Genomic DNA, 55,017 nt, shown 5'->3' on the forward strand with positions numbered 1-55,017 from the left:
AGAACCATTAAATTGTTGAAAAATAGTCAAAATAGTGTTTAGAGAGGATTTTACGAGTCAGTCATACGACACGAATTGAGTGAGTGTAGCTCATTTTTTAACGTCTCTCATTCTCCAGCAGCCGACCGGCACGAGTCAGGCGGCAGTGGTTGAACTGACACAGTAGGCTTACAGTCAGATGCTAGCAGTGAACTGACATTTTGGTTTGCTTCATGTGTACGCTGGGTTGGAAACATTTTGCAGGCCTGTCCACAAGCCTGCACGGGATAGTTGGATCGTCATCAACACAATGAAAAACACAGGATGGGATTAAATGTTTAGTCAAATAAATTGGTTTATGTATATTTAATTCGTATTTACATAACATAGGTTTTAGAAAACCATTATAACATTCATCCAAAATTTGGAAAGCGCAAATTGTAAAAGATCAAAAACTAGATTTCAGCATTTCGTTGGAAATATTGAAGCTTTTTGCAGCGTTGATGTTTATACCCAAAATGCTGTTTTTACTTGTGATTTTCTATTGATTTTTTTTTTCGGCGCCGATAAACCATTTTTTCATATTCTATTTTTGTTTTCACTATAAACGTAATGTCCGTTGTTGTTGTTATCGCTCGGCGTTCAAGGCAGTAGTAATTCATGTTATAGTTGGTTGATCCAGGCTCTTGGTTTTAATTTTTTTGCTTTCATCAAATCAAGATTGTTTTTCAATCGTGTTCAAAACAAGAAGTAGTTGCTTAGAGAAATAAATATGACATTATATTCATGGATTCAATCACGTCGAAGGGATAGTGTGTGTGTGCATGTGTGAAGATGTGGGTGTGCACTGATTCTTAGACACTCGTTGAAACAAATAAAAGTCAGCTAATAAACGACTTACCATTCTGGGTTAGGTGTACTTCTACTAATGCTAAATTTTGTTCGCTTACACTGGATAATAGTTGTCAAATAACTAACCCCATTTCTAACGCATGCTATCCAAGCATTCGAAACGTTATACAAATTTTACAATTCTGTTGGCATTTCTGACGAAGCTTAAAAAAACACTCAAAATCTCTAATAACTGCGATGATGATCATTAGAACTCACCTATTTGTAAATAGACAGTAAAACCAAAAATATGGTACTAACTAAAGGAATTCTGCAATACAGATTGTGTTTTGGTTTGCATTGTGCCGCCAAAAATTTCAATAAAATTGTTGTTTGCCTTTTACTTAACGCTTTACTAGAAATTGTGAAAGGCGCAAACCTTTCATTTAAAACTTGCCATTGTTCAATGTTTGAATTTGTTTCCCTAGCTTGAATTTCCATTCCATTGATTTGCTCTGTAGCGTTTGCGGTGAAATTTTTAAAATAGTGAAATTCATGTGCATTTTATTCATTTGTTTTGACTGGATGCGTACCAATTGTCCAATAGCAGAACATACATGTTTTTTTTATCTTTTGATATTGTTTCCTAGAAAGTCTATTTGTTGTTGTTTTTAAATAAATCAATGTTTTAAAACATTTTACTCATTCTTTGTATATAATAATCACAGGAATATCTTAACATTACAGTTTACTTAAATGTTTTGCAAAATATGTTACAACGAAACAAATTAAAAGGGGTTTTGATTGACGTATTTGATCCTTTTCTAATGCTTCTCCAAAATGGTTTGTGAATTTATGTGTTACATATATGCTGCCTGAAAATCTTATTTAGAACTTATTCTTCAAAGTGTAATTTATTTACAATTTATTTAATTCCCCAGAGTAAAAGAAGAAGAAAAACACTAAGCTTTCGTTAGAGGAAACCAGAACACCTGAAAATATTTGTTTTATGTTATAATGACGAGTATTGAAGCTTTAAAACCTTATTGCCTGAGTTCATGACGATAAAAAAAAACAATTGGATTAGATATAAAAAGGTAGAAACAATACTACAAATGTCTAATGTTTGATTTGGAAAGAATATACGAAAATGAAATGAAAGAAATGTTAATTGTTTGTAATCCTAACAAATCAGTACATGTTTTTCTCTTAAAATCTATGCTAGTTTGAAACTTTGCTTATCGAAAACTCCTTGCTGGAATAAGATTGCTCTGCATTTTTCTCTATTTCTATTGATACTAGGGTTTAGTTATCTAACGATTTGCTTGCTCTTAACGCATATGTAATGTACATTGAAATAAATTGATTTCCAATAGGTTCTATATAGGATGTTGTCACTCTCTTCATTTTTTTTATATTACTTTTGCGATGAGTTTTTTTTTAAATTATTTATTTCTCTCTCCTCCGCAGCAGCTGTTTTGTGGGTCGACCTTTTAAGAACATTTGCATGTGTGTATTACTCTTAACATTACTTCTCCGATTATTCCTTTCAGCACAAACATATCAATGTTGGAATCTGTAGTTTATGATTCTATCTTTCATAATTATTTGTTTGCTACTTAACGATTAGGTAATCCGGCGCGTCGTTTACGATGATGCCGGCAGCATTTCATTCTCCACCCATTCGGCCAATCCACGAGCGGCTAGCTCGTGGTTAATAAATATTATGTTCTGGGAAAAAAGCGAAAATTACATCAATTATTGAATAAATTTAAATTACACTAGATTCTTGAAGCGATTCTTCAACTTTTTAGCTTATCTGGCAGCAAAACATTTAGGATTTCTTTTGTATTTGTTGCCAAATTATTTAAAAAAGTTTGATAATTTCAGAGAATTTTGTCCCGGAAACTAACCATCTTTTTTTTTCAAATTCATTTCAAAACAGCCTAGCAAGTTTTTAAAGTTAATTGCAGATACTAGCTGTAAGTAACGCACTTTTTCTTAACAACTCTGAAGGAGATATTGGACTATGGCAAACAAAGTCACACTTTTTTGTGTTCGACAGTTTGCCAAGCTCGCAAACTTGTTTGAGGTAAACTCGCAAACAAACCCATTTGTCTGCAAACAAACAAAGCAGGCCAACTGCTAAACTGTCAAAAAGATTGTTTGTTTGTCATAGTATAATACGTGCTCAACTAACTTTTATTTTTGTGTCCTCGACTTGGGTGAACGAGGTGGTGATGGTCGAGGCACAAAGACAATAATTACACATTAAAACTACATTTATTAAACAAATAACTAAACAGTACAACGAATTAAAACTAGCAGCGCCAAACGCGCTGGCTGCGCGCGATGGCGGCTAGAGCTCTTTTTTGTGGCTCTTGTGACATCATCTGTGTGATAGCTTCGCTACCACTAGTGAGTCTAGCTGACGAGGGATGTCCTTTTCTTGCGTATGCAACATTTATGTTCTAAGTTAAATGTTACGTCCGGATGTGAACCGGAAGGAAACAGCGTTGTACCAAATGTGGAGACAAAATTTTATTTGCTGCTTGACTGTTTGGTTGCCAACGACTGAATGGTGAAAAGTGTGAAGCTAGCGAACGATGTTTGCTTCGATTGGTTTCGCTAGGTTGCTGGATTGCTAGTCCAGGGTGGTACAACATCTCCCCCTTAAGACCAGCACAGGTGCGAGTGCTGGGTCGTCATCGTGTGTCGGTGAGGTATCGCCTAGCGGGCCCAGGTATCCGACTGGAATAGACTTGAATCTGCACCTGTTGCCTCCGGTGTTGATAGAGTCTGCTGGTGCTTCGGTGATCTTTTCCCTTTTACGAGTATGGGTCTCCCCTCGCAAATTTGACTGCGAGAAAAGGCAGCTGCTGAAGCTTGGAAATTTCTGCGATGTTCTGCTTGATGTGGTTGATCTGTGCAGTGACGCTGCTGAATGCTGCTGACACGGAAATTGTCATGGCGAGAAGCGTTGTGCAACAATGCTTCCGCGAGACGTTTGCGATGTCCGAGCCGGTGTAGAACTGCAAAGTGGCTTGAGACTCGATGCTGGTTGCTTCGAAGTAGAGTTGATCTGATTGATGACGTACAGACTGTTGATGTTTGTCTGCTGCTTGAAGGTGCAAACGCGGACGAAAAGCATGTAGCCGCAGTACCAGCAGAGTAACTGTGGTAGGGCTGACTGTGTTTTCGTGGACTGGCTTGGTTGTTGAGCTGGAACCCATCGTCGGTGAAGGCTTGTCCTGGTGCTGCTTGACCGCGAACTGAGCTTACCGGTGTTGTGCTCCAGCTTGGCGAAGACGTCCTGAGGTTGGATGAAGGTCTTCTCCTTAGACCAGCTTTGGCTGGAAGTACTGGAGCTTTTGAAACGTCCGTGGTACTTGTGATGAATGTGACCGTTCCGGATGCGCGTCTTGAGAAAATCGTTGAAGAGCGGGTTTCCTGAAGTTCTTGACGCTGAACTGTTCCTCCTCCCGATGGCGGCTGGTGACTTCAGTTCGTGATGACACTGAGTCTTCGGAACGCTCTCCAACGTTTTGACAAGGCCTTGGGACTTGTCGGTTTGGTGGAAAGTTGCAGGTTTTTGAGCTGTCATACGACGACGTCTTGAGAAACAGTGCCGCGTTCTCTCCAAGATCTTGATTCCGGATATCCTCGTCGCCAACTGTTACGTCCGGATGTGAACCGGAAGGAAACAGCGTTGTACCAAATGTGGAGACAAAATTTTATTTGCTGCTTGACTGTTTGGTTGCCAACGACTGAATGGTGAAAAGTGTGAAGCTAGCGAACGATGTTTGCTTCGATTGGTTTCGCTAGGTTGCTGGATTGCTAGTCCAGGGTGGCTGGAATCATACCACCTACAATGGTCAGTATGAATCCATACCATTTAATTTGAACTCTTCATTTCTGGAGTTTTATTTTTGAAAAGGTTCCATAAACCAAATTTTCAGTTTTTGCTTTTTGGGTATTTTTAATAACCCTGACTCAAGCGAGCGAGTTGTGGCGCTATAACCACGGCAAATAGTGTCCAGGGCATTCATGGAAATACAATGTCCCATCCCAGAGGGTCCCGGAGTACCAAACCTTCTTAGCATGGTGCTCCCAACGAATACAACCAAATCTCGGAGCGTATGGTGGTGTGTCCCCACGCTTCTTCCTCCCCTGTCGATTCAGAATTGTGTTGTTGTTCGAACACTCCGTGCTCAACTCTGCGATACGGCTTTACGCAGTAGGCCTGGCCGCTTTAACGCTTGTGTTGTTTCAATGCATTCCGATGCAATAGGGGGATGGCGTCGCTATTTTTAGACGATGACTCAGCACTTTTCCACTCTTGCGCTTAAAAAAACCAGATGGCAGCACGATGTAACGCCACGTCTCTATGGCGCACTACAAATGTTAATAAATGACAAGAAGAGTGCTAGGCGTCATCTAACCTAAGGCACTCTCCAGGATCCCTTCGAAAGATTGGCTGCGCTAGGGTCTGATTAGATTAGATTAGATTAGATTTTTAATAACCCTGACTCAAGGCGGTTTCAAAAACACCCAAAGAGTAAAAACTGGAAATTTGGTTTATTGGACCTTTTCAAAAAAAACTCCAGATTTGAACTCTTCATTTTGCAGAAAAAAAACTAAAACCTTTCAGTCACCCCGGTTTACGGAACACGAAAATAAAAAAGCGCTGCTAGTTTAAACGGAGAACCTTCACTCGAGCAATCTTCACCCGCTAGCAATCTCATCAATTGGAAGTACAAAACTGGCATTTTAGCATAAAAGATGCCTGATACCGAAAAGTCTACATATTGTTCTACAAAATCTCAAAATCTACACCGATCTTGCAGATTTTTTTGCCTATAAATCTTTTCTTGTTCCTGAGGAGAACATCCGTGATAAGTATCGGGCCATTTACAAAGTGGATACAGTGACAGTTTATTAATCAACTTAATGTTAACATGTTAAGGTTAATGTTAACATTCCATAGGTTGCCTTGATAAGGTACAGTTTGTGACAATACTCTACCTTCCGTTTACTAAGCTATCGAATCCAGAAGGGAAAAGATCACCACCACCACCAGGCGGAAGCGTTACCACTGGGCTACGTGGCTCGGTCATGTCATGTTTTAACTTTAAGCCGCCTACTTCGATTTGACACCCAAAATTTGAAGAAAAAAATCTCGTAAAATCTGAGTTTTTTTTTGCAAAAAGGTCCGCTAAATGAATCTTTTTTTGCTTTTTATGTGTTTTTGAAATTCAGGAGTATTCTAAAAAACTAACTTAATCCACCTACAGTCATCTCTCATATTCGGAACAGTTTACAGATCGGTCAATGTTCAAAAATTCATAGAAAATCGATAATTGAACATAATGATTTGTTTTTAATCCCATGTGAAAGCTTTTCTTGTGATCTTTCGATTGATGTATAGACCGACTGTATTTTTTTACGTTTTATATCAAGTTTTTAAAGAAAAACATTGACCCTTGAAATCCACAAATTCGGAACACTTTTTTCTTACGGATGTAAACAAACATTGGTTCTCCCCAGGAACACATATTTTTCACACACTGAAACCAATGAAACTCAAGCTTAGTTATGTTTTATGAATGGTTTGATAACTTTTTTGTGAAAATATCGTTTAAATTCAGGTATTCAACAATTGTGGGAGCCATAATAACATCCCACAATTATGGAACAGGCAATTTGGAGGCAGTGTTTTGCTGCTCTGAATAAAATAGTCTTGAAATGCAGTTTTTTTTACAAAATGTATTAATTTAACTAGTGAAATAGCAAGAGAACGTCCAAATAATGGTCCTAAAAATAATAGGATCGCCAGAAAAGATGCATTTGGCATGCTGCCAAATTATCACAAAAGTGTTCCAAATTTGTGGGTGTTCCGAATATGTGGGATGACTGTATGTGGTTGGTGGCTTCCTCTCTCCTTACTAAAAGATTCCCATAGATCTTTACCATTTAAGACTGGTTGGAAAAGTCTATTGTTCACCTAACCAACGATGGGCCGGATGATTGATACCAATACGCGAGATCCGGCTTAAAAAAACTACATAAAAATTACTGTAGTGGTCATAACTTGAGACAGGGTTGCCAGATCTTCGATGTGTAACATGGTGACATTTGGTACTATTTCAGGTCATTCAGGTCAACTTCCGGATATATGCAAAAACACATTTTTATACATAACTTTTGAACTACTTATCGAAACTTAAATTTTGTTGAAACTCGATCTATGGGACCCTAAACTGAGTCAAATGAGACCGGTTTGGTCTAAATCGGTTTAGCCAGTGCTAAGAAAACTGTTGGTAACACACAGTTGTTTGGTTTTGGCTGCCGATGCGAAAAACCAAAAAGCTTATAACCCATTCTCCTTACAAAACCGTTGCATTTTTTTTCAAAATCCAGTGTTCCACTTCCGCAAAAAGTTAGTTTTTCACGAAAAAATAAAGTTCGCCGAAAATTAGAAATTAGATAAGGTCTTTTGATTTAGAAAGATTTTTCAAATACCTTTCTAAAAATATATAACATGACGGGTCCTACAGAAACAACTTTCTACAATCTTCCGGACTTTAGTCTAAATCGCATAACTTTCAAGCTACCTAACCTAGCATTATGATTTATAGATGAAGTCCAAAACGGTCAAAATCCGTTCAGCCAGTCCAGGGATAATCGAGTGACAATTTTTCACATTTTTTTCCCTACACAAACACAGACCTTTGCTCAGAACATGATTCTGAGTTGATAAGTATACGGGAAGGTGGGTCTAGGACGTCAAATTAAGAAGTACATTTTTCGAGTGATTTTATAGCCTTTCCTCAGTAAGGTGAGGAAGGCAAAAAGGCTTTGAAAATTATGGTCAACATTGAGTTTGGCGCTTTTTGGTCGGAAATAGCGCACGGATATATTATTTTTGCTGAAAAACTGTTGGAAGGTAAGTCAAAAAAAAGGAAAACAATCCACTTTAACTACCCCGAGTCTTTTGTGGTCGTTATGTGTGGTGAGTCACCCAAAACCTCTTTTACGCAAATGGACCGACGTTTTACTTCCCCATCCGATAGAAGGCCAGGAGGATTAGGATAAGGCAGGGGTGCTCAAAGTTTTTGGAGGCCGGGCCAAATTTAAAGCTCAAATGAGCTTGCGGGCCAAATTTTCAAAAAAGGTTTTAAAAAAATAAATTGCGCTATTTTAATTCAAAAGATTTAATTTCTGTTATTTAAAAAAAGTCAATTCAAAATAATAGAAACCACAAAATAACGGTTTTCTATCGGTATTGTTTATTTTATTGTTTCAGGTATTTGAAAAAAAAAGTTTTTAGCCGAAATTAAAAAAAAAAAAAGTTTTCTTTTTATGTATCGAAAATGGTTACATTACATGTTGAACAATTCTTCTAACGGCGTAATTATATCTATAAGTAAAGTGTGGCTAATGAAAAATCTTTGAGAGACAGAATTTCAACATTTCAATGAAAAAAATTGTAAGAAAATGATTTTAGCTTCCGTATAGTTAAACTGCAATCATTTAAAAAAAATAAGATTCGACAAAATAAACCAATCTAGCGAAAAAACATTTATTTATTTTATCGAAAATTCACTAAAATTCAAATTATTTTTAGTAAACCTCAACATGCTCGAATGCAAAGGAATGCATATTTAATAAATTTCAGCTGATTGCATTTAAGTTTAATTTTTTAAAGTTTTTTGAAAATATTTTTTTGCTCCGAAAGCTTTGTAAAATATTTGCAACAAACTTGATCGTCCGTTTGTCTGCCTGAATCAGTTGGTAGTGAATCAGATTCGTTATCTACGTTCGAATCCTGAAGTGCAATGTAAATTTGAGGGTCAGTTCATAAAGGGTCATTATGGCTTGCAAATTAATGAAGAAAACTTATATTTTGCAACCATTACAGAATTCTAAGTCAAACTTGAACGTTTTTTTTAAATATTTCCAAAAATGTTTGATGAACATTTTGACGATATTTACTAGTTCCACGTACATTGAAACGTGTGAAATTGTTTTAATTATAAAATTTTTTGAACAAATTATTTGTATCCTAAAGTGGGGATCACAATATAAAAAATAGGTTTTTTTAATTAACAAAAAATAAAAAAAGCATATAAAAGTTTAAAATAAACCTTATTTTTGAAAAAGTATAAAATCACTTTACAAGTGGTCTACGGGCCATTTTAAATGATCATTCAAAATGGGTCCGCGGGCCACAAAATATCACCTCGCGGGCCACGTTTGGCCCGCGGGCCATACTTTGGTCACCCCTGGGATAAGGGATCGGCAGCCGAAGCCGCTAACCACCGCGCCACGAGGCCCAGTCATCTGCTTTAAAATTGGTCCGATACTTACATCTCTAGCTAACGAAGCGTACAAGTAGATTTCCGGCAAACCTTCGGCAGTGTATCCAGCCACCTGAGCCTGAAGAATCAATCCCTTGGATAAACTATACAAAGCCTCCGACGCTCCGGGGGTCCACCCGGAATCACCTGTTGATAATTGTGTATGAGTTTTTCATTCAATGTAGACGCTAAATAGAACTAAATCTCTTACCGCTTGGCTTAACATTAGACAGCACGCATTCAATAGACTGGAAGGGCACCGCCATAAAGTCAGTTCTAATTTGTCTTAGGCTAGTAACTGGCACGTTGGCGTAACCGCCGTAATCCAGATATTTGACTAAACAGTGCTGATCCTCCGGGCTGTGCGACACGATCTGGACGCGGAACCAATTGCCCTGGACCGCCGTCACGCAGATGGCGTTCTCGGTGATCTCGGGCAGCTGGGGCGTCTCGGTCATGTTGTAGCTCTGGTTCAAGCACTGCTGTAGCGTATTTAGCGAGGGGAACGACGGATGCAATGGCTGCTGCAGGAAGACGTGGCCGCCGTTGACGATGGAACTGACGGAGACGTCGTTGTTGATGCCTTCGACCAGCTGCAACTGCAAAAGAAATTCGTTGGGTTGGTTAGTGTTGACTGGTCTTATTAAATTACCTTGTAGAGGAAATGTCACTTACGTGGAAACAGGTAGTGTCAATCAGAGGCAGTGGGACCACGTTTTCGGTTGGAGCGATGTGAACCCTTTGCAGCGTCAGGGCGGAGAATCTTTTCTCGGGGAACTTTTTGCGGATCAGTACCAGCGCGTTGTCGATCTCGGCCTGGGTTCCCTCCAGCGTACAAATCTTTGTTTTGTGGGTGTCCGGGTTACGTTTGATCAAGACATTTACGCCGGTTTTTGCCTTTATAAGTTGAACGAAGCCGGCTTTGCGGCCAAGCATCTTGGACACCAAATAAACCGGTAGGAAAAAGTCATAGCTGGTGATGGGAGCGCACTCCGACTGGGGCGGGCTGGAACCTTTTCCAGAATCGCCCGAGCGCATGCTGCAGATGCTGAGAGCCGGCGAGTGAGATCCGATCTCCTCACCGTTTGCAGCTTGCGGTTCGTCGACGATGTTGTTGTTGATTGTGTCCGCATCTGCTTGGAAGTTGACGCTGTCCATGTTGGTTGTGCTGTTGTTGTTCAAAAGGTCCACACTCGAGGAATTTCGCATCTCCGTCTCCTTCGAAGGACTCAACTCGGTGGCGAACGAATTCTGAGGTGAGATTTTAGCCGTCATACTCGCTTTTATGACCACCGGTTCTGTCTGCGGCTCAAGCCCTCTGTTGAATCTGTTAAAATTCTTGTAGCGATCCACCGTTCCAGGTAGATTCACCGGCGATTCAAAGCTGGAATAATCGTCCTGCTCTTCGATCAAGCGCAAGTTACGAATGTCCGATTCTTCAATTTTCAACTTCAACAGTTCCGCGTCCAACTGCTGATCCGAGAACTTTGGCGGGCTTCTAGTGTTGGAGACTATATCAATCGGAGCGGATTTGCCACTGCACGAGGATGAAGAGGAGGCCGAAGAGGACTGATTTTTACCAGAGTCGTGCTTCAAGTTGGCCGACGGAGTAATCGGCAGCGATTCAGTCTGCTTTCCAAAATCACCGTCCTGCTTTTCAGCCTCACAAGTTCTCTCACTGTCGTCAGTCGTCGCTACAGATTCGGCACCTCCTTCGCTGGTCGATTTGCCTCCTGTATCGAAACCAACGATTTTCTTGCGTCGGAACCACACCAAGCCAATGATAAGTGCTAGACCTGGCAGCGATAGGTATAGCAAGGGACGTCCACTTACCATAGCGAAAAATTGTTGTTCTGCAAAAGAGAGTTACATTGAATCAATTAACATGATTAACATGATGCAAGTTAAGTTTGAAATTAAAGAAACATAACATTTACAACAAACTCACACACGCTCTCTCATTTAAAAATAACACAGTAGTGTACACTACACCTGACCAGTTCTCTAAAATTCGCTGGCAGCGAAAAAACTAGAATATATTTTTGAACCAACAAACAGTCCCCCCTCTTCTTGTGTGTTGTTTACTCAACGAAGCTCACAAGCCACTAAAAACGACGACTATTTATTAACACACACGGAAATACAACAACGAAGAAAAAGAATCATCCAAGGGCAAAATCAAAATATCAACTCGCCAGTTATCAGCAAAAGAGCCCCACAACAAGCACGAGCTGTTTAGAAAATTAATGCCACGCTGGAAAACATTCCACCAATCTAAAAAGGTGTATCAACAAGAAGTTACTACAGTGTGTTTATTATTGAACAACGATTAATAATGCGCCGCGGATGTTGCACAACGTTACGTCTACGAACGAATCCTTAACACACAGACACGCGCGTCGTGCGCTTACGTGTCACACATGTGGCCATGTGGCGACACAATGATATGGCGCGACACTTTGGCCGACAGGGTGGCTGCTTAGTTGCAGATAGAGAAAAAAACCAATGCATTCTATTTTTTTCTTTTGTAGTTAAGGCACTACTGTTCAAGTATGTAAGCATGTTCTAATTTTGAAAGATTACAACATATTTTACAGCGCTAAAAATAAGCTAAAACTCTAAACCAAAAAAAAATCCTTCAAAGGCTTTTCCTGGTCGCAGTTTTTATATTAGTATATTTAGTTAAATATTCGTTACTTCAGAGTGCTAGGCGTAATCTAACCTAAGGCACTCTCCAGGATCCCTTCGAAAGATTGGCTGCGCCTGATTAGATTAGAACAGATCCAAACATGTTTTGAGTACCTGCCTGACCATTTTAACACCTATTTGACAGTTCTGGTGCTTTTTATCCGAGGTGACTGTTCTCTGTAGATTCTCTTGTTCCAGCAATCAATCCAGTTCTCGAGTTTAGGCCATTTGCGAAATTATGGGAAAACGTAATCTTTATTACAACAATTCTGCGCACGGTAAGACGAAACGTTATGTTTTCGTTATATGAATACCACTTTATAAGGTTTAATTTAAGTTTATTTTTGTTATAAATCTCACAATTAAAAAAGGGAGCGGCCGTGGCTGACTGGTTACGGTGTTCGCTTTGAAAGCGAATGGTTCTGGGTTCGATTCTCATCTGCTCCCAACGAGAAAGTTAAGAACACATGAATTTAAAATGTTGAATATGAACAAAAAATCAAAGTCGCTCGAGGCGGGGCTCGATCCTCCGTCCTCTGGATCGGTAAGCAAAAATGCTAACCACTAGGCCATGACGACTTGGTGAGCATGGACTGGAATAAGGAATACTGTTACAGAGAGTGAGTTGTGGCGCTATAACCTCGGCAAATAGTGTCCAGGGCATTCGTGCACCTAGAGCTGGGCATCGGCATACGAGAGAATAAAGAGCACGATTCGGTAGTAAAATGGTACTGTGTGCGGACTGAGAGGATAAATCCCGAAATCACTTTACTCATGGGTTCATCTTCAAAAAAAGTTCATCTATCAAAAAAAAAAAGTACCGGTACCGAGACTCGAACCCAAGAACTTCGGCATATTGAACCGTGCTTTTGCTGTATGGGCCACCGCGGTTTCAATTTCAATTCCTCATCACTTTGAATAGTTCAAGACAGTGGGACAAATTCATGAGCAAAACACTTGAAAAGCTTGAACCATCCGAATGAAAATAACGGGTCAAAAAATACCAAAAAGTCAATCGCCCTAACAATTGCATTTGATTGTGATTTGGATTGATGTTGAAACACAAACCATTTAAATCTATGCAGTGGCTTTATTCAATCATTCATGTGTTTGGGCACGTGAATAAAAAGTGTGGCGTATTTTCAGTGTAACATCAGTTGCAAAAGCTTCCTGTGTACATCTAACCTAATCTAATCTAACCCTAGCGCAGCCAACCTTTCGAAAGCATCCTGGAGAATGTCGGGGTGATTCCTATTTCAACAAATGCCCTGGACACTATTTGCCGTGATTATAGCACGACAACTCGCTCTTGCAAAAGCTTTCTGTGTACATGCAAACAAAATGCTTTAAAAAGCCAAAAGCTTCTTTTTGCAATTTTCACCCTTTTGTATTCTTCAAAATTGTGTTTTAGCAGATCTATTGAGGGCCTTCATCAAACTTTATCATTTTTAATAGGGGCATAACTGCCTTACTACGCTTAATCGTCCCATGTCATGTTTTGGCGATTCTGAATTGTAGGTAAGCCTTTTACAGTTCAGGTTGACATTTACGTGCGACGGCATACATTTCCCAATTTTTGGGTTGTTGCACATTCTGAAAGTACTCCTAATAAGCAAACCTTCCACCGAAAATGAGCACAAGTAACTTCAGTACTTCGTTCGGAAACTTGTTAAAAACAGCACCAAGAGTATGTGACCACCACATTTTATTTTACGGAATCATTAGTTTTACGAAGCATTGCACAGTGGGCGAAATGGAACCCAAAATCGGACTTAATTTAACGCGGCTGGTTCCCTGGTATGAAAAATAGTGTTTCTTATGTAAAAAAAATCCGGGTAATCGATTGGTGATAGTTTCATCCACCGCACAAAACGGCAAAGGGTCCATTTTGCCTCAATTCCTCATTTTTTTACATTTTTTCTTAAAAATCGGTCTGTATTTAGAGCGGAGGCTTTATGCGGCCATCCAAAATGCACTTAACTTATGTGAAAATGTCCCAGAAATCCAGTAAAAATAACCACTTCCACCGCAAAAATTATCTAGGGCCCATTTAACCCCAATTTCGCTATAAAAGCATGTTTGGTCATTTTCAAATGTTAGGTCAGATTTTACAAATCTGAAAATATTTTTATCGTAAAGATCAGACAATTTTACATAAGAATGACGATTTGCACTTGATAGTTTAACACATTTATGTTAATAAAGAAATTAAACTAAATAAAAAGATTGAATAATCGGTTTTGGGCCAATTTTCCCAAACGCAGAATAAACTGCCTTTTTTTTAATCCAAATCATTCGAATAATCGATTCACAAAATATTTTTTTTTCGTTGTCTTATTTTTGATTGTCGAGCTTAAGTACGACCTCTGAACTACTCAAAAGTGATTTAGAATTTTTAATCCAAGATGGCAGCCAAAATGGCAATGAAAAAATATTTTTTTAAATTTACTAGGCCATCAATCAATTCAAATTTGACTAAAATGGACCCCAGGAACATGAAAAAAAGGAAGAAAATTTATTATTATCCGAAGTTCTAAACAGAACTTCGGATAATCGAACTTCGGGTATTCGAAACTTCGGATAATCGAGTCTGGACTGTATTTTATGAACTTTTTCAAGTGATTCTACCGCCTTTCCTCGATGTGGAGTGGAAAAAGTCTGAATAATGTCATTTTCGGAGCCTTAACTCAAAATACACTATTGTAAAAAGACGCAAGTTCCCAATTTCAGCGTGAAATATGACATTTTTTATTATGTAAAAACCAGAATCAATCAAGTAGACTTAGTTAAACAGGATCTGGATCCTTGTGTTAAATTCAGAACCGGAATTTTAATGGGGACACATGCTGCCGCTCGAAGCTAGTCCGTCCCATATGTAATTTTGTCATTTTTGAGGCAATGATGCAGTTCGGTTCAAAATCATGTAAACTATCAGAAAAAACTAATAAAATGTGGTACTTTGTTCTAAAAAACAGGAGAAAATCCACTTTTTCGTGAAATTCTAACACGTAGCCTTATGGGCGGGACAAATTTGACATGCGTTTTTCTCGGATTGCTGTTTTTACATATGGGACGGACCCGATTAGAGCGGCAGCATGAGTAGTATGTCAAATACCGACATGGTCGTGGTATATAAAAATTCATGAATTTGTTTCAAATCATCCACGAAACCAAAAGATTACGTAGAACCAGAGGTGACACTTTTGGGCAATGAACAATTAAGCGTGTAAGCGTGTTCTTAGGTTTATGTTTTTCCTCATTCTTCAAATTTCTTAAATCGAGCAGCCACCCTGAGTTCGAACGAAACGCACGAAAATCACTCACAAGTCCTACTGCACTAACACTTTCACACGTACAGAGAAATACAAAGAAGACAACAGAAAAAATACGATCTCTCACGTACTATGCGGCGTTTTGTACCTCTTCGACCTGGCCCCACATGGGACACAGACACACCAGACTGCGCATCTCCGGCCGGCAGCTGATTTCTAAACTGTGACTCGTGTTCCGGGGTGGGTTAAACAAACACACACGCATACACACGCACGTACACGTTTCTGCTCCGGAAGGTTCGACACGATAAGGTCGACCAGAAAATTCGGCCGCGCACAAGAAGTTGACTCGTTGGGAGGGAGCTAGATTTCAACACCTTTCAAGGTTAAAGACACAACACAACATACCACTTTTAAATGTTATGTAATTCACACGGTCAACAGATCCTAGTCACGACCAGTCGTTATCACAAGCTTTGAACGTGCGTACAGTTATCAGAAAGATTCACAAAATCGCCACGCTAAAACGTTTCACACGACGACGAGTTCGCACCATCGAAGAACATGTGCGCTGGCGGTGATGGAATGGCTCTCGCACAAAACCGGAACACTATTTTTTTGCTCGTCTTTTTCGGCGGCGTAAATTGTGCTCGAAAACACCTTTCTACACTTTTTTTCTCTTTCTCTTTCCCCTTTTTTTTTGGCCACGACACACACACTGTGGGTAACTTGGCTACGACCCGGCTCCGGGATTTGAAAGGGAGCAATTTCTCGCTCGGCTGTGTTGGAACTGCTGACTTGAGTGACCAAAAAAGTTGTTGTACCCTCTACTCCACCTCCTTCATCACAAGATCTGTGTGTCGAGTTGTTATTTTTATTCGCGCGCGCAAGTGTTTGTGTCCCCATCGCACTCCAACGTCGTCGTCGTAGTCGGATCTTTTGGCTTTACTCCCATGTGCGCGCGATTTGCGCACTGGTCGAGTTGAAAAATGCAGTGATGCCATCTATACTGTACCAACCCTATCGTCATCGTCGTCATTTATGATGCCTCATGGGTCCACCAGTGGACGTGGTTTTCATACAAAAAAAACAACAACATTTTCATCTGACAAGATAAGCGAGTCCGAATGGCGCTTGTGGTCTGATGATAAAAAGTGTTGCGTGGTCGAATAAATTCCTAACGACAGGGGCATGGAGGACATCGAACAATTTAACAATTTTTATATTGTTAAAGAGATAAGCTCAAATTTGTCTGGAGTAGAGTTCCTAAAACTATTAGAGAACAGCCGTCTCAAATCAAAAGTAGCAATAACTCTAATATTAACCAATAACGTCAAGAGAAATAAACACGTGTTCACACAAAGCATGGGTATGATATTCATTGAAAATATGTGTTGATTGTGTCCCCATCGTCCTAGATCAGGGGTGACCAAACTATGGCCCGCGGACCCATTTTTGAAGATCATGTAAAATGGCACCTTTGACCCAGCTGTAAAGTGATTTTTATTATTTTTTCCAAATGTATGTATCTGCCGCTCTAATCGAGTCCGTCCCATATGTTAAAAACAGCAAGCCGAGAAAAAGTTAAATTTGTCCCGCCCATAAGGTTACGTGTTAGAATTTCACGAAAAAAATGAATTTTCTACGGTTTTCTGGAAAAAAGTACTAAAGTTTATTGATTTTTCTGATAGTTCACATGATTTCGAACCAAACTGCATAATTACCTCAATATTGACGAAATTATATATGGGACAGACTTGATTTGAGCGGCAGTAATTGAGGTTTTGCAGCGCGACTGTGTTTCAAATGTAGGTGGCGCCAAAATGAGGTTACTTGCCAAAACTCGTATTCCTTTCTGCTGGATTAAAGAACAAAATCGCTTATTTCTCATGATTCCCTGCATCAATCTTAATGAAATTGGTTGCAAAAGACGGGAATTTTTTTTTTCTTTAAAATAATGAACATCATTTTTTGGGCGCGCAAAAATTTGTGACCTTTTTCTTTAAAAAACATGTTTTGGAACACGAAAAAAATAGTTTCCCCGTATTGATCAATGAAATAAACAGTTATATAGTTGATACACGCAAAGAAAATCCGGTGAACGTTCAATGCTCAAACAGCTTGACCCATCCAATGTTCACAACTCTGAGCATCGAATGGTCAGATTAGGAAATTTACACTAACACCATCTCAACCATTTTCAAAGTGTGCGTGTGTTTGAATGCGGAGCTCCGTTGAACAGCGAGCTTCTTCTTTTACATTATTTGAATAGCGAGACTTGTTCGCTAGCGCTTGACAGTTGCAGTTTGTTTTGGTTTTCATTTTCGCGCATTTTTTTTGTCGCAGGGAATTTAACTTAAAAATAGTTTTTATCTGTTTTTATCAGCGAAAACCACCAAAATTGAGGAAAAACCGGTCCACAGAAGCCGGCCAAGGTAAGTTTGACCATTTCCCGACTACTCCACGAAGTTGCTGCGTTGTAACGGATTTGCAAGATAATGCGATCTTTTTTGTTCCCGTTCCGTTTGCTACAGAACAACTCATCAACGCACGCATGTCCTAATCTTCCGACTTGTCCGCCGTTGTTCCTGACGTCCACTGACAGTTGCGCCGGAAGTCAAACAGCACCGAAACAAACCCGAGGGCTTTCGCAACTTCGTACTTGTGAAAGTTGTCACGGTGTCACGCCAGATTTGAGGAAGTTGGTGGCTTCTTTGTTCCGGCTGTCGTTGTCGTGTGTCGTTCGAATATTGCAACAAGCCTAATTGGAAGAACTGCTGTGGTTGGTGCGGCGGAAATGCATCAGGTGAGCTTTTTTGTAATTTTATTATTTATTTCTCTAATATTGTTTTCTATTCCTCTGGATTTGTTTTCTTTTCTTTTTGGTACAAGTGACCAACAACTGTACATCTTTCTGGTGCTGAATGGTGCCACCGAACTCCAGCGACCGCAGGTGGACAAACAGTAGACTCCATGTACTCGGCGATGTGCTTCTGGAAGTAGCCCACGTGCAGCAAACGGTTTCAGCACATAAAGGTACACTTGACTCTTCTGATCTCCCAAATGTCTCGAACGCATCCGTTGGCTATCACGGCAGGTTCGTCAGATGCGTTCATGTGGTACTCGTAAAGTGCACCCTGCAGCGTGTGATTCTTTGGAAACTGCGGGACACCTTCCGGGAACTCCGTGACGTCGGCAGCGCTGTCCCGCGCCTGTCCAAGATGATGTGATGGTTCGATTATTCTCGAAAATTTCACACCAAGCACTCGCTCCACTAATGTCCATCCACGAAGAACCCGTTGAAGATCAAACCCTTTCTGAATATTCACACACCAGTCGCTTAACTGCAGTGAATCAACTAAATTTGACTTTCTTATTTAAATTATGTACTTATCTTATGTTACAGTAACACATCAACAAAAAAAATGGCAGTTTTATTCAAAAAGATTTCAAAATTTAATTCCAGATCAACCCGACCTCCTGGTAGCTGCAACGTGGACAACTCTTCGAAAATCTCTACGCTGATCGCTGGCAGACTCCGCCCAAACCGTTCCAGTTTACGGACTAAATCGGCTAACGAATGCTGAATAACACTGGCACGGGCGGCGACCGCTAGGAAAGCACAAAGTCGACTTTGTGGGCCGGTGAACCGGTGAGCAAAAATCGGTTCATTGTTCCTGTCAGTGCTGGCGCTGAACATCCGGCGGGACGGTGAGAAGAGCATACCTGAACTGAAGGTTACGACCATGCCGCGCCGTCTCGGACCGAAGCTTGCGACCAACATCCGCAAGGATGTCAAGGAATCTTACCAAGGAGGAAGCCGTTCGTCGGTTTGTGATGAAGTGCCCACACTGCCGGAGAAGGACGACAAGTCCAAAACGCCCAAGAACAACTGGCGTGGTGGTGCTGCAGCACTAGAGACATCGTCTGGCCAGGTTCTGACCCTGTGCCGTCGCGGCATATGTGGGTGCCGGACCCGATTGTCTTCAATGCGTGAGTCGCACAGCTCAGTCGGATTCGAGAAGAAGAAGAACAAGGCTGTTATCAACGCTGCTGAGTAGTTACTCCAGAAGGTGACCGAAGCCGCCAAGAAAGCACACGAGGCCAAGACCACCAAGAAGTTCGAAGGAGGCAGCAAGGATTCCGCCGGGGACAAGAAAGAAAGAAGATCGTGAAGAAGGACAGAGCGGTCAGAGCCGAGAATGAGGTGTCCAAGAGGAAGCCAGAGACGGCGATTCTAGCGTGGCCAAGAAGGAGAAGAAACAGAGGAAGTAAAAAGTGGCCTGGCTTGGCGCCTTTATCTTAATGGTGACACTGAGCTAAAAAACCTACCACACTCTACAGTTGTAGAATAGACTTAAATTAATGGAAAACATTACAACTCGATATTTCCTGTTGAAGCAATAAAACAAAATACCAATTGCTTTTTATTCCCATATTCTTAGGAGGAATCCTAGTAATCAAAACATTTTTTTATTGCTTGAACACCAAATAAAACTTAGTTGAGCGTAATTGCAGTATTCAATGCTAAGCTATGTTTTATTTAAAGTGTTCAAGCATTAAAAAAATATCCTAATATTTTTCTAACACACTTGGTTTATGTCCTGGGGGAATAAATCCACCTAGTGGCGAAAAGCGGTACTAGCCCAGTAGCGGCAATGTACGGTGGCGCCGCCCATGGTGAATAGTGAAAACAACCAAAAGCTTCACGCGACGACACGCACACATTCAAACGAAATGTCAAATCTCGAACAAAGAAAGATGAACATCGGATGGTCAGAGCGCTTTGAGCATCGAATTGTCATGATCGTTTATGACCATTCGATGCTCAAAATTCTGGTACCAATGCTCAAGAAATTCGCATTGGCGGTTTTGCGTGTAACAGATGTGTTAACGTATATTCAACAATTTTTATTGATTTTTGACAGACTTTCATGCCAAGTAGGTCAAATTACTATCTTTTTCTAAATTTACAGTTTTCTCATAGAAAAATCAAACAAATATTGGACCGTTTTACACCAAATTGTTGGAAATAATTTTTCTCACCCGAATCCGGCATAAGTTATATAAAAATGTTGATTATGAAGGAAAAACACATTTTTTCAAAAAATCATAAGTTTACGCTATTTGTTCATAGGTCCATAGGCGACATGTGTCTTTTAGCGTTGCTGCTAATTCTCTATAGAGGATTTGCAGCAAAGCTAAAAGACACATGTCGCCACCTACAACTTTCCAATATTTATTTAATTTTTCTAAGATAAAACAGTATGTTTAGAAAAGATAGTAATTTCGACTATTTGGCAAGAAAATCTGTCAAAAATCAATAAAAATTGTTGAATATACGTTAACACATCTGTTATCAACTATATAACTGGTTATTTCATTGATATACACGGGGAAACTCATTTTTTCGTGTTCCAAAACAAGTTTTTTGAAAAAAAAGTTCACAAATTTTTGTGCGCCCAAAAATTGAGGTTCATTATTTTAAAGCAAAAAATTTTTCTCGGCTTTTGCAACCATTTTCATAAGGATTGATGCAGGGAATCATGAGAAATAAGCGATTTTGTTTTTCAATCCAGCAGAAAGGAATAAGATTTTTGACAAGTAACCTCATTTTGGCGCCACCTACATTTGAAACACAGTCGCGCTGCAAAACCTCAATAGTTAAAACTTTTTTGTGAACCTTCATTTTGTTGTTTTTATAAAATATATGGTTTACCCATATTTTGATCCACATTATAAAACACATTTTTTTAAATCTTTTAGATTGTGGTAGAACTCGTAAAAAGTAAACTACTCAGCTCAGTGGTTTGAACAAGAATGATAATTTTATTCTCCGTCATCAACTAAGTCTACTACGATTGGGTCCTCAATCAGGACGCCTACTGGCACCAACAAAATCTACCTTCTTGAATGTTTAAATGTGATTAACAGACAAAAACCAAAGTGTATTCCATTTTTATTAAAATTGTAGTGTGTAGATGATTGTAGTTTATAGTTGCACTTCAATTTAATATGTTTACAAAGTATGTGTCACCGCTTTTAAAATATGTTTTAAAAATAATAATTGCAATTTTAATGAAAATTGAAGTGCATTCAACAAACCGTTTGAATTTTTCATTATTTTGTGAAAAAAACGGTTGTCTTCAGCCGAAAAATGTTGAAGCACTCCTCGACCTTGACCAATTCATGGTATATAACTGTTTAGGCCGTTGCAAATATGTTTCAAAATTTTTGGCCCGCAAGCTAATGGAAGCTTCGAATTTGGCCCGCCTTTCAAAAACTTTGAGCGCCCCGGTCCTAGATTTATCTTCCCTTGGAAAAAGGGAACTCTTAGTTTTAAGCTTTAGAATGGATCTAGACCAATTATAACACAAAGACCTTGTGAGAAACGAAAACGACGTTTGAATTTAATGTATTTTTCGAAAGACCTACTTGGTACACACCCAGTGCCACAGAAGTTGGTTTGTTTGCATCAAAATCTGCTCTCTCTTTCTCGCAAAAGTTGTTTGTCATGTTACTTATAGCCTTTTTGGCCAATTGCTCAATTTCGGCACTTTTTAGTTTATCTTTATAAATAGTTATTCAACTTTCAGGAAACGATTCCTTTAGCCACCACTCTTGGATGTTTCATTGAAAAGAATTGCATATTATCTGGTGGTGGTCCATTCTGCCCACACTCTCTGTCTCTCTCCCTCTCTTTCTTTTTTAAGAGCTTAAAACAATATTCAAGGTTCATCTTTTATACAAACTTTGGAGATAAACCATTCTGTCCCCAACAAATCAACGGATGTAACGCCATAACAAAGGGAGGGGTCGGTGGCTTTAAGGAATTACCCTAATACATCATCCTACAACAATAATTGACATAATTAAGTCCTACGGGGCACTGGAGCCGATTCCAATTGGCCACCAATTGACATCAGCGGAAACGGTGCACTGATTCCGGTTGGATCCTACTCCGGTGCCCCGAAGGTCTGGGTCATGCATTTTTTTTTTTTTTTTTTTTTTTTTTTTTTGCAGGATGATGTATTAGGATGATTTCTTAAAGTCTGGAGTTTTTTTATTTTATTTTATTTTTTTTGAAAAGGTCCAATAAACCAAATTTTCAGTTTTTGCTTTTTGGGTGTTTTTTAATACCCCTGACTCAAGGCTATTTTTAAAAACACCCAAAAAGAAAAAACTAAAAATTTGGTTTATTGGACCTTTAAAAAAAACTCCAGAAGTGTTGTATCACTTCCTGCATTGTTCTGTCCAAAAGATGTTCTTATGTTGACCAAATACTCATCTAGGAAATCCATGGTACCACAATGGAATCCGTTAAAAATGGACCATATTTATTCTCCATCTGACAGTTCGAAAAATAAACAAATCTGAATCTTTTGCTACCGGAAGCATCCAATTTGGTCAATTCTACCAAAAGTTATAAGATTTGCAAGAAATTAGGGGTCAAATAACTACCCGAGCGTTTGAGTGTCCGGTGGTGCAGTGGTTAGCGTGGTATTCCAGTAAGACCTGGGTTCAATCCCAGGCGGACCCGGTGTCATTTTTCTAGATGAGATTTGCCTGATCACGCCTTCTATCGGATGGGGAAGTAAAACGTCGGTCCATTTGCATAAAAGTGGTTTTGGATGACTCACCACACAGAACCTTTGGACGCCTATAAATTAGCAGAAACTTGCAACAGAGACCAGAAAAGACCCGGGGGTTGTTAAAGTGGATGGCTTTGCTTTTTTATAATGTCCTATCTACAATCACTTAGCTTAGAATTGTTCAGTAAAGTACAATAGATAAGTTACTTAGAAAAGTACGCAACTATATGCCGACATCTACAATCAAGATAGAAAATTTACTGGGCTGATGTACGTTGCTATGCAGTTGTTTGTTTACCTTTAATATGGAAACGTCAACTTACCGTAGATTTTGAAATTTTTTAAACCATACGTCAAGTTTCTAATTTGGTAACATCTCCATTGTAGAAGATCAGATTCATTTCCAATGATTCAAATGCCAAAACTAAGAACAAATTTCTTAGCTACGTGATTGTATGTATATAGGCCTTCATTCAAATGGTATTTTGAATAATTTAAAGCGCTTTGTTGAATAACACCTTGGTCGTGTTTTCTGGACCTGAAATTTCAGATTTTATATGCGTGAAAGAAAGTTTAGGTGTTAAAAGAGGCTCATTTGTCAGCCATTCCTCAATGAGGAAGGATTTAGAACCATCATTGCCCCAAAAGTGAAGGACACCATCTACCACCTCAAATAAGAAGTTTAACTGATGATGTTTTTACTGATGATACGATATTATCGATCGATACATTTGAACATTTTTTTTTGGTTTTGAGTGAACATTGCTATGTGCCCTTTTGTGTTTTTGATTTTTCAATAGGAAATGGATAGGGAGTGGAATGGAATAATCCCGAATGTTTACGATTTGGTTTTGTGCCCTAATGAAATGTTTGAACAGGAAGAAGAGTGATCAAACATCCACGTGGTTTTGAGATGAATAGTTTTTTTTTTTTTTTTTGGGAGGGTGATCCAGCCGCACAGGCTAAGTTATGTTTCAAGCAGCACCACTACCCACACTAGGAATGTTACATCAGCGATGGATAAATTAAAGTTTTTAATCAATGGGCTTTTGGGAGCGATTTAGATTAATAATTTGCATAATTTACCGTTTTTACTTTAAAACCAACAATTAATTAACAGATTAATCACATTTCGCTTTTCAACTAATGAATCATTCCTTGATTTTTATTCATTTCAATCATTTTAAGCATTTCAACAGTTTGAAGTATGTTAAGTTGATTTTAAATATTACGAGTAATTTTTATATTTAAGGTATTTCAGGTATACGAGTGTATCAAGTTTTTTAAAGTTTTCAAGGATTTAAAGTGCTTAAAGTATTTCAAATATTGTATGGATATCATGTATTCCAAGTTATTCGAATATTGTTTATCCAATTAGTTTTAGTTTTTTAAATAATTCAAATACTCTATTTTTTAAATAGTTTCAATTATTTCAAATTGATTTTAATTATTTCAAGGATTTAAAGCACCGACACCGACGTAACACTCAAGTAAAAAAGATGACCCTTCTTTGCATCACCCCTCCGGTAAGTCCGGTGAGCTGTCAAACGGTTTTTCGAAAAATGTATCAGCAAGGCAACACTGATTCTATTTTGTTTGTAAACACAAATCAGCTAATTCATTCATAAACTACGATTTGTTTGCAAACAATGGGTCGAGCAGTGTTGCGAAATATATTTTTATCGGCAAGGGATGATTCCAAGGAAGTAATTGGGGTGAGTCGTGCTGGGACACATTTCAGCAGATTTTTTACATGGAATGTTACGTCGGTGTCGGTGTTTAAAGTGTAATAATAACATCATGTGTTTCAAGAGCTTCAAGTATGTAAAGTATTTTGTGGATTTTAAATATTGCAAGTATTTCAAGTTTTCAAAGTATTTCATGTATTTAAGTACCTATTTCAAGTATTTCAAGAATTTCTAGGATTTAAAGTATTTCAGATTGATCTTAAATATTTCAAGAATTTGTAGTTTTTTTTTAATGTATTTTGAGTGTTTCAAACAAGATTCATGTTTGGAGTTTTTTTAAGTCCAATGAACAAAATTTAGTTTTTTTTGTGTTTCTGAAACCACATTGCGTCAAACCTTTATAAAAACAATAGAAGTAAATAAAAATATCAAATGTTTCTATTAATTCATGTTTATTAAATACTTCATATACTAGTATCTTAATATTTCATGCAATTCAAGTTTTTTAATTACTTATCATATATTTTTTCAATTATTTTAAATTCCTTCAAATATTTCAAATTGATTTTAAATATTTTAAGAATTTCGATATTTATAAGTACATCAAACATTTCAAGAATTTCAAGTACTTCAAGTTTTGATTATAAGTAATTGAAGTATTTCATTTTTTCCAAGTTTTCGAAGTAGGTATTCAAGTATATCAAGTGTTTGTATAATTTGAAGGATTTAAAGTATTGAGAGAACTGAATGTATTTCAAGAATGTATAGTATTTCAGATAGATCTTAGATATTTCAAGAATTTGTAGTAATTTAGTATTTCGTAGTATTTCGAGTGTTTAAGCAAGTTTCAAGTATCTGAAGGGTTTTAAGTACTTGAAGGGGTCTGGGGTTTTTTTCAAGTCCAGTAAGCAAAATTTAGTTTTTTTTTGTTGTTGTTTTTTTTGTGTTTCTGAAACCGCAATGAGTTAGCGGTATTCAAAAACATAGGCAAAATATTTGTATGGACCTTCAAAAAAACTAAATACTTCTTGTATATACTTGTATATACTTCATGTTTTCAGATATTTCAAGGATTTCATGTATTTCATAAATTTCGAGTTTTAAAGTATTTCAAGAATTCGGTCTTTTATGTATTTTGAGTGTTTCAAGCAATTTTCATGTATTTGGAGAATTTCAAGGATTTCATGAACTTGAAGGATTTCAAGTACTTCATGTTTGGAGTTTTTTACTGTCAAATGAACAAAATTTTGTCTTTTTGGTGTATCTGAAACCGCATTGAGTCAGAGTCAGAGCAAAATTGGACCTTTAAAGAAACAATAGAAGTAACTAAATATGTTTTAAGTATTTCAAATACTTCATGTTTTCAAATTCTTCAAACATTTCAAATCGTAATTTATCATGCTAATTCTTCAAGCCGAATGAGTACAGAAATTAACAGTGCGAGGAAAAAGCTACCGCACATCTGGCGCGCCAGATGTGCGGTAGCTTTTTCCTCGCACTGTTAATTTCTGTACTCATTCGGCTTGAAGAATTAGCATGATAAATTAAGAAATCGCGTTGCCCTTTGCTTAGGGTAAAACAAAAAAATTTAACCTTAGGATTTCAAATCGATTTTAAATATTTCAAGAGTGTTATAAGTACCGTCATCAGGGGTGACATTGGGTCTGGGGGTGAGATTGCATCATACAAATTTCGAAATTTTTGTCTGACCCAATGTCACCCCTGATGACGGTACATCAAACATTTCAAGTTTTGGAGTATTGGGTTTTAAGTCTCATAAGTACTTTAAGTATTTAAATTTTTCCAAGTTTTCGAAGTAGGATTTCAAGGATTTAAAGTATTGCGAGAACCGAAAGTGTTTCAAGAATCAATAGTTTTTCAGATTGATCTTAGATATTTCAAAAACTTGTAGTATTTTAAGTATTTCGAGTGTTTCAAGTATATGAAGAATTTCAAGTACTTCAAGTCTGGGGTTTTTTCAAGTCCAGTAAACACATGTTTGTTTTTTTTTTGTTTTTTGGTGTTTCTGAAACCGCATTTAGTTAGTAGTATTCAAAAACACAGCAAAATTTTGGTAATTGGACCTTTAAAAACTATAGAAGTAAAACAAGTATCAAACATTTCTAGTAATTCAAATACTTCAAATACGTGTATTTCAGGAATTTCAAGTTTTTCCAATATTAACTGTATTTCAAGTTATTCAATTAATTCAAGTATTTTGTTTTTTGAATTAATTCGAGTATTTTGTTTTTTCAAGACCTTGAAGTATTTCTATTACTTTAAGTAATTCATGTGATTCATGTAATTAATTCAAGTTGTTTAAGTCATTCAAGCATTTTATCATTTGCAAGGACTTTAAGTATTTTGAAATGATTTAACATTTTTCGATTACTTTTATTTTTCATGTATTTCAATTATTTCAAAGATTACAAGTATATTAAATTTTCAAGTTTCTAGTCTTTCTGCTTTGTTTTTTTTTTGTTAAGATATTGAGCATTTTAGGTTTGTCGAGTCGATCATATGAAGCTTGAATTTTTTACGTGTTTCAGTGTTTTAAAAATATGTTAGTGATTTCGAATGTTTTAAATGTTGTTGAAGTATTTTAAGAATTGTTGACACGTCAAATACTTCCTGTTTAAATATTTTATCATGTATTCCAAGCTACAAAAATATTCCAACTGTTCAAGTAATCTTTGAAAATATTGTAAATATTGAAAGTACAATAAATAGTTTATGTATTTCAAGTACCATTTTATTCGGGTTTTAGAATGAATTTCACTTCATAAGAACATTTTTTAAATTTTAAACTGTTAACTGTTTTATGTTATTAAAGTGTTTGAAGAATTTCATATATTTGAAAACATCGACAAATTTCTTTAAAAAAAATTAAATAAAAAAACATGATATGAATGAACATGATTGAAGTGCTTGAAAATATAAAAAGTGTTAAGATGATTAAAATATTTGATACACTCCAAATATTTTTAAAACTGGAATCACTTGAAAATGAATAACTTTAAAAACTTAATATAATAGAATTCCGTTAAATACTTGAAATACCAGAAATATTTTAAATTTGGATGTGTACATCGAAGGTTACATACATGTATAAAATAAAAAAAAAAATCATATTACTGAAAATTTATTAAATCCTCTAAAAAAATGATTTTCAATCACTCCTGAAATGTTTATAAGGATATTTCATGATTAAACTTAGTAAGAGACGATTAAATCTAAAAAACATAAATTGAAATTATAGAAAAATTAAAATATTAACATTAACTGAATTACTAGTAATACAAATAAGTCATGTATTTCAACTTATTTGTATTACTAGAAATGCTTGAAAAACACAAAATACTTGAAGTACAGGAAATATTTTAAATTCTTTATGAAATTAAAATAAATGAAAAAGACACTTGAAATATTTACTTAAACTACTTGAAACACTTGAAATACTACAAATATTAAAAATCAATTTGAAATACTTGAAATCCTTGAAATAGTTACAAATGTTGAAATGCTTGGGTTCAAGAAATACTTGAAAATTTGATTTACTTGAAATGCTTAGAAAAAAATGAATACTTGAAATTCTTTAAACCCTTGAAATACTTGATGCACCGTGAGGGGGTGAGATTTTGTCATACAAATTTCTGCATTTTTGTATGAACCAATCTCACCCCTGTTTGCAGTACTTATAATACTTGAAATGCTGGAAATACTTATTATACTTAAAATCCATGAAAACTGCAAAAAACTTGAATTACGTGAAATCTTTAAAAACCTTCAAAAACTTGATACACTCGTATGCCTGAAATACCTTAAATATAAAAATTACTCGTAATATTTAAATTCAACTTAACATACTTCAAACTATTGAAATGCTTAAAATGATTGAAATGAATAAAAATCTTAGAAAGGAATGATTCATTAATTGAAAAGCGAAATGTGATTAATCTGTTAATTAATTGTTGGTTTTAAAGTAAAAACGGTAAATTATGCAAATTATTAATCTAAATCGCTCCCAAAAGCCCATTGATTAAAAACTTTAATTTATCCATCGCTGATGTAACATTCCTAGTGTGGGTAGTGGTGCTGCTTGAAACATAACTTAGCCATCGATAGCGGAACAGGACGGTTGGTGGTGGTGTTGTTGCAAGAGATTTCTCTTCAATTAGTCGAGTGAATTCTTCGGAGAGCTCTCAAATATGTTTTTTGACTAAGAGTATCTTTTCAAGAAGTTGAATGTATTAATTCTAATAAATCATACGCCGTTTTGAAAAAGTTGCTTGAAAACTGGGAGGGTGGAGGGTAAAGATCCGTTTAAAATATCTGGAGGGTGGGAAGTTGGAGGGTAACTAAACCGCGCTGCCTGCGTTTACTATGCTTTCCTCCCAACATCTCATCGCGTTGCGCGTTACCTCTAATCCAAGCAAGCAGAATGAAAAACGATTTTTAATCGCAACGTGTCCCTGCGCCGCTGCTGTTGCCTTTTGCTTTCTTATTTTCCTTTCTTCAGTCTTTTCTTTTCCTTTGCGTTTATTTTTATCGGCCATTGAAAAAGTGGCCAATGAGTGCGGCTGTGCGCTTAGAAAAACCACCACCGATTCGCCATATATGTCCAAAATAAAAATGTGTGGCAAAAATTAGCGCATCGCGCAGTAAGCACTTTTAATTTTCTTCGCCACTTCCATCGGATTTTGGGGCCACTTTTTGGGGCGGCTTTCGTCCGGAGAGAAGAGTCGATGTTCGCGAAACAAGAGCCCAATCTCGTAGCCAAGAGGCACCAATACACCTGAATTTTCCCCGCATGATTCATTCATAACACCAAGAAATTAAAAAAAACTGTACATTTACTAACATTGCTTATTATACAAGCACTATTTGTGGCACACCACTCTCCCCTACTACAAAAATAATAGGCAGGGAATCCTTCGGCGAAATGCCGGAACCGAATCCTCCCTCATTCGAGATCATTTGCCGGGAGTTGGCAATCCCACTTCGCCTCACTATCCGTCTACGTTGGCATGCATTGGAAAGTTACACCACACTACTCTAAATTCAGCGAGTTTCAGGTTAGATGACCCGACAGCACCAAATCCTCCCGTAATTCGACACTCGGAAGGAAGGACACTTACATTTTATCGGGCCCGCAAATAGGATTCACCAGATGCACAAATGTTCACTCCACACACGATTTTTTACCGGAAAAAAGCCAAACTTTAAGTCCTTTCGACTACACACGTGTCTTGTGTTTTTCATCAATCGAACCCAAATTCAATATGGCGATCTTGGTTCAGCCGGCTCACAAAAATAAACGAGGGGCTGCTCAACGCACTTGCACGAGACTGCGTAACCGGCGTAACCTCAAGATGGTCGAGGCTGTCAGCTGTCACGAAAAAGGTTGTCCAAGAATTACGCAACGCTCTACGCTGACATAACCAAAGTACATAAAGTACAGCAGGTGTACGCCCGGGGGGATGGCAACCCTATTCTTCATGTAAACTAATGTCAGATACAAAAACAATGACTTTTATATCCCGCCGTTTGGCATAAGGCTTTCTAGTCAGAAATTTACCAACACATTCAAAGTATGTTTACATGACAGCTGGACGTTTGTTTGCATCAGGTTTCCTATCTCTTTCTAGCAAACAAATTTTGTCAAGCGACTTCTAGCTGGTTTTTTTGACTGACTGCCCGATATGTCAACCAACATACTTCGCAGGACTGTGACAGCTACAGCTCGATCATTGTTTGCATCAGGACACTGTGACGAGGAGTTCGTCATTTTTGGGTTAAATTTATTTTTTTTCACTGGGCCTAGAAAGCTTTATGTATGATTTTTAAAACCCGCCAAACAAATCGCAGCAAACTGTGGGTTGCTGAGGAAAAATCGGAAAATTCCCTGTCAAAAAAAAAAAGTTTTCTTATGAAACGGTGGTGTTTTTTCGGGGTCCTGTTGATCGTAGCCAAGTTATTTGAGGAATTCCGATTCCCTAGATTCCAAAATTCCGAAGGAAGTGCCGTAATATTAATTTAGTTGTTCCGGATGTTAAACACGTGAATTGGAAAAAGTTCTTAAACGATTTTTTTTTGTTGGTAAAATCCTCAGCAATTCAATTGCACCCCGTTTCATAAGAAAACAATACGGATATTCTGGTTGGGTTTGTGATTTGCTGAAAGAAAAACGAGACAAGACTGCTTTCAGTTATTTTGCCCCCCGGAGTAAACGATAGCAATGCAGAGGAAAGGACATTGCTCTTTTGCTTAAGAGTGAAAAATGAATGACGCAAAACGACAACCTGAGAAAAAAAAAACGTATTTTCTCTTTATTTTTTATTTTATCAAATTATCAAACAAATTCTTGACAAACACACCCACTCCCTCTAAAACAAATTTATTTAACTTATAAATCTTCAAATTAAACTTAAATAACAAATAAAACATAATCTGTCTTCTGCTTCAGCTTCACTTCAAATATTTTGACATTTTTTTTGAATTCTCACTTCACGATCCGCTGCAAGGGCCAAAAACGGTTTGGGGGATTACTTCATTTTCCAGCATCCGATCAATATCCGGAACCACAAAATTTCTTTTTTAAAGTTATGAGACACTAAAATGATGAAATATCTGGATCGGAATTCCTAAAATAACATGGCCACTTTTATCCATCCCCAACTTCAAACAGTACACCTAACAAACACCACCGTTTCATAAGAAACCTGAAATTTTTTGACAGGGAATTTTCCGATTTTTCCTCAGCAACCTCCAGTTTGCTGCGATTTGTTTGGCGGGTTTTAAAAATCATACATGCCAAACAGCGGGATATAAAAGTCATTGTTTTTGTTTTTGACATTAGTTTACGTGAAGAATTCCGACCAAAGCAAACTGACAACAGCCGACATTAGCACGGTTGTCAAATGAGAGCCCACAACAAAAGTACGAGCTGTCAAATGGTAGCCCATCGAGAAATTAAAAGTGAGAGTGTGTGCAACATGGAGTTAAAGTTTCTGTGCAGTTTCTGTGAAGGTTCCCATGGCACTTCGAAAAGTTTAACTCCATGTTGCACGCACACACTCTCACTTTTAATTTCTCGATAATAAATCATTGTTTGGGTTTTTGATATTCAAATTTCCCGCAATTCAATCGATAAATACCTGAAAAAAACACGTGAATTGTGTTGCTGATGGCAAATTCTATCATATCCTAGGAGATTCCATCCCAATATTGGCTGAAAATTCATATCGAAAAAAGTGATTTTTCTGTTTACCTTTTTTTGCTTTTTTCTTTTGGTCGATCAAACAGTGCGCCCGTACACTGTGAATCGGCATTACACATTTTTCAGTTTGGTTTTACACATTTGCATGGGACTTTTGAGTTTAACCAGAATAACACACTTCGTGTTACCAAAGTAATATGAATAATACTGATTCTGAGTGTTTGTTATCTGAACTTCCAAGATGGCGGCTTCTTCGCTACCCCCTGTGTACGCCACAGATTCATTAATTCGCTCTCAAAAATCAAATCAAATTATTCGCTCTACAGCATTGCCTTGGCGTTCTCGATTGCGAGATTTCTACTCGAAACTAAGTGTCCGAAGGCTTGATTGTTGAGGCAATGGAGCATTTCCATTCGAGCAGTTTTTGCTTTTTTCTACAATGTATTCTTATGAGAGAACTGTCATTTCTACCACTCGAATCGGGTGCTCCATTGCAAACCTCTTTTTACACCTTAGCTTCCATCCACCCCGGGATTCGAACTGACGACCTTTGGATTGTTAGTTTTGCTGGGCGTAAAGGCAAATGCTCGTTTGGATACGTCAAACTCGCGTCTGTTTGGGTACGTCAAATTCACTTCGTCCAGTCTCCCTATTTAGGATCTCTAAGGCCGACTGGGTGAGAGGCAACCACGCTTACCCCTACACCACGGGTAATTCGCTCTCATCCCTGTTTGAAAAATGTCGCACGTCGTACGAGTTGTCGCACGGTTTTGATTTTACCGTTTCGATATCGATTGGTCGAAAGGACGACAAACGTGCGACAAACACTCGACATGCCCGACATTGTTTTTTCCATCAATTTACCTTCAATTCGACGTCGATTATCGTCGACGCAAACAGTTTGACAGTTCTCTTCAGTTGATCTTGTTCGGACTTGATTGCAACCGAGTCGAACCCTCGGTCGAACCCGTTGTTGTTAATTTTAGGCTTTGGGAGGATTTTGTACAGTTTAAAGGTAAGTTGTGTTCTAGGTTGAATTACTTTTTCTGCCGGAAAGTTCCGGCCGGAGGGCGAGCGACCGAATCAAAGTGTTTTGTATTCCAGATTTCGGTCTTCGTGGCGGTATAGGAGGAAGAGGAGGAGGAGGAGGACGGACAATATGGTATACTCGGCCGGCATTCTGCAAGACGGGACAGGAAGGAATCAGTTTGCAATCGAGGAACCGGTTGGTGTTTGGTGTTTTACTTTCCGCGGGAGGTTGCGACGCATATCTAATGGAACTGGTGAGTCATGTTTAAGAAACGATGGAGGAGGTGTGCTGGATTTGATTTGATAATTGTAAAATTAAATTATAAAGTTTTCATTCTTAATTTAAAATTCTAGCATTCTAGAACATAAGAATGAAAGAATTTAAAATTCTCAAAGTCTTCAAATATTTTTTTTTTAATTTTGAAATCTTGAAATATGAAAATTTTGAAATTGACAAAAATTTAAATACTAAAATTCCTTAATTCATCAATACTGAAATTCTTCCATTCATAAAAACTAAAAATCTAGCATTATAAAGTTCTTAAATTCCCAAAACGTTAGTCGCCCGAATAGGAATTTTGAATTCTAAAATTCAAAAATTATAAATTCTAAATTTCCAAAATTGTAAATGCTAAAAATGCTAAAATTTCAAAAATTATAATTTTAAATCAAAAATTCGAAAATTCTATTTTAATTACTTGTACGCATTTTAAGAATTAATAAGATTCTTAAAATTCTACATATTAAAAAAATCTCATTTTTTTTGCAAATCTTAAATTTTTGAAAATATTAAATAAAATACAAATTTTAAAACTAAAAAAAAATTACAAAATAAAAATTATACAAAATAAAAAAACATTTATAATGTCAAATGAAAAACAGGAGTTATAAAAACATCATGAATTGAATTAAATGATTTTGGTATTGAGGTACTTTCAAATTTTAAAATTCAGAATTTTAGAGTTTTAGAATTTTAAGATTTTAGAATTTAGAATTTAAGAATTTTAGAATTTTAGAATTTTAGAATTTTAAAATTTTAGAATTTTAGAATTTTAGAATTTTAGAATTTTGGAATTTTAGAATTTTAGAATTTTAGAATTTTAGAATTTCAGAATTTTAGGATTTTAGAATTTTAGAATTTTAGAATTTTAGAATTTTAGAATTTTAGAATTTTAGAATTTTAGAATTTTAGAATTTTAGAATTTGATGATGAGATGATGATTTGATTGGGTCATACAAAAATTCAGAAATTTGTAAACGTTTGACTGTTAAATTTTTTTTAGCATTCCAAAATTTGGTACAATTTTTAAATAAGAATAATATTTTTGGATTTTAAAATTATTTGCAATAAGCTGAGTGTTATACGTTTTTTAAATTTACATTTTTTAGAAGTCTTCATTTATATTTTAGAATTTTAAAATTTTATAATTTTAGAATTTTAGAATTTTAGAATTTGAGATTTTTAGAATTTAAGAATTTTAGAATTTTAGAGTTTTAGAGTTTTAGAATTTTAGAATTTTAGAATTTTAGAATTTTAGAATTTCAGAATTTGATGATGAGATGATGATTTGATTGGGTCATACAAACATTCAGAAATTTGTAAACGTTTGATTGTTAAATTTTTTAGCATTTCAAAATTTGGTACAATTTTTAAATAATAATAATATTTTTGGATTTTAAAATTATTTGCAATAATCTGAGTGTTATATGTTTTTAAATTTAATTTTTTTAGAAGTCTTCATCTATAATTCTTTTTAAATGTTTAAATTTTGATTATTCTTGATTACATTTTCAAAACAACCAATGCGTCATTGGTTTCCTATGTTCACGGGACCTTTTGTAAAAGTTAGCGAGAATTCATAAATTTAGTTTTTCTTTTACAGTTCAAAAATACATATTTGAAATTTTATTTTCTTGAAATTTTATTATTATTATCGAGATTATTATTATTGAAATCTGAATTTAATGTATAAGTTCTTGCCAATTGTTGATTGATGATATATTTTTTTCAGGCAGTAAACATATTCCAAGCTGATCCTGCCGGAAATCATGCGTCCCCGTGTGGTCCCGCGTGGCTTCCGTAGAACCCACGGAAGCAGCCACGTTTTCTCGTACTCATGCTCCCACAAACCCACGTTGTCTCGTACTCCGGTAAACATCAATCTGTCGGAGGTCCAAGATCGTCGCCAAGGCGTTTGATCAGCTCGGCGAGGAGCAAAAGTCCAACACGCCCAAGATGCTGCCACGGCCGCCTCAGAAGAACATCAACATCCAATCTGCGGTCAAAGAAAATCCCGAAGGAAGCCAGGTTGGAGAAGATTCGGCGATCCGCATGTGAAATTTAGTGAACAAGTGAAAATGTTTGTGAAATTTTGACAGTTTGAATAATAAAAAAACAATAAAAACAAAACAACAGTTTTTTTCAACTGCAACATAACCTAAAAATCCGAAATGACAGCACGCGACAATAGCACGACATTCTAAATAACAAAATCGTGCGACGTCGGTCGAATGTCGTACGACAATGTCAGCTCGGCGAGGAGCAAAAGTCCAACACGCCCAAGATGCTGCCACGGCCGCCTCAGAAGAACATCAACATCCAAGCCGGAATCTGCGGTCAAAGAAAATCCCGAAGGAAGCCAGGTTGGAGAAGATTCGGCGATCCGCATGTGAAATTTAGTGAACAAGTGAAAATGTTTGTGAAATTTTGACAGTTTGAATAATAAAAAAAAACAATAAAAACAAAACAACAGTTTTTTTCAACTGCAACATAACCTAAAAATCCGAAATGACAGCACGCGACAATAGCACGACATTCTAAATAACAAAATCGTGCGACGTCGGTCGAATGTCGTACGACAATGTCGTACAATTTCGATCATCGATCGCACGACAAATACGACATTTTGGTGCAAAAACGTATGACATTCGCGCGAAAGTCGCACGACATTGTCGTGCGACGTCGTACGGTTGCACGGACGACAAACGACGGACGTCTGACGGACTTTTCAGTCAGGGAGGGATGGCACCGACGAGTGTGGCACTCAGTGCCGCACTGGCTGTTCAAACGAACGTACCATAAATGATCTTGATAATACACCAAATAGGGTGCAACCGTACATTTTCCATTCCCCAAACAATCCTACACTGAAAAAACCCAACATAGCAAAATCAAATGTTTTTTCACGTGAGCTACTCCAAAAACCAACACGATAACTTCACGTGACTCATTTCAAATGAATGTGAAAATCATTCAGCTCCAGCTGATCATTAGGAAAAAAAACATTCACTCATCTGTTGCATGGTGTTCACGCGGGATTCAAATGAATTTCACTTTGAATTGCCCCAATCGGCTTGTCCTTTGGTTTTGAAGTGGAAGTCACGTGAGATTCAAATGAATTTCATTCTGAATTTGCCCTAATCGACTTGTCCATTGATTTCCAAGTGAAATTCACGTTAGTTTCAAATGCTATCGATGATGAAAATTAATCCTAAAGCAAGATGGCAATTTTCAATGGGTACGAGTTGGAGCTCGCACTTTTAATTTTAATTTGCTCCCGGAAAAAGTGGTTTTTATATTTTAAGTATTTTAGGATTATGTGGTAAGTATTTTCATATATTTTTTTTGCAAAGTTGAATACTAAGTAGACAATTTTATGCCATTTTCCAGGAAATCACGGATAGGCTAATTTCCAGCGAAACTTAGGGATTTCCATGGAAGAGATTTTTCCAGGACCTCCGTGAGGTGAGAGCTCCGGTGTTTGGCCAAGGAGTCGAAACGAAAAAAAAAACGAAACTATTGGCACTACGCCCCCCGGGGCATGGCCTTCCTCTAACGTGGGATTTCTGCTCCAGCGCCTCTGACGAGACAGGAGAAACCGGGACCGACGTTTTACTTCACCATCCGATAGAAGCTCAGTGGATAAGGCGGGAATCGAACCCGCGTGTCATAGCATCATCGGGATCGGCAGCCGAAGCCACTACCCCTGCGCCACGAGACCAAGGAGTCACGGATCGCTGATCGTCCAGAATGTGCGTACATCTTATTTTTAAGTGTGAATTGTTAAAGTTAAATTTCTCGAAAAAGTTAAGTTTGTGTATACGTTTAAAAGTTTGTTAAGTTTTATTTATATTTTAAAAATAAAAGGCAAAACTCAAAAACATATGAAACGTATTTTAATAATATGCTACATAAAATATTCACTTGAAACTGAACAGAAAATCATTTGATATTAATGTGCAATCCATTTCATTCCCATAAACATTTCATGTGATAATCATGTGCAATGACACGTGAGGTTAACGTGATTTGCCTTTGAATCTACCACGTCGCGCGATGAATTTTGTTCAAGTGATTTGCACATGACATTCCCATGTAAAGTCGTATGGGAGCGTTCTTTTATTACGTAACGCGAAAAATCGGACTTTTAGACCCCCTCCCCCCCCCCCTCGTAACAAAATTTCCATACAAATTTTAAAAATTTTGTATTGAGCGTAACACGGCCTCCGACCCCCTCCCCCTACTGCGTTACGTAATAAAAGAACGCTCCCTATGGGGCAGAATCACGTGTGAAACATGTGATATTGCTATGTGTCTTTCTTTCAGTGTACAATTCATTAAATAGGTCGTTACCCGGATAAACGAAAACTATATCGATTGTGGTGAGGAATTAAAAAAAACCATATGAGATATGGTCACCATTTGTAATGAAGTTATTTGGCGGACTTAGAAGATTATTTGTCAAAGGGTTACCATAATTTAAAGAGTTATTTTAATGTTGGTAACGGTGATTTTTTTTCTTGGTGACCGAGGGGAACGGCAGTAATCCATTGAGCTCTGATTGTAATGATTCCATGGCATTTTGTTTGATTCTAACCGATTACACAGGATTTGATTGATGGATAAGATTTCAAAGATTGCATCGGATTTGACCGAATTTTTAGGATTTCAATCGATAAAATCCACGTTGACTTACTTCCATTTTAACGTGTACGATGCCTGCAGATGATATTTCTTCAAATGTAAACAAAGTTTTTTTAAAAGTAAAAAGTTGCACGCTTACTGGGGGAACTCAATTTTTAAGTTCGTTCAATTAAAATGAAGTTCGGTTTATCGATCTCAATTTTGAGATGAATTTGTTTTGATTTTATTTAGCAAATTTGAGATCACTTAACCGAACTTCATTTTGCTCGATGACTTTGATGGATCTTGAAAGTGTCAGTTTAGGACTTAGCGTTTTACAGAGTGGACGTTTTGGTAAGTTTCGTAGCAATATTTTGACAATATCATCATGTTTTATGTTAAAATTTCTCAGCCACGGGGCAAAGGAGAGGACGTGAGAGGATGCCGAGACCGGTCACCGAACGGGAACGCCGGAGAACCGTTTTATGGACTGCGAGGAAGTTCTTTTTTTACTGTTTGAGTATTAAGACACGGAATCCTGATTACAAGGACTATTGTATCGTGTTACCCATTTTTACTGTTATTAAGCATTTCCAGATCTATAAGGCTTTCTAGGCCCAGTGAAAAATATATAATTTAACTCAAAAATGACGAACTCCTCGAAACAGTGTCCTGATGCAAACAATGATCGAGCTGTAGCTGTCACAGCCCTGCGAAGTATGTTGGCTGACATATCGGGCAGTCAGTCAAAAAAACCAGCTAGAAGTCGCCTGACAAAAAAAATTTGCTAGAAAGAGATAGGAAACCTGATGCAAACAAACGTCCAGCTGTCATGTAAACATACTTTTAATGTGTTGGTAAATTTCTGACTAGAAAGCCTTATAACACAGTTCCTATTGAGAGGAAAAGTGCTGTTCCATCCAGATGCTGTAAACTCCATTCCTTGTGCCTTGTGCGCTATGTATCGCTAGAACCGCGGTGACAATTTTTTCGTGCTCTTCCCAGCAGCTATTATTTGCCACGCGGGGTCTTGTAAAGACAATTGTCTTTTTGCGGCGCTACTCTTGCGGTGTTCCCTTTGCTCTGATCTGGACAATGCGACTGGACTGCAGTGCAATACCAATCGGCTGGGCATTATTTACATGCGAAGACACGAGGAAAGTATTTTGGGAAGAGGCGCAAAGGAATATCCCAAGATCGATCACATGCTTGAAGAGCACGTGAAGCAACCGTTTTATACTCATGCGGTTGCTGCTACCTCTAAACTTAAACCTAAGGCTGCCACTTTCTGCTTATGAGGCGAAACCCGAGGAAGTTCTTACAATCGCACCGGAATATCCAGGTCGGCGGGTCGAGTGAACATGGTTAACGGCGATCCAATGATGGGAGGTGACCCGGAGTACGGTTCCCGTTGGTTGGTTCCAGTTTGTTCGCGGAAAATTTGTAATTCCTGTACCGGAAGGTGCGCTTCGAGATTTATTGGGCAGATGAGAAGAAGGAAGTGGTGAGGGACAAAGGGCTGGAATAGATGCTGGATGCGGAAGTTAAACGGATTTCGTCCCGTCGAGAGGACGTCCTTGGCCGAAAAGAATCGCTCCAAGTTCGGAGGCAGGGAAAGTTGCATTTGAGGAGTCCAACTAGTCGGCTTTTCCTTTGCGATTCTCATCGGAAGATCCAGTGCTAGCAAGAACGTTTCGTGCGCATCTTTAGTCTTGGCCAACAACAGTCTGTTGAACGTATTATTCTGCGCCAAACGGTTCTCGTAAAAGTTCTTCCGCGCCATCCGCTGAACCGGCGGCTTTAGCTTCCGGAACGTGATCTGCTTCTTCCGGTTGTGGAACATGGCACAGACGGTGTCAATGCACTTGAACAGCTCGCCCAGATAACGGTACTTGTACAACAGCTACAGCGCCGGAAGGCCCGAATCCGCCAGCGTTTGGAACCGCTGGTAGGCCGGGACCTTGGTCGGGATGGTCGTCACCGGGGTAACTTTCGAGGGCGGCATCAACGTGGCCAGGCGCTTCAGCGTGACGGCCGATTTCTGCGGGGACATTAGCGAGCTGTGGTTGGCCTTGGTCGGGGTGCGGCGCAGCATTTTGCTGGGCGAAACGAACGGTATCTGTGGGCTTAAAAAGGAAGAAGAAAAGTGGACAATGTTAGTTTAGTTTTTGATTTGAAGGGCTGTTTGCTTAAGAGTTAAGATAAGATTATTATCTCAACTGTTTCGCATGGTTGAATGCATTGTTGCATTTTGTTCTCTTCAGTTAGCTTATCTGCAAACTGATAAGTTATTATTCAACTCACCGGCACCTCCAACTCCAGTGTCTGGAACTTATTCAAACTCCTAGCCGCCGTCCCCGGGCTCGGCGGAACCGGATTTTCCTGGTCTCCAGTCGTACATTCTCCATCATGTCCTTGTCGTCCTGAGTTTGTCGAACCCACTCTGCAGCTTGTTCAGCGAAGTCTTCAGTTAATTTCGCGCTCCGGCTAAGCTTCGCTTTGATCTGGTCCATGGACATTTCGCTCACGCTGGGGCCGGCCACCGGAGCCGGAACCGGCGCAACCTTCGTCGGTGTTTTCATTCCCCGGTCCACATTCCCGGCACTGCGCCGAATTCAATCTTGGCCGATGTCGCCTTGGCCGAACTGGCCTGAAGACGCTTCTTGGGCAAGAGCATCCCCATCTTCAAGAACTTGACCAGCTTGGGCTGCTCCAGCATCTCCCGGGTCTTCTCCTCCACCTTCACCGCTCCAATACGTTTGATGGATCGCGTATCCCGCGTAAACCGTACAGCAAGAGGACCGAACAATTAGCGTGTTCGGTAGCACCAGCAGAGTAGCAAGCAATGTAAGTTTGAGGCCTTCAGATGATTCTTTGAAGTTAATTTTTTGTATCTTTACAGAAATTCAATCATTTCTGAAAAAACGGATCACTTTCCAGCGTCGTCGAAACTTCCACCAGGTTGCAGCAGCACCAGCAGGAACCTGAATCGAATGCCGAGTGAGTTAGGACTAGCAGGAGATGGGCTCGCTAAAGGCTTTCCAGCTGGTGGAGCCATGCGCGTTTGGTGGCGGAGGAACCGTTTGCTGAACCTGAACGATAACATCTTCCTGTGCAAAGTCAGGCAGCAGCCGAAGGAGGCTCAATGATCTTCGGAGATTCGATACGCCGCATGCAGAATGGAAGCTAGTATCCGAGCTTACACTTGCCGAAATCCAGCTCAGTTGTTCCTACGCCACATTACCTCCTTGCTTAGGACGTCGAGCTCGGCACATGGACATTACAGTACAAGTGGCCGAAAATCCCGTACCAGCTAGAGCGTGCCTTCGACTCGCTACACCGTTAGCTAAGATATTGCTGAAGGCTACCTCTAGAACGAGCTTCGTGGCAATGGGCAGCTGTACTTATCCAACTGCAACACATTCCGTGATCGCGTTTACCCTTCGGACGATGTTTTTTTTTAAGTTTTTGAAGAGACTGGACAAATTGTTTGGAGGCACGAGCAGGATGGACGCCTGAAAATGGTTAAGAAGCAGCGAAATTCTTTGGTTAAAGGCTAGTCTGCAGATCGGAAGGGAAGGGGTCAAGAAACAGCTCTACGAACAGCAGAACAAAGGAGAGGGAGCGATTTCTTGGGGCCTTTCTTCACCCTCTCTGACTTGCTTACGCTACCGCTGCTGCCCATTTGATTTTTTTCTTGACCGGTTCCTTCTGAAGTGCATATATCGCTTAAGAAGGAAAGTGCTTGCGGAATTGGTACGCCTCGAACGAGAACCGCTGCGGCTGCCGTCATACTTTCTCGCGGTAAAGGCCATTTTGTTGAAAAGCGGACCAGCGTTCCATTTTGATAGTTTTCGACGGATGTTACCAGATCATGCGGATTTAGATCGATCTATTCGGGACCAAGTTCGGGACCCCTTTCCAGCACAACCTAAGAAAATGTGAATTTTGTTAGTTGCACTAATTTTCCAATTTTTATTTAATTTTATTTGCTGGAAAAGTTTTAAGAAGCTGCTCTGCAAATGTACGAGTATACGACAGTGGCGAGGTACTCGGCAGCAAAGGCTTGCGCGATTCGGCAGAACTGCACGAGTTGGTCAAGTTGATCCACGAAGACACGCAGGACAGGTCGTTATACAGGACGAGTCTCGTAGTTCACCACGGCGAGTTCGAGTTGGCGCAGACGATGCGTGACCTGCTCGATATGGAACTCACAGCGACGGCATGTGCTTCGCGTACACTAAGCACATGCGCGTAAAGGTAAGAACAAGATTGTACGTCAGACCTGGACGCAAACGCAAAATTTTGCGCCTGTCATCATAGCCTGCCAGTCATCAACCACTGAACAAAGGAACCCCTGTAGATTGTTCGACTGACAGTTGTTGGAAAAATTGAACTGGCACAGCGTTCTGCGTCCACCACTGCGTCGAACGGGCAATCTTGTTCTTAGCTTAAGCGGTGTATGCACTTCGGAAGGAATCAGTCAAGAAAAAATGGGCAGCAGCAGCAGCGAAAGCAAGCCAGAGAGGGTGAAGAAAAGCCCCAAGAAATCTCTCCCTCTCCTTTGTTCTGCTGTTCGTGAAGCTGTTTCTTGACCCCATTCCTTCCGATCTGCATACCATACCAGCCTTTAAGCGCAAGTGCGACCAGTTAAACTTTGAGTGCCATCAAGCACGACCCAAACGTGTACAAGGCGTGATATCTCTATGCGTACATGAACTTCGAGGTCTTTCAGAACCAAAAGCAACAGGAAGACTTCCAGAAGAACCTTGAACGGAGAGTACATTACTTTCCAGCCTCGATAACACTCGTGCTGACCTCGGACGATACCGCCGATGGTCCACCGACATCTAAGCTGTACGATCCCAAAGGCCGGCAGGCAACAGTATTCTCACCAGCTCGTTGCCGATTCGGTCGGAATTAACAGCATCGTCGATCGCTAACAGCAAGAACTCGTCAACGGAATGGACTGCCCGGAGAACATTTTTGTCCAGCAAGCCCTCGAGCAGCTTAAAGAGCGTAGGGAGAAGGTAGTGAGTAAGAAGATTACGGAACCCTCGTCGGAACCAGCTGCTCCGTTGGACGAGCAAGCCGAACCGATCACGGAATCGCCAGAGCCAACTCTAACTGCCGACGTCGGTCAACCGCTGTAGGACAGCAACTTTTTGCAGAGCGACATCTTGCAGACGCTGCACTGCGAAACTTCCGACTACTTTTACTTAACCCAGGCCACCGACGGCCATCTTCACAGCGAGTTCCACAAACGCGTTCGAACCGTAAACCAAGCCGCCGGCTCCAAAGCTAATTCATGGCTCAAAAATGTCCACTGCCCCGTTTGCGGATTGTAGATACGGTTCGATCTCGACTGTCGACGCCGAAGCGGAGCTGATGGAAAGTGCACGCTCCCACGAGTTCCGCAACGATCTGAACTTTACCATTGAGGCGGCGCCCGGGTCAGGAATACCTTTAGAAGAACCCTGGCGGAGACAAACAAAGTACGCCTTCCCCGCCGTGGAATGATCTTCCACTCAACCTCTCCCAAAGCAACTCCAGCCCTAACGTTGAGTGGACAAAACCCTGCTCGGCGCCGTCAAAGATTCCATCATGCAAGGCTTCTAGTGGGGCACGCGCGAAGGACCACTCTGCATTGAACCCATCCGGAACGTAAAGTTCAAATCCCGTCGTCATCGTCTAGGAACCACTCCATCTCGGCGATGGCCAACTACCCGCTGAATAGCCTACTCTGCCTTTGTCATGGCCACACCTCGCCTCATGGAACCGTACCTTTTCGTTGAAGTGCAAGCCCCCGCCGCTTGCGTTTCCTTCGTGTACACCGTCCTTGCCGGCGACGTGGCCACGTCACCCAGGACGCACCTATCTGCGATTCCCCCCTCTACACCATCAAAGCATTCATCCCCTCCAGCGATTCGTTCGATGTCTATCACCACTGGCGGATCGTCCCCGGCGATCCGCTCGACAAGAGCATCGTCATCCGGCCGCTGGCAAGTGTCACTCGCTAGTTCTCGTCCACCCGTAGTCGCTGGAACCGTTTCACCAAGTGCTGAAATCGAGGGGAATGTCACTCCGCGATAACACACTAAAACGCACAAAAACGAACTCGAAAAGCATCAACGCTACTCATCGTGCCGAGTTTTCACATAACGCCACTTTGAAGCGGTGTATGCACTTCGGAAGGAATCGGTCAAAAAAAAATTTCAAATGGGCAGCGGCGGCCAGGGATGGTATTTCCTCGTTTCCTCGCCGATGGCGAGGACTTTTAGATATCGTCCCTCGCTCAAATCATCAAATTTTTGGCGTTCTCCCAAAAATGCATCAAGAGAGCGAAGCGAAAACGACGCCGATGGAATAGCGAGCAACGAACAAACCGATGCTCAAGACGGAAAAAAATCTCTCACACAGCCAGTCCCCTCGCTCAAAAAGCAAGAGAAAGAGCAATCGTGAAATTCTCTCGCCCGTAAGCCCTGTAGAAATGAGTTCATTTACCCAGATCGAAAGTCCGTAAACCCACGATGTTTTGTAAGGCCACGATGTTTTTCGAAAATTTCGATGAACTGCATGCTGCGCGTTAGAGTGAAAGAGAAAGCATGCTTTATGTTTTCATCGAAGTTTCGCTAAGCATGCTATCTCGCTCCTTCATGTTTGCGAATTTGTTTGGCGTGCAAGTTTTTTCCTTCGCGAAACTTTGGCATTTAGTCAACTTTTCTGGGCTTGTTCCGGGTTGTAGGTGGAATCGGCAGTCCAAGTAGTTTGTATTGTTTTGTTTGCTGTAAAATTTAACTTTTTCAAATTCTCTATTTCAGGGCATTTGCAAATCTCCGGTGATTCCGGTTTTCCCGCCCTGCAAGTACCCTTGGAAAAACGCTGTACGGAACAGGTTCGAAGGAAGATTTTGGCACTACAAGAGTGCTCTCAGAGCGATTGCGGTTGCGGGCCCGGGCCCCAACAGCAGCAAGCTCCGTTACGACGCAGTTCCGTACGCAGATGCCACCGTACTATAGCAGCGGAGGCGCAGGTGGAAGTTCCGGATCGCCACAGCCTCCATCGGACGGTTCACCTTCGTCGGGACCGATGAACGACGACCGGGACAATTTCGTCTCAGGCGGCAACAGTACAAATCATCAGCAATCACATGGACCAAACTATTTGCCGACGCATTCGTGTGGCAAATATCGTGACGAGGCTGTCTCGAACAAATGTAACCTCCAAGGTTGGCCACTCGGCAGCAACGAGACCAGCACCAGGATCACGACTATCACCGGCGGGACTTTTCGTCGGTGGCGGCTTCCTTTAAACAGCCGGAGATTGTCGTTCAGCGGCTCACCATCGACCGTCAGTCATCCGCCACCGCCCTCTCCAAAGAATGGCCACGCCTGCGTCGGAGGTCTTGAACTGGACGTCGAGGCCAAGGAACGTCTCGAGTTGCGTCGTGAGGACCAGCGAAGGGAACGCAAGCAGGCCGCGGCCAGGAAACTGCAGGAGTTGGAGCAGCAGCTGAAGACTAAGAAGGGTGTAAACGGAGCAGCAGGGTGACGGTAAGAATGATACGATCCGCGGTTCAACCCAGCAATGGGCAAGGGTCAGCGGGCCAGCAGCAGCGTCGGGGAATGGATTGTGGCGAACGGGACGATCGTGGCCGCAGTGACATGGTCGCACGTGATTTTATTATGAAGCGTCGGATTGACTCCAGTTCTTTTCAATATTCTGCTTCCGACTAGGTATTGGCTGGTCTGATCTGCGGGAAATCGGTCGGATGATGACGACGAAGAGAATTAACATAAGCAACCGGTAGCAGCGGAACCAGTGCTGCTGGAGCACAGGTACAAACAGTAATTTGTGAAACTTCTCTACCCAATCTAAATATCCCCTTTTTCAGGCCAAATAATTCGTACGTCACAACCAGGAAGCAGGGAAACGGAAGTCAGTTTTGGAGTTCCGCCACCGCCGTGGAGCCACGCGGAGATCGATCGACCAAACAACTTCCGTCGGGCCAGAGTGCTGAAGGTGACCGCACCGTCCACGAAAATTGAGCTCAGGGAATGTATACGCTGCTTAGCTGAGTGGTTCCGGTGAATTTGCCGAACGCCGCGGCCTCTTGGCTTGCCAGATAAGCAGGCCGTGAACCGGCGCATGACCGTCGAGAGAAAAATCAAGAAAGGCGGCAGTGCCCAATACGAGCCAGCAGGAATAAAAAAAAACGGACAACCCCCGAAATGCCGATAATCTGGAATTGCCACGCGGGACGGCCATGATTCAAGAAGTTCCCTCGAGAGACGCAGCAAGGAGCAGGCTGGCCGGATTGTCGCCTTCCTGCAAGTTCAATCAGAACGGAACAGCTCGGAACGCGCTAGTATCGCCCTACAACTGTCCTCGGAACGGTGGATTCAGTGCTGGACTGCGCCAGGTCAAGATCAACCGAAACCGGTTCATGTTCCCGGCCAATTCTTGTTATAATTTAGGTAATTTTCTAGTAACATTTTCGACCAGTATCAGAGCATTCTTTTATCCTTTTTTCAATAGGTTCTTCAATCTGGATCTGCCACGTGCAACGGACATGGCCCTACAAGTTCGCTCAAATGCCCATAGAACAAAGAAGCATGTACTGTTGTCAAACTGTAAGTTCCCTCGGAATGGCACTGGGCGGAATAGGCTCGCTTGCCGGGCCGGCATATACCTGGAATTACCACGCGAAACGGCCGTGGTCTTCAAGGTTCCCCCGAAAAGAGTCAGCACGGAACAGGTTTGCCAGGCGGTCGCAATCCTACAAGTGCCCTCGGAATGAACTGGACGGAATGGGCTCGATGCACGGTTATGGCCCTGCCAGCTTCCTCGGAACGTCGCTGCATGAATCAGACTTGGCGGACGGTTGCCACCCTAGAAGTGACCTCGAAACCTCGGATAAAATGCTTCCCGAACACGTCCAATCAAGATATCAACCGAATCCGCTCAACGATCCTGGTAATTTATTTGTACATTTGCTTAATGTAGTGCACAATTTGTTTATTTTTTTTTTTTCTATTTAAATAGGTTCTTGCCACCACGAACGGCCATGACTCTAGAGAAGGTTCGCCGGGAGTCGCCAACTTTCAAGTGCCATCTGAACGACGCTGTACGGAACAAGCTCGATGGACGGTCGTGGCCCTGCAAGCTCCATCGGAATGACGCTGGATGAATCAGGATCGCCGGACGGTCGCCGCCGCTCAACCGCCGCTCCTGCTTTTCAAGTTCCGGTTTCCGGTGGCTTGCCGGACGGTCAATACAACATCCAAGGATGGCCAACCAGCAGCAGCAAGACCAGCACTAGGATCACGACGATGATCGGCGGGACTTTTCGTCGGCGGCGGTTCCGTTCATGGATCCGGAAATTGTCGTTCAGCGGTCTTTCATCCAGAAAGAGGATCTGCTGCACATCGAGGCTATCACCAAGGACGAGGGGACTTGGCCAAGGCGAGTACGCCGATGGATATGCCGGGGCCAACAACAGCAAAAACTTTACCACCAGGAAGATGACAAGCGCAATACCAAGAGAGTGAATCGGCCGTCCGTCAACCACCGGCTCTCTCGCGACAGAATGGCAACGTCGGCGTAGGAGGTCGTGGACTGGACTAGCCAATGAACGTCTCAAGTTGCGTCGCGAGATGAACCAGCGGAGGAAGATATAACGTGACCTGGAAGCTTCAGGAGCAGGACGATCGCACCAGCAGCAGTGAACGGGTTTCGTCCAACAAAGTGAGTGGCGGCGGTTGCCGTTCAACGACGCAGATTAATCGAGGCGTTCCGGAACGACGAATGCGTCCAGGTCCAGATCAAACAAAACCGGTCGATTGTGGACTATTGCTTTCAAATTTCGGTAATTTATTCGTAACATTTATTTTATCCTGTTCACTTATTGTTTAGTTTTCTTTTCTAACAGGTTCATGCAATCCGGAGTTGCTTTGCGAAACGGCAATGGACTTCGAGATTCCCTCAGAAAAGGGTAGCACGGAACAGACTCGAAGGATAGTCGCCGTCCGCTCAAAAGGGCTCGTGTTGAACGCGGTTCCCAAGACTCAGCAGAATCGACCAAGCTGGCGTCACCAAAGCGGTCCAGAAGCTGTATCTGAAAAGGCCATCCAACGGTCCCGAGCCACTTCTTTGACAATGATCAATAAGGACCAACCCTGCTGGGTTGATCTGCCGAGGCACTTGCGATTCAAACAGACGAACCAGAATCAGCAGCATCATGTTAAACATGAGATAAGTTCATCCGGAGAAGGACGACGGGGCGGTGGCTGACTTACCGTGACAACAAATAGAATTAGCAGACCGGAGGCGACACGCCTCTTTCGGGACATTACCATACAGGACTACATTGGAGGTGTACTTGGAACCGGTGCTGTCGAAGGACAGGTAAAATGGTAAAAATAGTCATCAGAGAAATGTTCCAAACTAACCTTCTCCCTTTCCAGCTCTAAAACCCTGCTCCCGGAAGAGGAAACGTCGTTTTGATCCGCGAGTAACACGAATCTGATGATGGGGACGAAAAATATACATAAACCTTGGAGTACACCTCCTCTGCCGACGATCAAACCATTACGGCATGTTCAAGATTCCGTGACCCCGAAACAACAAACACGATTCTTGCCCGGTGGCGTATTCTAGTCTGCCGAACTCGTGCTAAATTGCTTAGGGCAATCTGTTCAACACCGGAACCACCTCTTCGTTGACAGAAGGCCTCGGCAGCCGGTTGATCATATGCTGACAGTGCGAGTCCCACGGTAAGAAAAGTATTCTTCTTTATAAAGTTGAAACAACTATTCTCGTATTCAAATCTTTCTAACATTTACAGCATCGCCACTCCCGAACGGTCACCTAAACCAAAATGATCCACCACCGTCGGAGTGTCCACCTTCGTTGGGACCGATTAACGACGGCCGAGACAATCGTGGAATGCGAAACAACAGTGGTGGCGGAAGCGGATACACCAGTATAATACCGAGCTTCGTCTCGGGCGGCAGTGGCGGCAGTACGAATCATCATCAATCGCACGGATCAAACTATTCGTGACTCGTACGGAGGAGGCGCAACCTCCAAGGTTGGCCACCCGGCATCAGCGAAACCAGCACCGGGATCACGACGATCATCGGCGGAACTCCGGACGGCGGAAATTGTCAGCAACACTCCGGCACCGGATACGACACTTCATGAAGAGATGACCATCTAACCGCCGAACTGAACCAGCAATGTCATAGGATCCGCCGAAAGCTTCAAGGTCAACATGGAGTGCAAAAAACCGGTTGCCGGTGCTGATCAAGAACGTCGGCAGTGGCTTGTCCAATTCGAAAAGAAGCAGCGCATGCTGCAGCCGCACTCCGGCCTCCGGAACCCCGGCATTCAGAAAGAACCAGTCTCACCGCTCAACGCACCTGTCGCCGTTCCAGACACTCCTCCAACTCGGCGGCTCGGAGAAGAACCACATGACATTGAGTATGTTCTCGGCAAGAAAAAAAATGTTGTAAAATTCCTTCTCTAAATTGTTTTGTTTTTCTTTTCATTCTTTCCAGAATCGAACCGGACTCTTACTCAGCTGGTCTAAAACGTTGCCGCAATTGCCCGTCCTCACCGGGACCGAGAACGACAATGGTGGCTCATGGCCAGGCCACCTCGAATTAGACGCAGGAGCAGTCTGCGGAAGCGGAATCGGTGTCACTGAAGGAAAGGAAGCATCAGTTCGATGGGGACGAACACGACGGAACGCTCGAGCAGTCACTGCCAGGATCTACTCCAATAAAGTGAACGAAGACTCTTTTATGCAGCGATCTCGAGCTGTTCTGCACCCAACCCCAAACGCCGTCCGCAACCGGCACGCGGCCATGGCACTGCAAGCGCACTCGGATCGATGCCGCTCGAAACATGCCACACCGGACGACCACGTTCCAGCACCGCCATTCAAGTTTCCTCGGAACGATCGCTACACGAATCCTTTCAGGTCCAGATCACCCGGAACCTGTCCCGCTGTATATATTTTTGTTAAATAAAGTAAAAAAAAGTGCAAAAAACGCGAAAAATAAACTAATTGTTTCAATCAAAACAAATTATGAGTTTGACAGATGACAGAATAACAAGAAGAAGAACCTAAAAAGAGAGGTTGATGCGCGTCCGATTTTCCACCTTTACGTCGTTCTTACATCGGCCCCGCATGTAGGCCTCTTGCGATGTTCGAACAACCTTGACAGGTTGACGTTTCGGGTGCAAAACACCTTGATTCGGGTCTGATGCGTGTCTCAAAATCAGACCCGCATCGGCCCCTGTAGGTCTGATCGTCGTTCTTACGATCAGACCCGATCGGCCCCGTATTTCTTACTGGGTATGTGCGTGAGCTCCAGTGTATGTATACAGCAATTTCGTGTGCGTGCCTCTCCGGTTGGAACGATAGTTCCATCGGAGCCAGCGAGAGGGTATTTCTCGTCGATGTGATGGGCTTTCGATATTCGCGATAGCAAGCCGACCATCACTCGGCTGCGAAAGAGAAGAGAAATTTTAAGAGACGAGGAACGCACCGAAATATGCATCAATGATAGTGCGATGGTGATGGTTTACCTACCCTGGCGGCGGCAGCGAAAGCAAGCCAGAGAGGGTGAAGAAAAGCCCCAAGAAATCGCTCCCTCTCCTTTGTTCTGCTGTTCGTAAAGCCATTTCTTGACCCCTTCCCTTCCGATCAGCGTACTAGCCTTAAAGCAAGTTATCGCAAGTTAACGCGCGTTAAAGCGAGTTAAAGCAAATAGCGTCTGCTCGACTTTTTGGTCATGTTTAGCAACTCGGTATTTGTTTTTGTTTTTTCAAGCAGTTTTGACAGAAAGAAAAATACATATGGTACGTTCGTTTGATGGCTAGTTCCACACTGAGTGCCGCATTCAGAGCTGTCAAAGTGTTTCTTTGAAGAAACTCGCGCTAGTTCCGCACGAGTTTCGCCGCCATCTTGGAACTGAAACTCTAGTGCCGCACTCGATATTTTTTCAGTTTCATGCGAGTTCCATGCGCACTGACAAATGACGTTCGATTGAACCAAAACTGGCACCGACGAGTGCGGCACTCAGTGCCGCACCGGCTCTTCAAACGAACGTACCAATAGCAAAAATTTAGTTTTATGTGTGAACGCCGGCTCTACTATCCACAGAGCAGGGCGCACGTTTTGCCAACCGGAAAAGTTAACCGGTGTGATCGGCGGCTCTAGCACCAAGAGCTTAAAATGACTGGCGGAGAATCCTAGCGCAAACTCTAGGAGGAGAAAAGTTTCCGGGTAATGTTTTTTTTAGCAGTGCGATTAAGAGATTTTGTGATTCTTATTGTGTGTTTGATTGTGATCTTCCCCCAGCGAAACGCCAAAACGTTTGCCGAGGAGGGGGAGGGCGAAATCGCCCGGCTGTTCTCGTTTGTGGGGGCCATCGGCGACCTGATAAAGAGCACACTCGGCCCGAAGGGAATGGACATGGGCATGATTCAGGTGATGCACGGCCGCAGCGCCGGCCAGGTTGACGTCACCATCGACGGGACGACGATTCTGAAGGCGGTCTACGTAGACAATCCGGCGGCGAAGACCCTCGTGGACATGAGTCGCTTCCAAGACGACGAGGTTGGCGGTGGAACGACTGCCGTGACTGTGTTGGCGTCGGAGTTACTGCGCGAGCCGGAAAAGCTGATCGAGCAAAAGTTGCACCCGCAGACGATCATCGCCGGATGGAGAGCGGCCACGCAGGCGGCACGTTTGGCGTCCCAGCAAAAGGAGTACTTTGCCAAGCTGGTCGTCGATGCCGTGATGCGGTTGAAGTGAACCGAGGAATTGACCGCGAGTCAGCGCATAAAGAGGTTTCTTCGAGGATTCGTTCTTGGACGAAGATTTCCTGCTGGACAAGGAGCCCGGTGTGCACCAGTCGAAGCGCACCGAGAACTCAAAGATCTTAATCGCCAGCACGCCGATGGATACTGGATGGATGGATTATTGGATCGAGCATACCGAAATGCTGATGGCCTGTGCTGTATTCAAACTGGCCGCGGAAACGTCCGGTAAGGAATCGATGGCCATGGAAGCATTCGGTCGCGCTCTGCTCCAGCTGCCGACGACGATCGCCGACAACAAAGGGTACGATTTCGTTTGTAACGCTCAGCTATTTAAACGAAGAATATCTGATGCGGCAAAAGATCAGTGACGACGATGAGCGCAGCATAATCGGAGGACGCGAAACGGACCCCGAAAGCATTGAAACACTGGATGAGGAAGAAGGGAACGTGGATATAGAATGCCTTCCGGAAAAAACGATCGGCACAAGCTGGAGGCGCAACACATCAAGGATTGCAATGAGTTGAATAAAAAGGGCGCCATGGAATTCTGGAAGGACAATTTGGATTAAATCGAGAAGAATAAACAAAAACAATTTAATTATTAAAATTTGTCCTTATTTAATTCACAATTTTCATTGCTGTATAAATATATAAAAACATAGGAGGGTAATTCTCTACCAACTCACACGAAATCGGGAAAAGTTGCCCCGACCCCTCTTCGATTTGCGTGAAACTTTGTCCTAAGGGGTAACTTTTGTCCCTGATCACGAATTCGAGGTCCGTTTTTTGATATCTCGTGACGGAGGGGCGGTACGACCCTTCCATTTTGAACATGCGAAAAAGAGGTGTTTTTCAATAATTTGCAGCCTGAAACGGTGATGAGATAGAAATTTGGTGTTAAAGGGACTTTTATGTAAAATTAGACGCCCGATTTGATGGCGTACTCAGAATTCCGAAAAACGTATTTTCATCGAAAAACACTAAAAAGTTTTAAAATTCTCCCATTTTCCGTTACTCGACTGTAAAAATTTTGGAACATGTCATTTTATGGGAAATTTAATGTACTTTTCGAATCTACATTGTCCCAGAAGGGTCATTTTTCATTTAGAACAAAATTTTTATTTTAAAATTTCGTGTTTTTCTAACTTTGCAGGGTTGTTTTTAGAGTGTAACAATGTTGTACAAAGTTGTAGAGCAGACAATTACAAAAATTTTGATATATAGACATAAGGGTTTGCTTATAAACATCACAAGTTATCGCGATTTTACGAAAAAAAGTTTTGAAAAAGTTACTTTTTGCGTTTCTCTTTGTTTCGTCGTCCGTGTCTGTCGCGGGTGACCATGAACGGCCATGATCGATGACGACCAACTTTTTTAAAACTTTTTTTCGTAAAATCGTGATAACTTGTGATGTTTATAAGCAAACCCCTTATGTATATATATCAAAAATTTTGTAATTGTCTGCTCTACAACTTTGTAGAACATTGTTACACTCTAAAAAATAACCCTGCAAAGTTAGAAAAACACGAAATTTTAAAATGAAAAATTTTGTTCTAAATGAAAAATGACCCTTCTGGGACAATGTAGATTCGAAAAGTACATTAAATTTCCCATAAAATGACATGTTCCAAAATTTTACAGTCGAGTAACGGAAAATGGGAGAATTTTAAAACTTTTTAGTGTTTTTTCGATGAAAATACGTTTTTTCGGAATTCTGAGTACGCCATCAAATCGGGCGTCTAATTTTACATAAAAGTCCCTTTGACACCAAATTTCTATCTCATCACCGTTTCAGGCTGCAAATTATTGAAAAACACCTCTTTTTCGCATGTTCAAAAATGGAAGGGTCGTACCGCCCCTCCGTCACGAGATATCAAAAAACGGACCTCGGATTCGTGATCAGGGACAAAAGTTACCCCTTAGGACAAAGTTTCACGCAAATCGAAGAGGGGTCGGGGCAACTGCTGTGTGAGTTGGCGGAGAATTACCCAGGATAAAAATATAAATATGATTAAATGATTAATTTCACGATTTTCTCTCCTCACACATTCCAACCGGAAGCTGCTAACTCGCTGAAGCCGGATCAGTAAGTGTTCAGCCAGGTTTGAGATGGCGTTGGATGCTGTTTTGAGTGGGTATCGTTCGACCTTGTAGAAGAGTTGATTGTGTTTTGGAGTATCGTCCTGGTCCACTTTTCTTTCCTTGAACTTGTTGACCCGCAGCACGGAATTGTCTCACTTGGATTGACGTGTGACTTGGGCAACAGGAGCTTATCGAAGAATGCATCCGCGTATGGTCCATCATCACGTTGTACGAGGAACACATCAAATCCTTATGTTCGGATCAAAGTAAAGCGTCCCTTCCCTTCTGGATGTTGCCTGACCCGCGTTTCACACGACACGTGCTCTCCGCCTTCTTCGCGCTCCACCACCAATGAAACTTGCTTCTGGACCTTCCAGTGCTTATCGATGGAACCATTCCGGGTGTGGTCCATCACGACGTTGCACCGGGTGCAAACCAACTTCCCCGAAACGGCATCGACGTCGAGATCGACGTGGTTCGTGTCTTCTTCGGCGATTGGTCGTGTTAAAGGTGGTTTTGGCGATTTTTTTTTTCTGGTACTTAACCTTTAGATGGAAGGTTGAAGATGGGGCAAAAGAAGGTTCTTCCTCCTCCTCGTGGTCATCACAGTTTTCCGGCGACGGGATCCGGTCTAGAATTCCGATGGCAGACGATCGGTTCCAGCAAAACAAACTGCTCGATTAATTTGACAACGAGAACTGTCATATGCGTTTGACAGTTCTCGCTGTCAAAAAAATCGAGCAGTCTGATGCGTGAAAGCAACAAAAGGTACCGTAAACTGGGGTCAAGCGGGACACATGGGGCGAATTGAGACAACAGTTTTAACCATGTTGGAGCACAATATTTTGATTTTTCTGGTTGGTTTCGGATAGAACAGACTCAGACCAACAAAATGTGTACATCCATTTCCAAATTTAAAAGCTTTAAGTGCTCTAAAAACGGCTGTCCCTATTCAGGCTGTAGTCCCGATTCACCCCAGATTACGGTAAGCCAAAAAGCAAGTTATCGCGGTTAACGCGAGTTAAAGCAACATAAAGCGGAAAAGGAAAAGATAGCGCTGCAAAGGTTTGAGAAGGGAGCTTTATCGCTCGGTGAACGCAGGAGTGACGTCCCCCTCGATCGTACAGCATCGTTGGCAGACCCTTTGCACCCGACGCCGGTCCCATCGTGCAACCCGGAACACTCCCATTTTCATGAGTATCCATCCGGATGGGATGCTTCCAACTCGCTAGAGCTGGCTGCTAGTGTCCCTTTTGACCAGCACAACGCGGTAAGAATCTTGCTTCCTCTACTCCGGGCGCCACCGTTTGTTTACCCCCATCCGTCCGGGTGACGGAGAAAAATTCATCAAAACAAACTGCTCGACTGATTTGACAACGAGAACTGTCATTTGCTCTTGACAGTTCTCGCTGTCAAAAAAATCGAGCAGTGTGATGCGAGAACGCAAGAAAAGGTAAGCCAAAAAGCAAGTTATCGCGGTTAACGCGCGTTAAAGCAAGTTAAAGCGGAAAGGTGAAAGTGAACGCTGCAAAGGTTTG

General features: G+C 40.9%; 1 protein-coding gene and 3 pseudogenes across 2 annotated transcripts; 2 read left to right on the top strand and 2 right to left on the bottom strand.

Annotated features, from left to right (window-relative positions):
- Positions 1-675: 675 nt before the first annotated feature.
- On the bottom strand, positions 676-29,706 carry LOC6053682 (A-kinase anchor protein 1, mitochondrial). Of its 2 annotated transcripts, none has more exons than XM_038248142.1 (5): positions 29,549-29,706; positions 9,846-11,023; positions 9,382-9,769; positions 9,181-9,317; positions 676-2,541 (listed from the first exon to the last, which is right to left on the bottom strand). In XM_038248142.1, the coding sequence occupies exons 2-5, from the start codon at positions 11,004-11,006 to the stop codon at positions 2,458-2,460; spliced, it is 1,770 nt and encodes a 589-aa protein (XP_038104070.1). In that variant the 5' UTR covers positions 11,007-11,023; positions 29,549-29,706; the 3' UTR covers positions 676-2,457. The 2 variants fall into 2 exon arrangements, with proteins under 2 accessions (XP_038104070.1, XP_038104075.1); XM_038248147.1 differs by lacking the exon at positions 29,549-29,706 and adding an exon at positions 15,279-15,894.
- On the top strand, positions 18,711-19,430 carry LOC119769663 (annotated as a pseudogene).
- A 9,173-nt stretch (positions 29,707-38,879) lies between the features above and the next one.
- On the bottom strand, positions 38,880-41,385 carry LOC6052683 (annotated as a pseudogene).
- Positions 41,386-49,431: 8,046 nt separating this feature from the next.
- LOC119769668 lies at positions 49,432-52,061 on the top strand (annotated as a pseudogene).
- The last annotated feature ends 2,956 nt before the right edge of the window (positions 52,062-55,017 follow it).

The sequence above is a fragment of the Culex quinquefasciatus genome, chromosome 1, assembly GCF_015732765.1.
Source record: "Culex quinquefasciatus strain JHB chromosome 1, VPISU_Cqui_1.0_pri_paternal, whole genome shotgun sequence".
Classification (NCBI taxonomy): Eukaryota; Metazoa; Arthropoda; class Insecta; order Diptera; family Culicidae; genus Culex; species Culex quinquefasciatus.

Excerpts from the sequence above, each read along its gene's own strand:
- LOC6053682 (XM_038248142.1), bottom strand. The coding sequence starts at position 11,006 with ATGGTAAGTGGACGTCCCTTGCTATACCTATCGCTGCCAGGTCTAGCA. Across the intron at positions 9,770-9,845 it reads TTGACACTACCTGTTTCCAC|TTGCAGCTGGTCGAAGGCAT; the intron begins GTAAGTGACATT and ends TTTCTTTTGCAG. Across the intron at positions 2,542-9,180 it reads ACGCTTCGTTAGCTAGAGAT|AACATAATATTTATTAACCA; the intron begins GTAAGTATCGGA and ends CTTTTTTCCCAG.